Source organism: Siphateles boraxobius, unplaced genomic scaffold (genome assembly GCF_051911475.1).
Source record: "Siphateles boraxobius isolate OS27281-9 unplaced genomic scaffold, OSU_SipBor_1 31, whole genome shotgun sequence".
NCBI lineage: Eukaryota > Metazoa > Chordata > Actinopteri > Cypriniformes > Leuciscidae > Siphateles > Siphateles boraxobius.
The window spans coordinates 2,574,614-2,636,827 of NW_027508931.1; the positions used below are offsets into that span (position 1 = coordinate 2,574,614).

General features: G+C 37.2%; 5 protein-coding genes across 10 annotated transcripts in view; 3 read left to right on the top strand and 2 right to left on the bottom strand.

The window, feature by feature from the left end:
* dennd4a (DENN/MADD domain containing 4A) overlaps positions 1-19,563 on the top strand; it is a 31,236-nt gene extending 11,673 nt beyond the window's left edge. The window contains exons 12-31 of one of the 2 annotated variants that reach the window (XM_077193317.1): positions 185-406; positions 1,068-1,213; positions 1,775-1,801; positions 4,620-4,753; positions 5,435-5,567; positions 5,678-5,884; positions 6,016-6,144; positions 7,167-7,311; positions 9,821-9,943; positions 11,900-12,019; positions 12,901-13,769; positions 14,279-14,504; positions 15,650-15,741; positions 15,825-16,000; positions 16,085-16,190; positions 16,711-16,929; positions 17,066-17,183; positions 17,645-17,807; positions 17,911-17,975; positions 18,609-18,886. In XM_077193317.1, coding sequence (XP_077049432.1) covers positions 185-406; positions 1,068-1,213; positions 1,775-1,801; positions 4,620-4,753; positions 5,435-5,567; positions 5,678-5,884; positions 6,016-6,144; positions 7,167-7,311; positions 9,821-9,943; positions 11,900-12,019; positions 12,901-13,769; positions 14,279-14,504; positions 15,650-15,741; positions 15,825-16,000; positions 16,085-16,190; positions 16,711-16,929; positions 17,066-17,183; positions 17,645-17,807; positions 17,911-17,975; positions 18,609-18,745 — 3,557 coding nt within the window. In that variant the 3' untranslated portion in view covers positions 18,746-18,886. Of the gene's footprint in view, positions 1-184; positions 407-1,067; positions 1,214-1,774; positions 1,802-4,619; positions 4,754-5,434; positions 5,568-5,677; positions 5,885-6,015; positions 6,145-7,166; positions 7,312-9,820; positions 9,944-11,899; positions 12,020-12,900; positions 13,770-14,278; positions 14,505-15,649; positions 15,742-15,824; positions 16,001-16,084; positions 16,191-16,710; positions 16,930-17,065; positions 17,184-17,644; positions 17,808-17,910; positions 17,976-18,608 lie in introns of both variants that reach the window. The other variant, XM_077193318.1, reaches the window with a different exon arrangement.
* Positions 19,564-25,530: 5,967 nt separating this feature from the next.
* On the bottom strand, positions 25,531-38,005 carry slc24a1 (solute carrier family 24 member 1). 2 transcript variants are annotated; one of them, XM_077193315.1, is made up of 10 exons: positions 37,891-38,005; positions 35,929-37,126; positions 33,542-33,604; positions 32,903-33,011; positions 29,893-29,976; positions 29,294-29,379; positions 28,194-28,457; positions 28,003-28,092; positions 27,713-27,879; positions 25,531-26,577 (listed from the first exon to the last, which is right to left on the bottom strand). In XM_077193315.1, exons 2-10 carry the CDS (start codon positions 36,970-36,972, stop codon positions 26,328-26,330), a joined length of 2,157 nt encoding a protein of 718 aa, XP_077049430.1. In that variant the 5' UTR covers positions 36,973-37,126; positions 37,891-38,005; the 3' UTR covers positions 25,531-26,327. The 2 variants fall into 2 exon arrangements, with proteins under 2 accessions (XP_077049430.1, XP_077049431.1); XM_077193316.1 differs by lacking the exon at positions 29,893-29,976.
* A 426-nt stretch (positions 38,006-38,431) lies between these two features.
* Positions 38,432-46,987, top strand: ints14 (integrator complex subunit 14). Of its 2 annotated transcripts, none has more exons than XM_077193328.1 (12): positions 38,432-38,527; positions 39,048-39,328; positions 39,472-39,579; positions 40,473-40,628; positions 42,073-42,191; positions 42,311-42,453; positions 44,417-44,509; positions 44,960-45,104; positions 45,277-45,413; positions 45,814-45,932; positions 46,019-46,084; positions 46,276-46,987. In XM_077193328.1, exons 2-12 carry the CDS (start codon positions 39,107-39,109, stop codon positions 46,528-46,530), a joined length of 1,563 nt encoding a protein of 520 aa, XP_077049443.1. In that variant the 5' UTR covers positions 38,432-38,527; positions 39,048-39,106; the 3' UTR covers positions 46,531-46,987. The 2 variants fall into 2 exon arrangements, with proteins under 2 accessions (XP_077049443.1, XP_077049444.1); XM_077193329.1 differs by having other exon boundaries at positions 45,277-45,410.
* Positions 46,942-52,319, bottom strand: hacd3 (3-hydroxyacyl-CoA dehydratase 3). Its single transcript, XM_077193330.1, has 11 exons — positions 52,111-52,319; positions 50,696-50,738; positions 50,543-50,616; positions 50,271-50,435; positions 50,145-50,193; positions 49,941-50,051; positions 49,556-49,683; positions 49,321-49,433; positions 48,013-48,119; positions 47,779-47,910; positions 46,942-47,573 (listed from the first exon to the last, which is right to left on the bottom strand). Exons 1-11 carry the CDS (start codon positions 52,189-52,191, stop codon positions 47,497-47,499), a joined length of 1,080 nt encoding a protein of 359 aa, XP_077049445.1. The 5' UTR covers positions 52,192-52,319; the 3' UTR covers positions 46,942-47,496.
* A 585-nt stretch (positions 52,320-52,904) lies between these two features.
* Positions 52,905-60,554, top strand: ppcdc (phosphopantothenoylcysteine decarboxylase). Of its 3 annotated transcripts, none has more exons than XM_077193334.1 (6): positions 52,905-53,289; positions 53,877-53,972; positions 54,130-54,258; positions 54,357-54,525; positions 54,753-54,869; positions 60,092-60,554. In XM_077193334.1, the coding sequence occupies exons 1-5, from the start codon at positions 53,149-53,151 to the stop codon at positions 54,824-54,826; spliced, it is 609 nt and encodes a 202-aa protein (XP_077049449.1). In that variant the 5' UTR covers positions 52,905-53,148; the 3' UTR covers positions 54,827-54,869; positions 60,092-60,554. The 3 variants fall into 3 exon arrangements, with proteins under 3 accessions (XP_077049449.1, XP_077049448.1, XP_077049447.1); XM_077193333.1 differs by lacking the exon at positions 60,092-60,554 and adding an exon at positions 55,438-56,356; XM_077193332.1 differs by lacking the exon at positions 60,092-60,554 and having other exon boundaries at positions 54,753-54,971.
* Positions 60,555-62,214: the final 1,660 nt, after the last annotated feature.

Sequence of the window (62,214 nt, forward strand, 5' to 3'; positions counted from 1 at the left end):
TTATCAATGTTGAAAATTGTGCTGCTTAATATTTTTGTGTAAACTGTGATGCATTTATTTGAAATAGAAATATTTTGTAATATTATAAATGTCTTTGCTGTCACTTTTGATCAATTTAATACAATAAAAGTATTATTTCTATCTTTTTGAATGGTAGTGTGACTTAAGCATCAATTTTCCATAGGTTATCAGCTGAGCCGTGAGGAAGGACAGATGGAGGCCTTCATGACTGAGCGAGAACCTGGCAGTGGTGGGAAGAGTCTGGAAACCTTGGAGCTGGAGATCCAGGAGGCTTTTCTGCGTTTCATGGCTGCCATCTTGAAGGGCTACCGCTCGTACCTGTTGCCCATCACACAAGCTCCGTCTGAGAAAGCAACGGACGCCAGTTCACTCTTTGATTCGCAAGGTGAGCAGCCAATATGGACATGATGCTTGAAGCTTTCTCCTGTCACATTGTATCAGGACAGTTGTTTATGTTGATAGTTGTTTGTGAACATCAAGGACAGCTGGTATAGAGTTGCGTCATCGGTGTCGAAACGGAAAAAGAATGCATTTCAAATCCTCAATGTTTTGTTTTGACCACATGCAGCGAGTACACTGTGGTACATTAGTGGAATGCTGAAGCTCAGCAGCTGCTCACAATACTCGAATCTGGCCCTGTGCCTGTAGAGTCTGGCTTAAATCAGGCTTGAAATTATTGTGGCGATTTTGATAAAGCCCCATTGGAAATTAGACATGCCTGACAGGTCCAACAAACTGCAGTGATTAATAGAATGTCTGATAACACATCTGCAGCCTCTTATGTAATCAATGAGCTAGAGTCTGTTGCATCTTTCTCTCTGTCTACACTCTGCCCAGGCTTTCTCAATGACGACATTCTAGCAACTAACACGTAATTTGCGACGTTGCTTCCTAAATTTGACTGATTAAATGTTTAATCGCAACCGACAACTGTGGCAGTGAATTATAGGGATCAAATAATGAATGTGGTCACCTTTTCTCATTGTAATGGCACATTTTAGACTTGTTGCTTGATGTCCTTGACTTTGCATATGGCTTTTTTTCAGGCTTTTTGAAGAGTCGTGATCGATCACATCAAAAGTTTTACTCCCTCATGACCAAGACTCAGATGTTCATTCGTTTCATCGAAGAGTGCTCTTTTGTCAGCGATAAGGATGCAAGCCTTGCTTTCTTTGATGACTGCGTTGACAAGGTAAGAATCCTTGGGTCTATATACCCACTAAGAAATGCATCTCATGCCTTTATCCAGATTAGAGGCCCCACTAGATTCAATATAAGCTGCACTTAAAAAATAAAAAAAGTAAGTGTTCGTGCTGGCTTATATTTAGGTTAAGTCAACTCAAATATCAGAGTTTTCATGGAGTACAACTTCATATTTAAAGTTGACTAAACTTAAAATTTTAAGGCAGCACAAACACTTACTTTTTTAAGTTGAAACAACAATTTTTTTACAGTGTGTCTGCTTTACAAGGCTCACAAAAAGTTACCATTTAAACTACACTCCATGCAAAGAGTTCAAGGGATTGCATACAGCTTGATTTGTTTGAACAGTAAGGGGAAATGTTGTCATTATTAGCTGTGGTGTTATGTTCCCTTGGGCTTAATATGTCAGGTTATTAATTTTCTGTGAGTATTGTTCTCTTGTTCGTTCTTTTCTCCTTTCCGGCTTTTCATCCTGTCCTATTATTTTTAAATTTCTCACTACTTTCTTTTCTCTTTTCTCTTTAAACTGTTTATTTGCTTGCTTGGAAAGTTGTTCGGCACTGAGAAAGGAGGGAAGGTGAGTTGCTGAATTTAGTGTATTTTTACTTCTGATGGGGGGAATATGTGTATAACTGAAAATAGTCACCAGAATAATTTACCTTGATTACAAAAAAAGGTCTTTCACATTCCCGCTGCTTGGAACAGTTTTGAGAAATATTTTGTATTTAATTTTATTTAATTTTTTATATTATTAAATTTTCTCTCATTTTTTTGTTTTTAATTTGTATTATTAATATCTAAAAGCATCATTAAGACTCTTAAAAGAAAAAAAAAATGCTCACCCTAGTGTTTTTGACCACAGTTGACAGACGTGACCTATTTTGTTACGTGGTTTCACCACTGGTGTGGTGATATGGTAGTATAAATCTTGGTTTTGAAGATGTGTGCTGTCTGCCTTCATTATTTAAAAACATTGCAGTTTAGATCAGAGTCTCTGCAGAACCACTGAGATCCTGCATGCATAATTAATTTTTCTGTGCCATACACCATTTTGCTTCTCCTTATGTTCGCAACTCTTGTCCCCTTTCTTGGTATGATTCAGACTGCACACGGATCTGAAGTTGAACCGCCTCAAGTTGCCTCATTTTTAAAGTGCTGACAAATATATTCTCTAATGACTGTTTTGTACCTTTGTAGTAGTACATTTATATCTTTCTCGACAAGAGCCCACACTTTATTCTTGTTTATAGGCACAGGAGTCATCTCTCACCTGTCCTCTTTACAAGGCTTTTGTGTGCTTGTAGAGATGAATGTGTAGCTCTCTGCTTTACACATTCAATTATGCTGCCATCAGTGAAAGTCACACTTATCCTGCTCTGGCCTGTCCTTCCCTTTCGAGAGAACCTTGGAGGACAGTTCTTTAGCACTGTGGTGCTGGTGGTAATGAAAATGACAGCTTGAGTTGATTTAAACTGGCGTGGGTTTGTGGGTTATGTTCACAGAGGACATTTTAAAGGAACTAGAGCAGTAAAGGACAAACCATGTACTGCTGTAGCCTAAAACCAACTTGGTTATAGTGTGACACCTCAGCGATCCAGAACTCATCTTAAAGTTCATCATAATGTAGTAATACATAACCATTTTTCACTCTGTTTCTGACCATCTGAGTGAATTTTTTGGTGCTGTTTTTCTTTTAAGACTTCAATGTAATCTGCACTATGATCGGCTGACAGCCATGATGCATGTGTGGAAGTGTTTTTAAAACTCAGGAGGCCAATAAGGGCATTGAATTGTTTAAATGTATTCTGCAGCACCGTGTATAATTACATGGCTCTCTGGAATACTTGATTTTAATTGAACATTCATAGTGTTCTGCTGTGGATTTTTATTATTATTAAAACTATTTTTAAACTGTATATTTCACTATTGTCCCAGGCACCCAATCACCTACACTGCAAGATTCATGGCGATGATCAGAGTCCTCAGAGTCCTCTCTTTTCTCTCACGCAATAAAATAACTTTAATCAACTTCCATTTTTGTTTATACTTGGGAAGCCATTTAAAAAGCAGGATCCGATCTTTGTCCTAAAGATTGTTTATCTTGTTTACATTTCATCCTGTCATCAACAGCAAAAAGATTGTTTTATATAGATATGTATTCCATCTTATATATATTTATTTACTTGATGATATGATAATGACACATCAGGCTCTTACTAAAAAGGTTAAAATAGCATTTACATATACCTCCTGACTCTGACAGTTTTTCATCATTTTTTAAAAGACCTGCTTGAACTTACTACTTTGTTAAAAATGGGGATTAATAGGGTTTCAGACTTTATTTTGTACTGTATTCACAAAAAGTGACTTTGGGCATCCTGGTGCATTACATAGCACTTTAATTGTAGCCACAGTCATCGATGCCGTTTGATTGATCTAAAACCTTCTCAGGGAAACTCATTTGGCAAGCCCATGAAGAGCTCGATTCTGTCCTGTTGCTCTTATTGTCTGTCTAATAACATTGTAACATATGATCCAAAACCATTTTGCTGACTTTGAGGAGGCTAAAACTGATTTTCCCTCTATCAATAGATATAAAGTCATGTTTTATTTGATAGCGTTCCTCATTTCCAATGTAGTACAGTGGCATGGGCTTTATGATGCATTTATAGTCCATTTACAGGTCTTATAGACAGACTTTGTCTGAAGGCTAAATGCACTGTGGCTCCTCCAAGCCCTGGCTAGCCTATAAATTGCACTGGAATGGTTTCACACGCCTCAAGCAAAATAACATTGAGCATTAAGTCCAGGTCAGTGCACTTCTAGTACATCTGTGGCAGATGGGGAGGATTGGATGGAGTCTAGGAGGATCAAAGCTCCTTGGTGCAGATGGGAGATCAGTCGGACACAGCAATGTGGGAGATTATCAGGCTCATTTACACTAAAACTTGTGCTCCGTCTGATCTGAGGTCAGATGATCTGCGCTTAAAGTCTCTTGGCTAACTGCAGCATGTCCAGACAGTGGAAAATCCCTTGGCATGGTTGTATGGCAGTATGTGTGTCTTGTTCCAGATTCAGTTCTCAATTCTGACCAAAAATATAGCTCTGGATTGACATGTAATGAGTCAGTTTAAAAATATAGTAATATGGAGTAAGTTAGTGATAAAAGACCAAAAAGCCTTTTTTTAAACCTTGCAGTTGCCATAAATATTCTCTCCAGTTCCTCTTTTTACTTCTTATTTTCCACCTTTTATACAGTGACTACTATTAAAAAACATCTAGCCTCTTAACTAAAACATGATCTTTTCTCCATCATGGGTCATCATTGCTTATACTGTGTGTTTTTGTGGAAACATAAAACAGTCCATGTCTAATGAAGTGTGCTTTTACTCTAGGTGGACAGCGAAAAGCCAGAGGACACAAGGCTTATTGAACTTGACAAATCCCACCGCAGCGAGCACACGGTCTACATCACCCCCCCAGAGCTGCCGGCACTTCCAGAAGGAGAGGAGCCACCTATGGTTCATAGGTACAACAGACGCTTCCGGCATTCTGGCTCACAAACTCCCATCCACACTGTTACACTGTGCTTATGAACAGTTCACCACACCACAGATGGCATTGCAGCACTAGCGTAATCCCCTTCAAAACCTTTCCCAGGATGCAGCGTGTAGAATACACCTCTCTAAGGATCCTTTCTACAGAAACTCTCACAAAAGCAATAATACACACTCCTCCGAGAGCATGTGTGATTATATTATATTAAGTGGATCTGTTATTTCGGGATTTGGTATTATTTTGTTACAATGGGGTGTTGACATTGAAGATTAAGATGGTCCCATATATTGTATATTAGCCTATTTTTAGTTATTTTTAATTTTGTCTTTACGTGGCATGCTGTTCATTGCCATATTGTTTTTGTTTTTAAATAATAGCAGATTTCCTATTGTTTTCTTATACATTGTGTGAATTTAATTTCTATTAAAAATAGAGAGAGAAAATTGAGAAAATTATTTTAATGTCTTGATACCCTTGAAAGGGATTTTAATTTAATTAATCCAAATTTAGTTTTTAGAATTTTTTTTGCCTGCAATTTGTGCTGCATAGTGTACCGTTGTGCTTTTAATAAATAAATAAACTAAACGTATCAATCAATAACAATCAAGTTGGAGTAAGGGAGAACAGTGTTCATACTGTTGATGTCTTACAGCTACAGTGGGTTCCCTGTACTGAACACCCAACTCTGTGAGCTTCAGGATGGTCCCAGAGTCCCCAAAGCAGCATCAGCCGTGAGACACATCAGTCCCATCAGCCCAGCTGCCATTTTCAGGCGCTCCCAACAGGTTGGTATTTCAAACACTAATCTCATCCAGATCACACCCCATGATCCCACTTGTCAAGTCTTTCCCCCTCCTCTCTAATGCCCGTCCTCTCTGTGATCCTCCCTCTGTAGGAGATCAAATCAGCCCAGAGGATGGCTAAGATGTACTCCTCCATCCCGCAAATGTGGTCCAAGTGTCTTCTCAGGCGTTGTCACGGTCTGTGGTTCATCTGCTTGCCCGCGTATGTCAGTGCCTGTCACTCTAAGGTGCGTGTGCTGCATACTGCCTACGACGTGCTGAGAAATATGCAGGACAAAAAGTTGCAGCCCCCTGATGAGGTAAAGTCGCCTAACAGTGTCCATTGATTGGTTTTGTTCATTTGTGAGTGCAGTTTGTACTGAACCTAGACAGCGGAAATTTCCGCCTGTGTTGTGGTTTTAAGTAATGGTTTGTTTCTGCTCCAATGGAGGTGTGTTACCGGGTCCTGATGCAGCTGTGTGGGCAGTATGGACAGCCTGTTCTGGCTGTCCGGGTTCTTTTTGAGATGAAGAAAGCCGGAGTGCAGCCTAATGCCATAACCTATGGATACTACAACAGGGTGAGCGCAGTATTCTTTTGTGCTACATGGAGACACATTGCAATCTAAATAATCATAAATATATACACATAAAAGATCTATTCAAGGCATAATTACTTTTGGTTTTGTGTTACGCCACATGATACAAGATGTCGGAAATTTGATGCCATTTCCTGTTCAAATACATGCAGTCACCCCAAAAACTTTTTTAATTTATAAATCTTAATTAGATCAATATCAAAAAGACATGTTTATCCTTCTAAGTAAACCAGTTTTTAATGTACTTTGGGTAGTACTTTCTTTTTTTCTGGTGTTTTTCTGGTTTTTGAGGTTGAAGAAATGTCACAGAACCTGTTGCATGAGCCTAATTTGACTAGGCTTTACCAAGTGATTAATGTTCGCCAAAATATCATAGTATCAAACAACAAAAAGACATCAACAACACAATTATTTTTACCTAATTTTAAAAGTTGATGAACATTTATTTTGTTATCCAACTTGTGCACAATTATATGGTTAGTTGTTGTATTTATTTATTTTGCACTTTTTCTAGTAGCCACAACTAGAACAGACAGAATCAGGAAAGATCTGCAACCCAGTTTTGGGTCCTAACCACTGCCCTGGCATCATTTTTGTGCAAATGCCACTTGGTTTGATATTTTGTTATCTACTGCAACAACAACATTTGTACATTTTAAATGTCAGAAATATGCAAAACCACTATATAGGTGCGTTATATGCTGTTGCTTGAGAGCCGTGAGCTGGCAGCAGATCTGGCATGTGACTCTGTTCCTCATGCCTGTTATCTTTCATTACACAAAAGTGTAGACTAGCAACAGTTTCCCTGTGGGCTTTACAAGTTGTCCCAAAATACTAAGAGGACACACTCACAGAGACATACGTCTGGGCAGCTGAGTGTTGTTCCAATTCTATCAAAGTAATTACAGCTAGTCCTTGAGAGAGAACACAATCTACTTATGATAATAAGAGGCGTTGCACTGTAGAATTATTTAGTTAATACTGTGGTGTTCTTCTCTCCCCAGGCCGTTCTGGAGAGCACATGGCCTTCCTCAACCAGAGGGGGATACTACCTGTGGGGAAAGTTGAGAAATGTGGTTCGGGGTGTGGTGCTGTTCAAACAAGTATGGAGGAGGCAGACCACCCACCAGAAAGACACCCATCTCTCTGGTAAAACCCCCAACTCCATTTCACACATTTCACAGAAGTGGACACAGTCTTTAAATAGCCTGCAAAAAATCTAAGTCATATCCAATCCAGAAAAATGACACATGATCCTTCTAAGATATTGTATAAAAAACAAATTGTATATACAAATTGTTTATACAAATTGTATAAAAAAAACAAAATAAAAAAAAACATTGACTGTCTCATAATGTACTGTAAAAGCTCCAAAATCCATCCAAGATGGAGGATGAATATCTAAAATTTCTATTAAAAAAATCTTAAATATGTCTAAATAAAATTAATTGAGACAGATTTTACCCAAATTACCCAATTTACTCAATTATGGCTATGTTTTATATATGTATATATAATATAATATGACTATTTTACCCAATGTGTGTTAGCTTAGGTACATGCTATCGGCAAACTCTTTTGAAATCAATTGTCTGAGTCTCAACGCGCTTCATGTGAGGAGAAATTATGCTTAGAATTTGCCTTTAAAGATCCCTTCCAAATTGGCTGATTTTGAGATTCCGTGTTGGTTAGGAAGTTCACAATGCAGACACCAATGCAGACATAATTCATTATTGGGCAAATGCCATGGAGTTTGGGTCAGGTCATTATTTGCTACATTCATTACTTCTACAAAGTAATAATAATTCTGACTATTTCCACACCCAGGACATTTCTGTGAAAAATAGTTATATCATCAGACTTGTTTCTTTTAGATGCAAGCCTAGTCAAAAGGGAGCATGGACTCAATATCATTTCGCAGTGTCAGAAAAACTTTCCTTCATTTTACACAGAGGCAGGAGTACTTTTGCCTGAGGAAGGTACCATCTCCCAGCTATGTCACCCCTCCTCACTCGGCCTGATACAGCCTGCCTGCTGAACCAGAGAGGCTTTAATGGGTCCAATTAAGATGAGAGTCGATAGCCGCCTCCTCAGCCACCACAGTTCACAGTCTGCACTTAATGTGATCTCCTTTCTCACACAGCCCCCTGTAAGCACCATATTTGAGAAGTGCACAAGAGGGCTTTAGTAATTAAAACAAGCTGCATCAACGCACCACCCCCAACCAACAACAGCCTTGTCGTGCAGATCGAATTAATCTCGCAGACAAAGGACTAAAGTCCCGATTGGCTGATTGCATGCTGTTGGAGCCATTTACTTTTCAATGGATTTGTCCAGTCCTTTATATTAAAGGGGTTATCAGATGCCCATTTTCCCCAAGTTGGTATGATTCTTTAGGGTCTTCATGTAAAGTCTGTAACATACTTTGGTTAAAATTCCTCGATGGTTGTGTAAAACAACACCTTTTTTACCTCCTCAAAAACAGCTCTGTTCACAGCGACCCATTTCGGTGCATGTCTCTTTAAATGATAATGAGCAACTGCTCAACCCACCCCTCTCTTCTGTGGGGCGTGTCGAGCTGCCTTGGTGGACAGTATACAAATGGCTGAGGGCTGAACTATGCTAATACGGGACAGTCTGTAAGTGGTCGAGGGCGGAGCATGAGCAATATGACATCATATTGCTCAGAAAATCCAAACGGCTTGATTATTGAGAGTGTTTAGGCTTTTTGAGGATTTAAAAAAAAAAAGGAGTGAATGGATTTTTTCCATTGTTAGGTCCACACTGCAAAGACATATTTATATGCAAACACCATATAAAAGTGAATTTTGCATCCGACGACCCCTTTAAAGTAATACAAATTATCATTCAAAAGTTTGCGGTCAATAAGATTTTTTTTAAAGAAATTATAATTAATCAAAAGTGACAGTAAAGACTTAAACATTGTTACAATAAAACAATCATAAATATGTACCTTTGAACTTTCTATTAATCAAAGTGTACTGCAAAAAATTATTAGTTTCCAAAAAAAAATATGAAGCAGCATGACTGTTTTCAACATTGATAATATAATAATATTATATCAAAATAAATGCTCTTGAACACCAAATCTGCATATTATAATGATCCCTGAGGGTCATGTGACACTGAAAACTGTAGGTAATGGCTGCTGAAAATTCATCTTTGCCCTCACACAGGAATAAATTAAGTTATTTCGTTAATTAAAACAGTTATTTTAAATTTAAATTATATTTCATAATATTGCTGGATTATTGAATGATTATGAAATGTATGTTATGGTTTTTAATATGTATATATAACTTTACGACTGTTTAGGTACACAAAAATCAAAATACCATAAAAAAATTATTTTCTTTTTGTAAAATAAATTCCTTTATTCTATCTTTTGGGGGGATTATAATTAATTGATATGTTATGTGCTTTGAAAGCCCTCAACATCTTCCCTCAATCATGTGGGAGGCTGATTTTTTTATTTTGGATCAGAAACGTCACTTTGATTGTGTACTTTGATTGCTCTTTTCGCTCTTTTGCCAAATTGAAATATGAGGCAATCTCTGGGCAGAAAACTGTTGTGTTTTGAATTACGTTACTTGTTAGTTCTCCAGCTAACTGTCTTTCATACTTTTCTTCTGAGCAGATGCCAGTGATCTCGACAGTGTCAGCCATGGCAGTCTGGACAGCTCTAACGATTCTGCGGAGCGAGCTTCCATTGATACAGACTTCACTAAAATGGATTCCAGTGATGACAGATCCAGCACAGGTACCCGGGCTGCTTTCAGTCTGTCTGTGTTCTCCTTCCATCATCAGTCCTCCACTGCGCGCTCGGCACAACAGGACGTGCCTCTCTCTCTTTCAAACTCATCAGAAGTCTCTAGGAGAGTCATTATTTTTCACTGTGGGAGTGAAAAGACATCTCTCCCTCGTTGTTTTTTTCTCGCTTTCAGTCTTTTCTCTTTTTTCTAGCACACATTAGTATAACACATTTGGTTCAGTAAACAAAAGCATAACACCCATTCACATGCCCCCTCAGATGAATTTTGAATGCAACTTCCAAAACAAAAACAAAAAAATTTGATAAAATGAATGATTTCATTAGGAAATACACTACTGTTCAAAAGTTTGGGGTCAGTAAGATTTTTTTAAGAAGTCTTTTATGCTCACCAATGCTACAATTATCAAAAATACAGTAAAAACATTAATATTGTGAAATATTATTACAATTTAAAATGAATGTTTTCTATTTTAATATATTTCAAATTTTTATTTATTTCTGTGATGGCAAAGCTAAATTTTCAGCAGTCATTACTCCAATCTTTAGTGCAACATGATCCTTCAGAAATCATTCTAATATGCTGATTTGGTGGACAAGAAACATTTTTTTTATTATCAATGAAAACTGTTGTGCTTCTTAATGTTGCTGTGGAAACCATTATACATTTTTCATGATTCTTTGATTGGAAATTTAAAAAAGAACAGTATTTATTTAAAATAGAAATCATTTTATAACATTATAAATGTCTTTACTGTTACTTTTTTATCGATGTAATGGATCCTTGATGAATAATTTTATTTTATTTTTTTTAAAGCTGACTGTCCCAAACTTTTGAACATTAATATGCAGCATTTTTACAGTATCATTAAACTGAGATGGGTCTACCCATCATCTACTTACCCTCATGTCACTCAAAACCTTCCTGTGGAACACAAAAAGTGATTATTTTAAAGAATTTTCAACCATTTTTTGTCTTTAGAATGAAAGTTAATATAGTTCAAAGCAACATTCGACCCCATTAACTTTCATTATATGAACAAAAATGTACAGTATACAGAGACATTTTTCTAAATCATGAAATGAAATGAAAAGAAATAAGCAAGACTACTGTAGGTACCTTACGCTCATTACTGAGAATATGGTAAAAGACAGAGAAGAAAGCCCCTCTGTATGTTCGAACAGCTTTTTGAAGTATTCTAAAGCTATAGGCGGTGATGCCCACGGAGGAGATCTGAGGGGTTGAACAGAAGAAACTCGCAGTTAGCGAGCAATCGCAGACAACAGTGTAGCAGGAGTCTGACTGAGCTGGCAAGAAAGGAAAGAAGGAATGACTAATGGTGTTATTTTAGCTCACCTCTGGAGGCAGTACTATGATGTGAAGCAGAAGCAGTCACCATGTGAGTGTCTTTTAGTGTGTTTCTCACAGAAAATGTGAGAGTAAATGAGTGCTCCTTTTTGATGTTATGTTATCATAGGTCATGATGTTCTGTTCTAAAATAACTTTGTTTGAAGCCTTTCTCATTAGAGTCTTTATCCAGTCGCATCAAATCACCCAAAAGTTAAACTAAAATATCCAACACAGATTTGTCAGCCATCAAAAAGATTCCATCATATTAGCCCTGCAAAAAATCACACCAACATGAAACATTTATGAGGATGATTTTTTTTTTTTTGTGCAGGCTATTCTGTTTTGCCCAATTTTTTTTGTTCAGGAGTGAGCATTTCTGAAGTTCTAGAAATGAAGGCCTTGTCTTTGCTGGCTCTTTTCACCGCTCCCTTTTTTCCCTGGAAAGAAGAAGGAAAAAACACTGCTTAATGCTAAAATCTAGACCCAGATTATGATAAATGTGTTTTGTCCATCAGTGTCAACTTTAGATCCTGAAGAAAAATCAGTTGAGAACCAGCGGTCTTAGTGTTTGTTTCTGTGTATTGTTTTGATTCCAGGTGGTCAGTCTGATCAGGGCTATGACTCTCTGTCTAAAGAGGAGGTGAGGTTAGGAGGAGGTGAGGAGCAGAACTCATCTCCAGACATGAAAGAGAAGAAGGACAGAAACTCTTGCTCAAGTGAGTAATGGAGAATTCTTGTGTCCCTAAACATACAAAGGGGTATGTGTGACACTGAGGACTTGAGTAATAGCTGCTAAAAAAATCATCTTTGCAATCACAGGATTAAATTACATTTTAAAACACATTAAAATAGAAAGCAGTTATTTTAATTAGCAATAATATTTCACAATGTTACTGTTTTATCTGTATTTTCAATTAAATAAATGCAGCCTTGGTGAGCATAAAAGATTTCTTTAAAAAACAACAACCTTACCAACCCCAAACTTTAGCATTTAAGTTAACAATTTATGAACACGCATGAATTAACAATGAACGATAGTATATTTATAAATTAGATTAATATACTGTTATAAATATTGTTTATGGTCATTTCAATACAACTAATGTGAAACTATTCAATTTATTTGTTTTTAAAGTGGAATTGCATGGCCTCACCCTGGAGTTGGTTCACCCTCCGTCCTATATTACCAACCAAACTAAAACACACATTCTTTCCATGAGTGTTTTCGCGAGAAAACAGTCGCGAGTTAATTATGTAAAAGCTTTTGTGTCAGGTTGTTATGTTGTATTGCTAAATATAATGGTAGAATTGTGTGCATTTATGACTCGATGTGAGATCCACCAATCAGAGAAATTCTTGAATCTCAATCTGATTTTGATTGGATAAAATTAAAGGAGAGTGTTTCGTGTTTTGGGATTGGCGCCTATGCTGTGCTGCATTCAGTAAGAAGGCAGTTAGAATTTGATTATAAACATGCGAGTTGCACCTCTTTGCTTCCACCTAGTGGTAACGTGTAGCACTGCAAGTTATTAAACTACTTGTTAATTTGCTTCTTTTTAACAAGTGGCTGCTTTTTTCCTCTTATTTCAATGTTCAGTGTCTCAGAGTGTACTCTCAAAGATAGAGGATTCATCCCTTCTGGTTAGAACCCTTCCATCTGCAACCAATGGTGAAACCAGTCATTTCCTTTCTGAAGCCCTCCCAAAGACAAAAAGGCCAAACTCACTGAATATTTTCGGAGAAAAGCCCGTAAGGCCCAGCACACTGGATCTAACCCCGAATAAGATGGTAGAAGGACTCTGTACTGAATCTGTTGAAGCACTGATAGAAACTGAAGCAGTGGGGGGCGTTGTGAGCCCACCTAAAGTTGCCGTCGAGGGAACTGCTAGCTGCATGGTTGCCATGGAAAAGAGAGTTGCCATGGAGAGGGAGCACATCGGCGTGGAGAGGAGTGTGAGCTGCAGCGGTGCTCTTGGTCGAGTGGTTAAGAGGATGGGTATTGAAGCAGGGTTTGATCCTCTGTCCCTCATGGTGGCTGAGACTCACGTCCACAGTGATAACGCGGACACCCCCACGGCCCGCCGAGACCTGGCTGAAGAGATTCATCACTACATGAACAACATGAGTAGCCCGTTAAGCCAGCGGTCTCTCAGTGTGGACCTCAGGGGGCACCAGACCCCATCCCCGCAAAGCTCTCCCTGCTCCTCCCAGCTCCAACCTCAGCCACGAACCCGCCTCTTCTCCTCGCCTTCCCTTCCTCAGGGACGAGTGCGCAGGGTCAGGGAGCAGCGGCCCACCTCCCTGGCCTCCCCTTCCTCACCTACTCCCTCCTCTTTCTCCATGGACTCTCTGCTCACCCCGACCCTGGACGTGTTCAAGAGCAGCTTCCTCTCTGCTGGGAAGGGCGTCGCTGAGAAAGCCAGCCGACTGTATTCGCGGCTTTCCTCCCAGACGTCCATTGCACAGGTATTCATGACATCAAACATTTATGAAGTTCTAGAAATGAAGGCCTTGTCTTTGCTGGCTCTTTTCACTGCTCCCTTTTTTCCCTGGAAAGAAATACTTTTATTCATCAAGGATGCATTAGATAGATTAAAAGTGACAGTAAAGAATGCAATTGTTACAAAAGATTTCTATTTTGAATAAATGCTGAAAACATATATTTTTAAATGATAATATTAAGCAGCAGTTATAATACTAAGAAATATTTTTTGAGCACCAAATTATCACATTAGAATGATTTCTGAAGGATCATGTGACACTAAAGACAGGAGTAATGATGCTGAAAATTCAGCTTTGCATCACAGGAATAAATACAATTGTAAACTATATTAAACTAGAAAATAGTTGTTTTAAATTGTAATAATATTTCACAATATTACTGTTTTTTCTCTATTTTCAATCAAATAGATGCAACCTTGGTGAGCATAAGAGATTTCTATTTACTCATTACTCATTTTTCTCACCCTCACCAGGATTTAAACTCTGACCGGGTCAGTGTGTCTTCACTGGGGTCAGGTGACCCTGATTGCTCCTCTCTGATCGAGAGTGATTCCTGTGTAGACCCCGAGGGGCTCTCTTCCCCCCAGCGGGATGCCGCCCAGCCCGTCACGCGGCCCAAAAGAAGCCCTTACAGGAGCGGCCACTGCCTAGAAAGCCCATCCGCAGCACCTCGACTCTTCCGCCAGTCCTCCCTCACTGGTGAGTGTTTAAAGACTGGTCGGAGATTATGACATTAATCACAGTTATTTTATCCTATTGACTGTCCTAGTTTTTTAAGGTATAATTATTATTTTTTTATAGGCATATAGTTTTATGATAAAAATGTTTTATGAATTTGTGTTGTATATAATAATACATTGCATTAAAATAATTTTCTTTACAATATAAAATAAGATTATTTACACTTCATATTTATCTCACACAATATAAATGGGATGTATGGACTCTGTAATCAGCAAAACGAGTAAACAGAACGACCAACAATTTTGTGTAGCTAATCAGGATCTCTTTCTACCTCTGAATTTTTTGTTTGGGTTTTCCAACATTGGATTTTCTAGACGGTAAATTGAGGACATGTGGATGAAGTAAGCAAAATGGTGGATCTTATCAATATTAAATGTGCTGTAAGTAATCCCAGCCATTTTGCTAAGTAGCTAATGTTCATTTGAAATGCCTCCCCTCTATTCGGGCAGATTTTTTAGGTTTCCCTTAAATAAAATAAACTAAAAATAGACGCTATGCTAAAAAATGACCCATCAGGCTCTCCCATGATGAGTAATACTCAGTATATTTCGGTCCTTTGTCAAGGTTACAGTGTTGTGCAATTTAAGAAGCAAAGCAAGTGAAGGACACATGTTTAAATACATGTAAAGGAGGGGTCATTCTAAATGTGAATAATTCAATTGTAAAGATGACCTTATTTGTAATTTTCTGGGCCATTATGCATGATGCTTTGGGTAGGTGATTAAGCATGTTTTTGCATATGGAGTGCTGTGTGTTGTTCATTGTTTCTGCTCCAGCAGCTGCAGAAGTAGGCCAGCCCAGTAGACAGGGCTGTGAGTGTGTCTGGCTCTGCAGTAATGGGGTCTGAGAGGGGCTCTTTAATCAGGCTGACGGGGGTTGTGCTGGAGTGCTCCCCAATCACTCGCATCCGCATACACGTTCTTATCGCAGACTTCTGTAGAGCCTTCAGCGCCATCAGAATTAGCATTCATAATCCCTGCAGGCAATCACCTTGAAATGAGACTTGTTTTTGAAAAAGATTGTTCTCTGATGAAAAACAGCAGCTCTTCAAAGCGCCTTTTGCCACAGAGAGTGACTTTTATTTGTCTTTCGTCCTTTAGGTCCATCGCTGATAATAACGAAAGCCCTGCAGACCTCAGATGGATGTTCTGATTCCAGCTTCACTCAGTCCACGCAGAATTACGCTATTGAAGTGAGTTTTACTTACTTTGAATGAGACATATGTTTAAGTATTCCTGTAGCAGGTATTCAGTCTAACTTTGATTGGCTTTCTAGGTACGTATGTCCAGTTGTTCACACTGTAACACCTGTGAGAGTTTGGTGTATGATGAAGAGATCATGGCTGGTTGGACAGCTGACGACTCCAACCTCAATAGCACGTGCCCCTTTTGCGGCTCTCCATTTCTGCCCCTGCTCAATGTGGAAATCAGAAACCTGGGTGACCAGGAAAGGTAATTTGGTCTCCAACCAAATCAGTCGACATTTCTGTAGAGATATTCACCATTTCAAACAGTTTTTTTTCGGTTTCTACTCAGATCCCCCTCTCAAGACACACATCCTTGCCAGACAGACACCGAAGATGAACTTCCACAGGTTTATGATGTCACTAGCAATCTATCCAGCAATGGCAAGAAAGACCCTGTAAGAATACATTTCTCAGTCTACAATATCAGTGTTTTGGAATCATATTTTGTAATCATCACTTTATTATGGTATTAATAGTGATATATAATACAATGTACCATGTTTTCCGGAATATAAGTCTTGATTCATCTGAAACGTGCTGCAACTTATATTCTAGAGCGACTTATATAATGTAATTAACATAAAGCTGGCAAAACTGTCTATTTGTTTTGGATCCATGTACGTTCAAAAAAACGAATGAACGCAACATCCACAGACGCAAAACATGCACAAAGCCCAAACATTTTATTTAGTGCAGAATAAGAGCGGTACATGAGTATCAGTTTTTTCAATTTGTAGAGTGCATTTCCCACACACTGGTATTTTCCATTTCGCTTTTGTAAAAAAATTTAAAAGTGTGCACCCGGGTTTATATTCCGGGGAAATATGATATGTAACATTATAATTATATGTTTGTGACTCAAAAGTTAGTTCAGTTCATTAGGCTGGTACTTAATTTAGTCTTTCTGTGCTGTAGGAGCCAGTCACTGTGCCCTACCTGAGTCCTCTGGTGCTTTGGAAAGAACTGGAGAGCTTGCTGGAAAACGAGGGAGATCAGGCCATCTCATCTGCAGCCATTGTGGATCACCACCCCATTGTGTTCTGGAATCTGGTGTGGTGTTTCCGCAGGCTGGACCTGCCCAGCAGCCTGCCCGGACTCTATCTGAGCTCCAAACACTACAGCAACGATGCTCGGGTGGGTCTCTTACATCATCCTCCTTTTCTCATTTGTTTTAATGAATGAATTGTTGTAAATACTAAAAACTGTTGGTAATGCCACTGTATTTCTCCAAAACAGCTTGCATCAATGTTATGTACATGTTTTCTTGCAGCCTCTGCAAAGTTTTGCATCAGAAGACAGTAAAAATGTCTTGGTCCAGATCCTGTGGGACAACCCCAGACTGCATCAGGACCCCATTCAGTCCTGCTACTTGCTCTGGAAATCATATTGTAAGAATATGTCCTACAAACTCATTTGCACAGTGAAAAGTGAGCTTTATGACAAAATGTGCACAAAAATGGTTCTTGAACAAATATTTGCAACGAATAATCCTGTTTTTGCGACGGACATGAGTTATGCCCCAAACAATGAGGCTTTTTTTTTTTAGCAGAGGTGTGGCATTTTACGGGTACATTTACATGTCAACTTCGTTTTTTGGCGTACAGACGACAGCTTTGTCAAAACTATCCCCGTTCACACTGATCCACGAAAGGACTAAAAATGCTGTATTATGCTGCTAGGCCAGTTGTTGGCGATGTCACATTGTAAAGAAAAACTACTCTCCTATAGACCGAACACGTAAGACACATGCGCATGACATCACCGTTTGCAGCTGTAGCAGTAGTTTTGCATGAACATCACAAGCAGGTACCGGCCATCTACATCATAGTGTGTTCATGTCTTTTAATAGGTGCAAATCCTGCAGTATCTGCCGCCCTGTGGGAGGAGGAGCAGGCTGTGAGCTTAGAGCTGCTGCAGGGGGTCGTGAAGAGCATCCAGAGGAACGATGTCTATCAGCCCATGAGTCAGATTCTGCAGATACTGGGCACCAGACTGGGCTTCGAAAGACAACGGTAGGAGAATAAACGTGCATGAGCAAAGAAACAATGTGTTTAAATAACAATTTTGACAAGCTAGTTTTAATGACTAATTTCTCTTTATTTTTTTCATATGCAGGAGCTTATATAGAGACATCCTGTTCCTGTCTTTAGTGGCTTTGGGCAAGAGTAGCATAAGTATCGGTGAGTGGACTGTTTTGGTCAAGTATTATTACTACTGTTCTTTAAGTGACATGTGAAGGCCAAGTATGGTAACCCATACTCAGTATTTGTCCTCTGCATTTAACCCATCTAAGTTAGCTCACACACATTTGGAGTACTGAGTAGTGAACAAACACACACACACACACTGCAAACCGTGAAACAACACTCGGAGCAGTCATTTTACTCATCCTGAAAAAGTATCATGATTTCTACCAAAATATTAAGCAGCACAACTGTTTTCAAGACTGATGATAATAAATGTTTCTTGTCCACAAAATCAGCATTTTAGAATGATTTCTGAAGGATCATGTGACACTAAAGACTGGAGTAATGAAGCTTAACATTCAGCTTTGCATCACAGGAATAAATTGCATTTTTAAAATATATGAAAAATAGAAAATAGTTATTTGAAATCGTAATAATATTTCACACAATATTACAGTTTTTATTGTTTTTTTATCAAATAAATGCAGCATTGGTAAGCATAAGACACTTCTTTTAAAAACCCTGAAAAAGAAATATTGCTGACATTTTTTAACGATAAAGTACATCAATGAATTCGCTCAACGTGAGCACTTGTATCATTACTAACATCTTCATTTATTCTCACAGATGCATTCGACCGTGAATACAAAATGGCATATGACCGTTTGACACCCAGCCAGGTCAAAATGACCCACAATTGTGACCGGCCACCCAGCGCTGGAGTCATGGAGTGCAGGAGAACCTTTGGGCTGCCCAATCTGTGATTCGCCTCCTCTCATTTGACCCTCCTTCCTCACATGCATCACACAGGAAGGCATCCTAGATGTCCAAGGCCCATCCAAAGAAGCAACACGTTCATTCATGTGATCCATCATGTGATCGTTACTAAAGCTACCTCTGGCTCCCATGAGGACTCCTTCAAAACCGTTCCTGACTGTCTATGTGACTGTTCTTCTTCATACACTTCCTGTGAATATGCCACCTTATTATGTCTATGATAATGTTCATTACCTTATATTCCCCCTTCACTTTTGCTCTGCCTAATGTCTTGACCCTCGACCCCTTTGGAAGCTTTGGGTCATATTCAAATTGTCTAGCACCGCTCAGGTAAACTTGAGTTCACAGGTCATTGTAGATTAGGAGCAATATCATTGTGCTCAGGTCATTCCATCGCTCCATTCGTTCACGTTGAGTGAATCATGGATTCGGGACCAGTAGCTGTAGAACAATCAAACTGATCACTTTTAGGACGCGTAGAAGCACAATGAGCGACCCAAATAAACAGTCCTCTTTTGGCCGTCTAGCGGCACTTGTATATTTCACATACAAAGAGACTTTTGTGTACATAGTCTATTATTATTTTGAATATTTGTATTATACAGTTATATTTTAAGACTGGAATTTGTTAATTGACGTGTCTCCATTTGTAAAGACTGTTCGTAGTGTATAGGTTCCTCTTTTGAACGTGTGCTGTTTGTTGTCCTGGTCCTGGAGACCAGTCGTTTGTTGACCGTCAGTTCTGTTGTCTTGAGGTCTTGAGGTACAGAACTGGACCAAATATAAACTCATGACTCACAGTTTACATGGTGAGAAATATGTTTGATGAGATTTTTGAACTGAGAAATGCCTTACCTTGGGGCAAAGAACAGTACGGAGACAAATTTCCAACAGGGTATAAAGAGTTATATGGCTAGCATAAAAGAAAAAATGGACTGTTATATATATATATATATATATATATATATATATATATATATATATATATGAAGTCAGCATTTTACACACATTTACATAATCCAAAGTGTTTGCCATGAAGGTACATAATTTTTTTTTTTTTTTTTTTTAAACATTGCTTTATATCGTGCAAGGATGCATAAACATGGGTCCCCGTTGTCAAGATCCATAAACAAAGTACCTGAAGCATACAAGCCCTTATTTTTACTCATTTAACTATTTTCAAATTAAATATATGGTAACTGGAACTATTATATTTTAATACTGTTCATTTTTTATCATAATGTTAATTGAAGATGCACTTTGAGTTGTGTGGTTGGTAAGAAGATTTCTTAAGTTTAAATGCTGCTAACAAGCGCAGTGGATTATGGAAAAAATTATAATACATGTAATTATACACAATGACATATTGATGTTATTGCCCCAAGTGAACAAACATATAATACTGCCCTAATAACTTTGTTTATTGACCTGATGCTGTGTAAAACTAAAAAATACAATTTACACTGCTGTTAATATTTTAGCAGTTTTTCTATCACCTGCTTTTTACATCCATATGGCATGGTAGTGAAACAAACTGATCTATTTCATGACAAGCTACAGTAATTTAAAGCAGTTAATGTGTAAGGTGATATGTTTTGTTTGTTTTTTAACAAATAAGTTTGTTAGGGCAGTGTGCTTTACATATCACTCCTTTTGTTACTTATATTTATATTTGTATATATCATTTTGTCAGATCTGAGCCAGGTCTATCAAATTGTTTAGAACTGTAAATAAACACACTTAAATCGACTCCAGTATGTTTTTGTTGCTGCCACTGGTTTGTTCAATGAAAGAGAGGGACGGAAAGTCGCATTTGAAACCCCATTTAATTTTGTACTGACCCAACAAGTAAATATTTACAATGAGCAACTCCCAAGAAAGAAATCGATACAATGTGCGACATTCGAAAAGAACAATAATTGCCTCTATTCAGTACTGTTCAAACAGCAGTGTGACATTTGTATGGAAATTTACAACTGTTTATATCAGTCACACTGATTACATTAGAATTTGTAAAGAAGTCTTGTTATATGCTTTAGATTCTACTTTTATGATTGAAAAAAAATCATATTATACATACAGCACAACATCTGCATTTAAAATGCTTGCTAATGACAATTTTCCATGTTACAAAAATAATTCCATTGCAAAATGATTAAATTACATCATTTACAATAAGCTCACAATTTCTCCCAATGTGGTGAATTCTGCAGACACTTTAAAAATAACTCACCCATAGCTAGCTGAAAATGCACATCAAATAATACAATCACAATATAAAATTCAACAAAACAATTTGGAAACACGTTATTTGTTGTAAAAAGCAATTTTTCATAATTGGACAAAATTCTAGTAATTTAAGACATGTCCCCACCAAATTTTTTTCGGGGACAATATTGTCCCCACAACTTTTTGAAACATCTTGTGGCCCGGATGTACCTAATACAAAAGAAACATCTCCAGTTGATTAGCAATTTGATAGTTTGTGTTAAAAAAAGGTGCGATCTTGCGCTGGAATGTGTTGATATTGAAATCATACTGAGTGCTTGTTGCTGCTGTTATCAGTGGTGGAAGGCAACAGTGTTCTCTTGGCACTCGTGCACAGTCTTCACACAGACGAGCGCCAAGCTTCCGTGACAGAGCTTCCATGTGCAACAGTCTGCTGTGTCAGTGTCTGATGCCGTTCACGTGAGCATCACGACGCATGCATGCAGGAACCGGCCAATAATGATGTAGAACCCTGAAGCACTGCACTGTGTTTACAATGTGGGGTGGGGGGTTGGGGGTCACATGGACTATTTTAACGATGTCTTTACTACCTTTCTGGGCCTTGAAAGGGGTAATAACGTTACAGTATATGGGGGATTCTTTGTATTTCATCAAAAAGATCTTAATTTGTGTTCCTAAAATGAACGAAGGTCTTACGGGTTTGGAACGAAGTGACGGTGAATAATTAATGACAGAATTGATATTATTGGGTGAAATCACAAAACAAAATGCACACAAACATGTCCCTGCTCTTGATATACAATCACTGATGGACATCTTTGTTTTTGAAGAGAAAAAAATAAAATAAACGGGGGGATTAGAACCCAGAACCTCTGGCACCCTTAAATGGTTAGTTCATTCAAAAAATGAGAATTCTTTCATTAATTAATTGCACACACTCATGTCGTTCCAAACCCATAAGACTATCGTTCATTTTCAGACCAAAATTGAAGATCTTTTTGATGAAATCTGAGAGCTTTCTGTCTCTCCACTGACAGCTATGCAAATTAAACTTTGATGCTTCAAAAATTCATAAAGAGATCGTAAAACGAATCAATATGAATTAAGCGATTTAGTCCAAAATTTTCTGAAGAGACACAATCGCGTTATATGATGAACAAATTGAATTTAGGCTTTTATTCATATAAACATTCATCAACTCACACATCCGTTGTGGTAAACGGAAGCTCAAGCTTGTTCGCTAGACATGTGAGAACCAATGAGGTTCATTCTCGTGTGTGACGCAGCACGTGTGAGCTTCTGCAAGAGGTTTGTTCTTGTGCGTCAAGCAGGTTCTGTTGAGCTTCTGTTCATGTTCGGTGATCAATGTTTATATGAATAAAAGCCTAAATTCAATCTGTTCATCATATAAAGCGACCCATGTCTCTTCAGAAAATTTTGACTAAACTGCTCGATACATATGGATAAGTTTTACGATCTCTTTATGAACTTTTTGAAGCATTAAAGTGGTAGTTGCGTAGCTGTCTATGGAGAGACAGAAATGTCTCACATTTAATCAATGAGATCTTCATTTGTGTTCCAAAGATAAACTAAATTCTTGCGGGTTTGGAAAGGCATGAGGGTGAGTGATTAATGACAGAATTTTAATTTTTGGGTGAACTATCCCTTTAACAAAAATTCTACCACAAGTCATTCATACAGATCTATATTTATTCGCAAATACACTCCAGACTAACAACATTGTAGCCTATAGTAGATGTATAGTAGATGAAAATATCACATTGAGTTCTATGTGAATAAACTCACTTCACAGATAAGGCTTAAGCCTAGTCCCACACTAATGTTGCTGTTTTAACTGAAAGCAACTTGCACTGATGTATCTTAAAATATGTCAGTGCCATTCTTCTGTCTGAGTCAAGATGCAAACCAGTAATGTTTTTTTCAAATGCATGTTTGAAACTACTTAGGCTAAATATCCTAATAAGCCATAATCCTGGCTTTAATCTAACCCCTGTTTGTGACACCAGGCCTCAATGTAACACCAACTGAGATTTCTCGACATGGTAGGCTAATAATGCTATTTGTGCATTTATTATTGTACATTTCTGATGTAGCTAACCAGTGATATCGCCACGTTCACACAGAAGTAGGCCTAGATGTCAGTCCTGTATTTGAGATCTTAATACGCTTCAGTTCACACACAGTTCAGTTATTTACGGAAGTGAGTCGTGACAACCGAACTCGCATCTGATTCTGTACATTTTGAGGACTCACAACAACTACATTCTCAGAAAACCCGCGCGCTGTGTGAACGGAACCGGACTCGTCATACGGTGCGAGAGCGCCGCTCACAAAGTAGTGTTGTAGTGTTGTGGGTTTTCGTATGTGGTTTCGTTTTCGGAGATAAGAGCTGTATCTGTGAATGTGTCAATGCCGGTTTTAGATCAGTCAGTTGATCTCTCCAACGGGCCGAGCTTCTCCCCTCAGTTTTGTGTTCAACGCGCGACCAGATATAGAACACATATATAGAACTCGCGGCTCCGTAGTACGGAGCCCCTAAAGGGACGTGGTGGTGAAAAAAATTAGGATGGGAGATTTTTTTTATATATATATTTTGAGTTCCCTCGCAAAACTTTTGCGTTCCCCCGAGAAACTTTGCGTTCCCTCGCAAAGATATTTGCGTTCCCACGCAAAAGTTTTGCGTTCCCCCGCAAAGTTATTTGCGTTCCCACGCAAAGGTTTTGCGTTCCCTCGCAAAGATATTTGCGTTCCCACGCAAAACCTGTTGTGAGCTCGGACACACACTTCCTGTTTAATGTCCCGCTGGCAGCGCTTCAGAGCTCCGTACGTTAATGGAGCGTTTCATAGTGTTTGAACTTGGACTCAAATATAAAGAAATGCGGTCAGTGTTTAACTCAAGGAACTTCCCGGATCAATATTCTTGAGCTAAACGTCGTTGTTAAAACACAAACGACACTTATTTATAAGCACAGTAACCTAGACAACGAGCTACAACCCAATTTTCCTCAAAACGAGCTTTATAATATAGGCTAAATGGATCTTTATGTGCAGGCGGCTGAGAGACAAGTCAAGGGACCATCTGCAAAGTGCAATATAACCCAACAAACGACTACAGCATCAACTCATATTCAAAAATAGTCATTAACTTCAATGTTACAAACTGTAGTGCCACCCAATTCAGCTTACACATCAATGGTGGTGACCCACTGGTCATACTACACTGCTTTTGCACATTTTATTTTATGAAAATTATTCAATAACTTCACTGTAACACACCAAATTTAGTTCACACATCACTGCTCTAATATGGGTTATACAACACTTTGTCTTCCAAATGCATAACTGTAAATGTAACTCTTTTATCCAAAGGTATACATTTACATTCTTATGAGTTCTTGCTCTTCCCTGGGAATCGAAGCATGCACCAACGCTCTACTGTTTGAGCTACAGGAAAGCTATGGGAAGTAATTGCACATAAAAAATAAGTAGGCCTATTATTTACACAAAATTATATTGGTACTGTGTGCAGCTAGTTACAATCATAGCTTATGCATTATATTTGCTTACTGAATTTCGATGGCATTACACTGTATAACAGTGTGAAGTTATTGATTTTATTTCATAAAAAATCACAACAACTATGTTTTTTTTTAATCAAACTAAGTATTGTAGTATAACCAGCAGGAGAGTGGTGATGTTACATTCTTATGAGTTCTTGCTCTTCCTTTGGATAAAAGAGTTACATTTACAGTTATGCATTTGGAAGACAAAGTGTTGTATAACCAATATTAGAGCAGTGATGTGTGAACTAAATTTGGTGTGTTACAGTGGAGTTATTGAATATTTTTCATAATATAAAATGTGCAAAAGCAGTGTAGTATGACCAGTGGGTCACCACCATTGATGTGTAAGCTGAATTGGGTGGCACTACAGTTTGTAACATTGAAGTTAATGACTATTTTTGTATTTTTGAATATGAGTTGATGCTGTAGTCGTTTGTGGGGTTATATTGCACTTTGCAGATGGTCCCTTGACTTGTCTCCCAGCCGCCTGCAGATGAAGATCCATTTAGCCTATATTATAAAGCTCGTTTTGAGGAAAATTGGGTTGTAGCTCATTGTCTAGGTTACAGTGATTGTAAATAGGTGTCGTTTGTGTTTTAATAACGTTTAGCTCAAGAATATTGATCTGGGAAGTTCCTTGAGTTAAGCACGGACCGCATTTCTTTATATTTGAGTCCAAATTCAAACACTATGAAACGCTCCAGTAACGTACGGATCTCTGAAGCGCTGCCAGCGGGACATTAAACAGGAAATGTCTGTCCGAGCTCACAACGGGTTTTGCGTGGGAACGCAAATAACTTTGCGAGGGAACGCAAAACTTTTGCGAGGGAACGCAAAAATTTTGCGTGGGAACGCAAAGTTTCTCGGGGGAACGCAAAAGAGTTTTTTTTTTTAATTCTCCCATCCTAATTTTTTTTTTCACCACCACGTCCCTTTAGGGGTTCCGTACTACGGGACTCTTGTCGTATCAAAAGTGATAAGACTTTTCAGTTTTATGGACGTCGCCCTCTTTGATAGATTTTACTTTGGTCACTGTCACTGGTAAGATAATATGGGCTTGACTCGAGACTCACATCTGTAAGGAAATGCGGTTGTCATTCACAAAAATTGACAGTGTGAGCGCATGTTTTGCATGCATGTCTTGGTATAATCCCAATAGGAAAAAAATGGTTGACTTTAAGCATCGATTTTCACAAATCATCAAGTGAGAATGTAAGAAAAAATTTGATTTTTCCATAGGCTATTTTTAGTTGGCTACTACGTGGCCCTGTCTTGATTGGAACACTTCTGTGACCTTTGATTACGCAATCATAATCAGTGTGTTTGTCAAGTCCACATGGCAGTAGGGTGTCTTATTTGTCATTTTACAGTTCAAGAGGGTGCTCAACTGTGCCTCTGTATGTGACCTTAATGTGCCCTTTTGCAAAGCCCAGACTGGTGGGTCCACATGCAGCCTACCAGCCAACAATCCATATGGCATTACATCACTAAAGTGTGGATGCCACAAATGGTTACCATTTGGGACTGGATCTGTGACTTTTCTGACATTACTGGATTAATTTTAACACAAGCTAACTGTTATTGCATCCCTTTACAAAATATCTTGCGTAATACAGAATAAGTTTACACAGTGTGTAGGGATGCTTTATATGTGATATATACTATATGCAAAGTTATAGTTCAGAACGTTTCGATTGACTGGATTGTCCTCATGGACGTGAGTGAACATTAAGATGTATGAAAACCACAGGTGTGCTCAGATGGACACGGGACATACAATGATTCGATCCTCTAGCATGACACTGAGCACCAGGAATACAAAGTACAGGATGAACATGGTGAATCCCAACACTTTATTCATCCTCCACTTACAGGCAGCGATGGAGATAGTGACGAAGAGGAGCATGAGGAAGAGCAGCACAATGGCACAGAATAGCCCATTACTACTCACTGTCACTGGGGCAAAGGAATGGTAGAACGAGAACATCAGCCAGGGCACCGGCAGCCTGTAACAGTGAGAGGTGATATAAGCAATAAAACACAAGAATGATTTATTCGTTATGTATTCGTACCAAATTTGAGATTGCAGGTGCGCTATTGCAAAATGAACAACAGTTCAAAAACAGGTTAATTTACATTTTAGACACAATATTGCCAGATACTTTTTTGTCTATTGTGCTGGGCCATTTTATTTCCAAACAAAGTCACTGCAGAAACAATTGCACGTCTCTGAGCAGCCGTTTGTTGACGAATTCACGAATCAGAGTTAATGATTCAACAACTCACCTATAAAGACAGTTAGCATACTTGTTTTGTTCCTAAATAAATTGCTTCCTGTTGAACAAATCACTTGAGTGAATGATTCAAAGTCACTAAATAAAACACAGGGCTTGTCCCAATGCCACACTTGTGGTCTTTGCACTTGACAACTTCCTTCAAAATTAGCTGAATGAAGGTTGCAAAATGAAGGCTGCCTTCCAAGGATCCTTATAAAACGGAAACAGCCTTTGACGACATTTGATGACGTGGCATCCGAGATATGCAGACTTTCTAGACCTACCTCTTTGCCAATTTTACAACCCGGAGCAGTCTTGCGCACTGACTTCCTGTCATGTGCACGCATTTTAAAGTGGCCAAGACCGCAAGTGTGGGTATTAGGGCTGCACTACTTTTAGACATACACTCGCAAACTTCCCAAAGCACTTCCCCTCGGGGTAATCCCCACCGCCTGGTGGCCGAGGGAAGTTTATTTGGACAAACCCTCTATCCCTCGATTTTGACAAAGGGAGTGAGTTTACTCAACATGTACATTTCAGGCAGATCCATAGACCACAATGCACCATGATTGTGACGTCATAGCAGATCATGCTAAATTTTAAATATAATTTTTTAACAGCCCGTACAGGCCTATAGAATGGTGCATAAAACAAATGAACAAGGGAAAAGCTGTAAATAATAAATAATTTCCATGGCAGATTCCAAGTGATCATGGGTTTAGGGTGTTTCATTTAAACACATTTCATGGGTTCTGCCAGTAGTGGGCTCTCATGCAAAACATAAGCAATGACGTACATCCGAGTGAAATACACTAGACTATCAAACACCTGATTCACTGAATATTTAATGTTTCAGTCATCTTACCCCATGGTGATGTCAAATATGTTGCTGCCTACAGAGCTCGAGACAGCCATGTCTCCCAAGCCTTTTCGAGCCACAATCACACTGGTGATTAGATCAGGAATTGATGTTCCTGCAGCCAGAATGGTAAGACCCATGATCTCCTCGGATATGCCAATTGTCTCACCCACCTAGGAGAGAAAATCTTGATAAATGCTGACTTTTTTTGTTATATTTGCTAATTCAGCGGCATTTAAGTGTAGCTTAAAGTGCCCAAATACATTTTAGCAACAAATATTGGTTTCTATACTGACCTGATGTGCCCACCACACCATAAGATAGGAAAAAATAGCAATCCATACTATTGAGCCAAGGAAGGTAATGACAAAGAACCTCTTGGATGCCTGTGAAGCACAATATACAAGAATATACATGTCAGTTCTATCACATGTGAACAAGTGGAACAAATATACAAGAAAACGTGATGTTTTCTTTTGGTTCTCACAGGGTTTCTGACATCTGGAACTGTCAGCCACAGTGGAAAGACAATGGGCAACAGAAACAAATATGTGGCCTGTTTGCGTCTGGTGTCTGGCCACTCTAAGGACAGAGGTTCTTCTCCTTCTTCATCAGCCTCATCTTCATTTTCATCATCATCATCATCACTGTCTTCATCGCTCTCTTCATCACTGTCATCTTCCTCATTATCCTCTGAATCATCTGAACCTCCTGGCTGCTCTGAGCCTCCTCCTGCTGCAGCGTCTCCTTCCTTAACACAGAGCGAGAAAGAGACAGGCAAAAAACATAATACCCACACAGAAAATAAAGAATTAGGAGAACAAAGTAATAGTTCACCCAAAAATGTGTTTTATCATCATTTACTTGCACTCCATTTGTCCAAACCAGTAGGACCCTCTTTCTTCTGTGGAACACAGACGGCTCGCTCTTTTCCACGCAATTATAATAAATAAGGACCACCAGAGCATTCAAGCTTCAAAAAGTATGCAAGAGGAAAATAAAAGCATAATAAAAGCAACTATTTAATCTAATTCAAAGATAATTTTTACCTTCAGTGAGCTGCTAATCCAAAAACTGCTATGACTGAGTCTGAGAGTTGAACTCAAGACGAAAACCAGATTGGTCCGAATTGTGAATGAATCATTCAGATCAGTTTTGGGAACTGAATGAACTGATTTACCAAAAATCTGACTAAAAATAATGATTAGGTCATGAAGTAGCCATTTATATTTCTCTTCTAAACACATCATGGAGAATAACACCATTAAATTGATGCTTTTCTGCCTTTTTTTAAACTTGAAAGCTCCAGTTCTCATTTATTGTAATGGCATTCTAATACATTTTTCATAGCTTTTACTTTTGTGTTCCACGGAGGAAAGGAAGTCATGATATGAGGGTGAGTAAATGACAAAGGCTTTTCATTTCTGGGTGATTATACCTTAAATATGAATCACATACTATGTTTGACATATCGTCCCTGTCAGCTTTACAACAAGGTAAAGAATTGATAAGCTCATTAAAAGCACACAAATTTCTCAGAGCTCCTGTTTCTTCTTCCAAACTTTTTTTGAGATGCAATTGGCCCACCTTTTGTGCCTCAGGTTTTTGACTGGTGTCTTCTTCCTTGGCTCCTGGAGCCGCGTCTTCCTTGGGCTGCTCCATTTGACCTTCACCTTATTTAAACCAGGATAGTAAAATATCAATCAAGTTTGCATTTACTTCTTAAAGACAGAAATACTGCAAGCTCCTCTCAGGTGTGGAGTGAAGATTTCCTCAATAGGAGTGAGTAATGTTGCTATTTCATTTGGCGGCAATTTCAAACACCACAGTTGCTTCACAAGATAATCTGCAGTGATTCCAAGCCACTCATGCTTAATTCATGAGATGAAGCTTGATCATTATGTCAGCTAATGTGTAAAGCAGCTCTCAAGTATAAACAAAAGGTGGAAATATGGAATGCGGGATGCTGTGTAGAGGGCAAAACAGGCCGAACTCTTGGCAGCGTGCCCTCTCTTTGTACCTTTCATCCAGCAACACAGCTGGTGCGTTACTGCTTGTGGAAATGCAACATTAATAACCATTTTGAATATGCAACAGAGCTCATCTGTGAGGTAGGACAATGCACCGTCCTGTCTACAAAGCTCTGTGCAATCATAATAGAACAGACTAAGATTATAAAATCTCACCTTCACCAGATTTTTCCTTCTTTTTGTTCTCTACTTTCCCCCGGGCCATGTCGTTCAAAATCTGAGCCTTGTCTTTAAATTTCACTGCAAACCAGGAAAGGAAGAATATAGCTTGAATGTAGACTTTGACTGACACTGTAAGGGTCAACAATGGCAGTACCACAAATGACAAAAGCCCTAATTTCACAAATGCAATACAAAACGTAATTTTTCTCACGTCATCTCACTGGGTACAACAAAAAAGCAATCACATCACAAGAATAACATCACAAACACTAAGCCCCTTACCTTTACATCCCAAAGAGCTTCTAGCCTTTGCATCTCCATTAAACACTGACTCTAATGAGTAAAAGTAGATTCATATACAATAAATAACATGGTGAGTTTTACAAATGCATCTTCAAATGCCCTTTATTTGGACTTGGATACAGGCAAGCGGCATCGTTTAATGTTAAAAGTTCAAAGTTCATAATTGGATTTATTTAAAGAAAAATGTGGACAGGTCAAAGTATAAATGCATAAGTGTGAATTTCATAAAAAATATGAAGAAATGTTTGGGTCATCAAGCCTGATTTCTTGAATTATGACCTTATGTTTTGGAACAAATTATTTCACAATCCATAGTCTTTACACACACATATAGTATGCTTATATTATTTTATATATTTACATTTAGAGATTGTTGATTGTTATTGTCAGGTTTATGTTCCGTTATGTGGGCTCTTATTTTGACATTCTGTTGTTTCCTTTTGTTCCTTTTTCTCTGCTGTTTATTTTCAGTTCCCCTGGTTACTCATTACTCCTTAGTCTTTTTCTATGAATTCTTATGATTTGCACCTGTGTCTCGTATAGTTCTCAGTGTATTTATGCTCCCTGTTTGGTTTTGTCCTTTGTCGGTTATCGTCTTTGTTTTATGTGTGAATTATGTGTTTGCTCCCGTGTTCACCTGACTCTGAGTGTCGATTAAAGAACTGAAGGGGCATTACTTTACACGACACCATTTTCATAAAAAAGCTGAAAACTTTTTAAGCGTTTTGTCCATTCATTTACACGACCACGTTGTTTTTGGGGCCTGAAAATGCTAAATTTAAAAAATCGGTTTCAAAGTGAAAGTTTTTGAAAACGATTGCCTTATCATCATTTGTGAAAATGGTGACGTCATGCGCATGTGTGTATTACGTGTTCAGTCTATTGGTACGTAGTGTTTCTTTGCAAAGTAACATCGCCAACTACTAGCGCGTAATACAGCGTTTTTAGTTGTTTCAACAATTTGTGTGAACGGGTATCGTTTTGAGAACGTTGATGTCTGTACGCGAAAAATGCAAAAGGAAAAACTTTTCAGTTTTTAATACATCGTTGTCATGTAAACACACTGATTATCTAAAGATTCTGTGTCATGCGTCTTGGATTACTACACATATTGTGACAGTTATTTGCTGTATACTCTACGCTATTTTGAGAGTACACAGCATATGCATTTTGAGATTTTTTTTTTCGTTGTCATGAAAATGAAAAAAAAGAGCAAAACATCTAATTCTCACCAATAGGCTTTATTTCTTAAAGAAATAAAAGTTATTTTTGGGGTGAAATGTGACCCAGACATTCCTCTGTGAGATTTAAATGACTGACATGCAGAGAAAAGAGAATATATTAAAGCAGTGCAATTAAGGTGCTTTTAAACTAGATGTTAAGTGCTTGTCAGTTATTTATCAACCCAAATGTAGATAAGTACTAATGAACCTTTAAATTTATCTCATTGACTACAGCAGGGACCCTATCACAATAACAGGATTGAGCTGCTGGAGGCTGTTTCTCATCCAGCCTTTATGAGCTCAATCAAAAGCAGCTTAATGATGGAGCCACACAGTACTGAGAGGTTTTTGTGAGGACCCTCAGAGCGCAGGTGCTGCTCAGCCTCCTGAGGACAGGCTGAAGGTCAAGGGGACCAACCCCAGCCATCAAAACACTGACCCACCGGGACCTCAGCACCAGGGCATCTGCTTTACACGTATGCGTTTTTTTTGTGATGCTAAAATTACAGTTTCTGCAGACAATACCATCTTGTTAGAGAACCCATGTGCAATGCAAAAATAATATAGTGTATGTTTAAATGGTGACATACACATTGATGTGACTTGACAAAATGTCATAGAGCCACTGCGGTGGGCCCATCACTTGTCTCACTACTATGAATCAATCTCCACTCCATAGACTGAGAAAGAGCTATTTATCTTCTTAGTATCAATCTGGACTTAGTGCTGTCATCATATGGAACACGCTTTGCTAATCCATTTGTACTAGGAGAAGGACAAAGGGACTCTACTGCTACACTTCTGAACTTCTTACAGCACATGCCTGAGTGAATATAGGCTTATATCATATGATTGGTATTTTGAACTATATACAGTTTGTGTTTTGATATACAAAACAGGTCAATAAAAAGGTGTAACCATAAAAAAATCTGAAATAAAATTCCATCTAGCTAATTCCTCCAGTAAACCAGTAGTGCCCAAATCAGCCACTTTGTATAAATGGCATCATTTGAGTAATAAAAGAGCAATATATTCTTATCATATACCTTTCCTGATCTTTTAATGTTAACATAATACTCAAACAAAAACCTTGTTGAAAATCCTTGTGAATAGCTTTCACAAACATTTCTAAAAGGCATAGTTCACTCAAAAATCTAAATTCTGTCATCATCTTACAGTAACACAGAAGATAAAAAATATTTCGAGAAATGTGTTTCTTTGTCCATACAATGGAAGTCAAAGTCAATGGTTTGGTTCCCAATGTTCTGCTAAATATCTTCTGTGTTCCGCAGAAAAAAGTCAGTCAAAGTCAGTCATACAGGTTTGGAACAACATGAGGGTGAGTAAATAATGACCGAATTTTCATTTATGGGTGGACTATTGCTTTAAACCTCCAGAATTGAAATTTGTAATGCTTCCGTGCAGCATTTGCTTAATGAGTTCTCATTATGAGGGTTCAGACACTGAAGGGCTCTTACCCTCTCCAAGAGGATCCAGTGTGTGAATCATCAGTTGGAAGATGGTGTTCCTCATGGTGCTGTTGTGCAGAGACGCAGAACTGCCCCCGCGCTGCAAAGTGGGCTTCAGCTACACAAGACAGAAGAAATGTGATAATATCGGAAAATGTATTCAGTTAGACTTCAGATAGAAAAAAAAAATCATATAAATATGGTATTTAACTAACAGTATGTTATTAAGTATATTACTTAATTGAATAATCCCAGGGCATGTCAAATTTATCCAATCTTTTCAAGACTATCGTATATGTTGTGTTATCTTTTTAAAGTTGATGTGTGTCATTTTTTTGGATGTTAAAATGCTTCCTCATTAGCTTGAAAACTATAAAAGGGCATTTGAAGGGCTGATTTCACAGAAAAGTTCAAATATCTTGGCTATTAAAACATTGCTATGTTCACTGGCAAGTTTGGGTCAGTACTCCACTGTCTGGAAACAGTCATTATTTTAAGTAGTTCAATTTGGTGACAAATAGTGCCAGAAAAATCACACCCTTTGACTTTTACGAGTTATCAGACGATCACACATTTTGAATCTAGACCTATTGACATATTTACATGTGTTATTTATACATTAACGTGTATTTGCATATTTTTGATTACTTTTAATCGATTCGTGTCTTCTGGTTCAGGCGGCCTGTTCTCTTCACCCGAAGTCCCGTTGTCCTGTGTGCAAAAACAGTTTGAAACATTACAGAGGATGCAAGGCACTGATTTGACCTTTGACTTTCACTTCTAATTCTACTGTTTATAAAGTTTTCATTCACTTGCCCTCAAAGACTAAAAGCAGACCAATCAATATATTTTATTTTTATTTATATATTTAACAAAGAGGATGTAGCATACACTTTAATAAATATAGTAAATTAGCTTTTATTTTTATATTTTCAGTTTTCATTTTAATTTTAGTTTGTTTTAGTAATTTTGCTCTGTCTTTTGCCATTTTTGAGTACTTCAAACTGAAACTTATTTTATTTCAGTTAATTGCCCAGGCAACATTTCTAATTTTAACTTTTTTGTTATGTTTTCTGGTTAAGTTTTTCATCTAATATTTAAATTGTATTTTATGTCAGCTTTATGTATTGCAAAAATTATTTTTAATAGTTTACAATAACAACATAAGTGAGCAACCAAATATATGAAATATATGAAATTCTGCATTTTGTTACTGCTGTACTTGTTACTTATCTGTGATAAATTCAAGTTCTCGGTCCTCTGGGTCTAGTAAGCCGTCTTACACTATATAAGCTTCAATCACACTTATCAGATTTAAGCACTCTATATGTTACACAGTTTGTACATCACAGCAGACCCATAGGATTAAGTGAACGTCTTTGGATCAGAGAGCCACCGTGTTATCTAACAAATATTAGATAGTATTATTTTGATCACATAATAATATCCCTCCACTTATTAATATGTTTTTTACAGCATGAGACACTTTTACAATAACCCATAGACTGACTGTTTGTTACAGCAGCTTAAAGTCTCCTTTTCAGGTGAGTGTGATCACAGAGATTTCATGACAGATTATCAAGTATTGATCTCTCTAAACCTCCCTCTCACCAGTTTCTAAGCTGAGGGATGTTCAGGATGAAGAAAGGAACTTGTGAAAATGACCACACCATTATTGTATGTGATGTGATAGTGTCACTAAATCAGATGGGGCTGTCACTGTGAGCCAAATGCACCTGCTCCAAATACCTCGCCTTCTACAAGACAACTCATTAACAATGTCTGGCCCCAGCAGACACAAGAGATCCTTTTCATTTCTGTTTATCAAAGGAAAACGCAAACCCATGCGTATCTGTTCAATGAATAAACATAAGTGACTCACATTCACCTGAGTGGGATGCTATTATATCTCTGCTATCACGTCCATGAGCAGATATTATAGTGGTTCCTCATCACTAGAAGATATACCACGGCAGAATTCATCAACACTGTCCAAAACAGAAATAAATGTTTCTGTGATAAATATGATTAAAATGCTATGCAAATTGCTAACATGCAATGCATGTTTTTGAAGCAAAAATGGTAGAGCGTGGTGCTATTAATGCACAAGGTTTTGGGTTTGAATCCCAGTACTGATAAAATGTGTATTAATACATACTTTGGATAAAAGTGTCTCCTAAATTAATAAATGTAAATAATGTGACCAGCTATACTGCATTTTTCAGCAGGAGATTTTTTTTACTGCAATTTATGGTAGCACTTTATTTTACAGTCCCAGTTGTGCATGTGCATACTATGTCTTTTTATGGCAATTACAATAACTGGGTTATAACTAGGTACTAAACCTGAACCTACTCCTAAACCTAACCTTAACCCATATAGTTACCTTATTTTACAGTACTTTCTTTGGTAAGTACACTATAATTACAAGCACTGTAAAATAAAGTGTTACCCAATTTACAAATACAATGACCTCTTCTATTATTATATGAGCATGTTTGTCATTTCTAAATTAAAATTAATTTTGATTGGTTACACAAATGTCCCGATATCATAATTCAGGAAAAAGCTATATTGAAAGAATGAAATTATTGAAAAGAAAACCTATTAGTAGTTTGACTTAATATTTTATTATTATTCCAGTAATATATATATATACTAATCGGCGGTAGATTAGGACAATAGTAGCCACTGTAGCCACCAGCCCTACGTACAGAGAAATTTGGCAGAGAAGTTAACCAGGGGGTAAAGAAACCCCAAGGGTACCCCTGGAGACCAGCATGGGATGCTGGTTGCTGGTCCCCAGCATGGGTAGCGGGAGCTCTAGTGGACCAGCTACACGACCTCAGTTTTGCTTGAGAACAGCATGACTATGCTAGTCCACCAGCTAGACCAGCACTATACCAGCTCTAACCAGCCTGGACCAACATGAAATTCATGCTAATTTATGCTTGATTTTTCAGCAGAGTTCTGTGCCACTGACCCAAATACTAATTCTAATTCTATATATTACTGGCAAAAGTAGTGAAGCGTACCTTCTCAGGTTCTTCCACCGCGATGACTTTGACAATGTTCTTGTGTTTCATGAGCTGATATTTAAAGGCGCGCTCTATCTGAACATTGTACTTCATGAAAGTTACATATAGAGCATAACCGCTCACCAGCATCATACTCTCCCACCACATAATGGTGTTGTCCAAGAAGAAGATGATGAGCATGATGAGATCGAGGATGTAGAACGACACATCCCGGAAGAGAGGCCACCAGGTGAGGTGAAGCATCTCCCGGGAAAACAGCGCACACATTCCGATCACAAATAGGATGTTAAAGACAGCCGAGCCAACAATGGTTCCAATGCCCACATTGCTATGAGAAATGAAGACACCGATCAAGGAAGTGAAAAGTTCAGGAGCAGAGCCTCCAGCGGCCATAAAGGTCGCCCCGGCCACATCATCTGAGATCGCCAGTTTATCTGTGATAACCCCCAATGTAGGGACGAAAAACTCATCGCAGACAATGGCCAAAGAAACAAACATGTATATCATTCCAAAGATGTGGAGCGAGACCCAGCCTCTGCGTCGCTCCTCAACGGAGAAGTAGTCCTCCGGGTATTCGCCCTTCATGTGTGGTGCTTCTCCAGGTCTGGACGCTGTAGTGTTGGGCACCAGAGTGGTCGTATCGGTTTCTGGAGTAGGAACTGGGGTGGGTTTTGGAAGGTTTGGGTCCACATAAATGCAGTGGACAATTGTCCTGTTTGTGGTTGTTGTAGGCTTCTCTGTTGTAGATGTTGTTTGGATGGGTCTATTTGTTGCTGTCTCTGACGACTGGGCCACATCTGTGTGGTTGATGTTCTTTGGCTCAACTTTGGTCAAATTAGTCATAACCTCTGGCATCTCCAACAGTCCTGCATCCAGAGCAAGTCCAGAGCCATCCTCAGGGTCTCCTGCTCTCTGGGGCTCGGGCCAGGGGTCTGGAAGCCTGGCTCTGATAGTGAGTTGATATAAAGAACAAAGGAAAACCCCACACAGAAGAAATATAATCCGGCTGAGCTGAAGTCTCTTTCTTCGAGTCAGGAACATTTTCTAGTATGTTTCCTAAAGGGCACTGAGTTGTTTTTTAGGGCAATGACACCCAGAACATTTCGCCCCAAAAGATGCAGGGGTATGCAGGGGTATATCTCTCTCAGACTGTTTCATCTCATTTTCTCTGTGATGCAGGTTTCCTCTCACAGACCTTACAGTAGATAAAAGGAGGAATACTGAGTGCAACAGTTATACAGACAACACTGAATGTAGGATCAGCAGATTACTGTGGCAATTACAGTTTCTTCTAATACATGTATCTCATCTAACCAGCACATGCCATTGGATTAAATCAATAACATCTTAACAATTCTAGCTTTTCGAAAAAATAAATTACCTTGTCAAAGGCACTCATGTGAATTGTTTAAAATGTAAATCAAATTTCTGAAGATTGACAGATCTGTATATCTATTTCGCATAAATGAGTGGAGCACTGCATGGTTTAAATGGTTAGGGAAAACGCCATAAAAATGCTAACAAAGTGCCCCTGTAAATCAGTTCCAAGGGATAAATATTCTCCCTTAATAATAATAATAACTTGACACTGCGTCTAAGTTAATTACTTTTAATTAAGAAAAGCATTTCTTTAAAATTTCTGTCTAAACAAAAGTAGCATGGAAAATATCCGTGTCATTTCTTTTATAGTTTCTGTCCACCGTTAATATGAATAGCACTGTCATTGCAAGAAGCAGCATAAAAACAATAAACAATTTTAAAAACAGTAGCATGAACACTGAAATGTAAAGTGTGACAGTTTGGTGGCAGCAGTAGAGGCTATTTTTATATCAGCATTGGGTTATAAAAAACCATAATATGGTTAAATGAACCATATTAACAATGTAAATTAAAACTTCATCTACTGTAAAAAAATAATAAAAAAATAATAGCAATTGAGAACACGCTAAAGAAACCTACCGGTGTAAAAGCGACGCTCGCGCGGTGAGTGGAGCGCTGCTGTCTCACAGCTGGGCTGTAGGGAAAGGCACGGATGCTGTGAAGCTGCTATAGGTCAAGCAGGACGCACCGCAGGACAGCTCTTTAGCGTGGATCAGCACAATACCTAATACCTGGAGTCTGTTAAGAGGATTAGATGTACTCTCTCTACACACTCTCATTACGTCTCGGACCATTTTATCCCAATTATTTAGCTGATAAACGTCTTATTCATAATGGTAAAGAGTGAATACACGTGAAAATTGGTTAATTAAAAATACAAACTAAAGTCTAAACCATCTTTTGGAGAATATTGTATTATTACGTAATTATGATTATAGATTATGGATTACAGATTAGTGATAAATTAGCCCACAATTATATTTTAAATAGAATTTTAACCGTTTTTTGTAGGTTTCTGTATAGGCTATCTCCTGAATTTTTATTTAGTTTTTTACCCGTTATTTGAAGAGAGATTTTATTTTAGGATACAACTTTTAAAAATCCCTTTCTCGCTCGCGTTCTTGACTAGGAACGAGTTGACGTGTTTCTTTTGTTTCCAAACGGTCCCTTTATCACGGCGCACACTTGGTTAGGAAGAAGGGATTTCCAGCGATGGGTAAAATTTTACCACTTTATTGAAATATGCTAAACTGGGTATTGGTACGAGCTGTATTCGGAAATATGAAGGACGTATTTTATTTAAGACTTTTAAGATCATTTGATATTTTTCTTTTTATATTTAAACGAGAACGTTTGGTTGGACACTGACATAGTAACACTCAACAGCTTTATTTACTTTGATTGCTCTGTTACACGGGGAAATTATTGTTTAAAATAAAAAAAGTATCTTAGATGGTCTCCCAGCCTGGTAAGTCTGCTCTGTTGGCTAGTTTTAGAACGGTTTTGGATACTGTAAACTGGTCAGATTGTGGAACTAGCTAGACCAGTTTAAATCAGCAAAGACATGCAGAACAGCAAAGAGAGTAACGTTAACCATTACAAAATCAGAGAATGATTTTGTGTGTGTGTGTGTGTGTGTGTGTGTGTGTGTGTGTGTGTGTGTGTGTGTGTGTTTAATGTACACTGCAGCAGAAGCTTCTGTTGTCACACTAACATATGCTCCTGTTTTTACACAGATATCTCAAGCATACATTCATAACTGTTTATCCAAGTGTAAAGAGAGGAGTTTGCAAACATGCCTACTGTGGTTCTTATGGACTCATCGCTGTCCATGACACGACCAGTGTCAGTGGAGGGCAGTGAAGAGTTTCAGAGAAAGAACCTGGCAGTTCATGGACTGACCATGTTGTTTGAACACATGGCCACAAACTACAGAATGGAGTTCACTTCACTTATCTCCTTTTCTTCACTCTGGGAGCGTATGGTGCCATTCACCAGAGACTACAATACTCTGCAGGTAAAAACAGAACAGGTGTCATGCTGCCTGCATTAAATATAATGTAAATGCAATGTCTTAAACCTAATTCATCATCAGAGCCCTCATGATCTAATAGTTGTTGCGGGTCTTATTATTGTTATCTCTCATTCATTGTTGTGCAGGAAGCTTTGAACAACCTTGAAGACTATGATAAAACCTGCCTGGAGGCTGCATTACAAGGTGTTAGTAATGTTGTACAGCAGGAGTGGGGAACCGCTTGCCCATGCCAGGTTAAAAAAAAATCTAATAATTAAATAATACTTTATATTATGGCATATGCAATCTGTTAATCAGGCATATACACTACTTGTTAAAAGTATGCAATAACAAAGTTTTTTAAATGTTTTCGAAAGTCTCTAATTCACACCAAGGCTGCAATTTTTCCAATTAATATTAATCAAATGTAAAATAACTGTTTGTATTCTCATATATTTTAAAATATAATTTATTCCTGTGATGGCAAAGCTGAATTTTCAACATCATTACTTCAGTCTTCAGTGTCTAATGATCGTTCAGAAATCATTCTAATCTGCTGATTTGCTGTTTAAGAAAAATTTATTGTTGTTGTTAAAAACAGTTTTTTCTGCCAAATAATTTTGTGAAAAAGCAAGAATAAAAAGCAAAATAAAGATGTTGTTCTTTTAAACATTCTATACATAAAAAAAATCTTAATTATTACAAACTTTTGACTACTAGTGTACATATTGGAATAACAACCAGGACCAGAATAAATACAGTATGAAATGCACAGTGTTATGTAAAATATTTTATGGACTGTACACAATATGAATGTAGTATATACAAAAATGTAAGTTTAAGATATAAATGTACTGTCAATCATGTTATGCGTCACCGCTATGACTGATTGATCTGTTCAGTAAATTGTTAGGAATGATTTTTTTAAATGGTTGGTAGAGTATCATGGTAGTGGTGCACATAAGTGCTTTAGCAGGGGGTCTAAACATTAAACATTATTACATTTTTGAATATACAGTAGAGTAATTGTACCATTGAATTTTTCTACAGAACATTTTTATATATAATGCTAAATGTACTAAATAATTGCTTTGACTGCATTTTCGTTGTTGGTCAGTGTTTATGTTGTTTTTATGGTGGCCTGTAGGTGGTGCTGGTCACTGATGGTGCACTGGGCATTGGTCGTGGATCTTTGCGTCAATCCCTGCAAACAGTGAAACAACGTGTGGAGGACAAGAAATTCCCACTTCCTTTCCCATTCCCTTCCAAATTCTATGTCATGTGCATTGCCAATGCAGAGGAGGTACTTCAGTGTTTTTACACAGTGTCCATACCAATTTTATTTTAGTGTCATTCAGATACAAGATTGGTGCCAGTATCATGTAAATTTGTTGGTCAAAATGCTTTTGAGCACTTCCGGTTTCAACGTCCCGAAGTCAATGGGTTTTGGGGTCTTTGGTTAAATGGCATAAATAAGGTCTGTGGTGAACACAATTTACGAAATAAATACATCAGTATTACACCACTTGTGATTTTTTTTTAAGCTGTTACATGTCTTGAAAAAGGCGATTGCTAACAAGTGGCTAAGAGCAGTCAGCTTTTACATTCTTGTTATGCTTATTATATTATAATTGTGTTCTTATAAACTACTCTAGCTCAAACTTTCTGTGGAAATGTTTGCTAGAAAAACTGTTGTCTGAAGCTTAGTGATGGTGACGTTGAAGTCGCGCGACCTTGGTTTAGTTTGTTTATAGCCTAGCTTTAGCTTTTTACTTCTGGAAACTGCATTTAGGCTTCAAAAATCATAAAAGTTGTTCATATGTGAAAATTATCTTTATGGACAAAACATGTATCATAAGAAAAAATGTGATCACAGAGCTTGTTTTTTGCTATAATCCAAAAGCCTATGGAAAAATCCTATTGGGTTTTTGTTGAGGGAACCAGGGCGATGCTAACTGCTGGTTGGCCCACAAAGTGACATCATACTGGCACCACTCTATTATAGTTTTTATTAAAGGTAGGGTAAGCAATTTTGGAGAGGCTAGCAATAGCAAGCTAGCTTTGAATTCCTAAGATCCCACCCCATCCCTTCAGAGCCACACCTCCTCCAAAACACATGAATGCACACAGCTAGAGCAGAGTCTGCAAAGCGTCACGAGAGACTGCGTTAAATTACTTTGCCTCAAAGCACATAACATTACAATAATAATGAACGTAAACAACTTAAAAAGCACTGGCTTTTACCACCCGACTGCTGTAAATTCATCTCAGCATTCATTGTGTTAGTCATAGAAACGTATAATTCAGAGTCTGAGGACATGAACATTATGGGTTGCCATCTCTTTATCTCAGGAGGAATTGTAAAAGGTGGCTGCTGTTTGTTTGCGGCGCTCTGTGACTGTCTGTCTACAACCCTGACTGCTGAACATTTTTGGTCCTGAGAATTTCACAAAATATTTTTTTAAATATTTAAATATTTAGACAACTTCTTTTATTGACTGCTATCAGAATGTGAAGAGAGTTTTAACCAGTATTACAAAAAGTGTTTAGAACAACATTGCCTACCCTACCTTTAATATTTTTAATTAGTTTTTATTTTTACCATTTCTATTTTAATTTTAGTTTTTTTTTTTAATTGAGTTTTATTTAAATTAGTAATTTTACATTATATTAAAAAAGATAGTAAAGAAAAAATGTTTTCCTTTTATGTGCTTGAATCTATGTTGTTGTTTTGATGTCCTCTGAAGCTCCAAGCTACGGATGGTATGGATAATTTGGAGCAGCTGATTAATTTGAATGACGGAGAGGGTCAGATATACACTATGGAGGGACCCCTTTGTCTCAAAAGTGTCCAGTCTATGTTTGGGTGGGTGACGTTGTTACTTTGTGCGTAAATACTACTATATATGTTATTGTATTTTTAAGTGCACGTTGTTTAGGCAACATTTTATGATGAACAGCATCACTGTGTGTTTGTGTTGTCAGAAAGCTGATTGACCAGGCGTACTCTCCCTTCCACGCGGTCCTGCGCTGTGGGAACCTGACTTCTGATGTGCAGGTCTTTCCCAGGCCAGAGCCAGTGATCATAGATGAGGAAGTGGATCCCCTGCCCAAAACAGTGCAAACAGGTACGAGCAGAGAATCTAAGATAAGATAAGCCTTTATTGTCTCCTATTGGAGAAATTCGTCTTGGGCATTCGAAAGAACAATGGCATCACATTACGCATAACACACAACAACACACAATTAACCTACACAGAACATGTACTTAAATTATTCCCATTCGGTACATTTAACATCCCACACCACACTCAATACCCCCCACTACTTTCCACACATTCACAGAAAACAGAAGAACACCCACATCACACCCCCTCCCGACAACTGCACATTTCCCGTTAACTCATACTTTAGTCAATAGCCTCTGTATTGCACAATAGCCAATTGCATGCTACCATATCAACTATAACATATAGCATACATATACATACACACATACATAATATTGCACCAGTGCCCTTTCATTACACATCCTATAATCATAATGTTAGTACCTGAAGTCTTATTTAGTAGTATTTGTCACACATACATCACTGCAGCTAATACACACACACACACACCTTATCCGTTGTTATTCATTCATTTGATTGAAAGCGGCACAAATGAGAATTTAAACCTGTTATTCTTACAGTTTGGTAACCTGTACCTTCTGCCCGAAGGCATCAGCTCATACTCACTATACAGGATGTCATTAGGGTCATTAATGATTTTAAAACCCTGTTTCCTCACCGCCTCCTCAAAGAGCTCCTGAAAAGTAATAGGTGGCATTTGGCCAATTATTTTCCCAGCCCTTTTTATAAATTTTTGGAGCTGTGATTTTAATTTAACGGACAGGTTACCGAACCAAGCCACAATACCACACCAAACAATAGATTCAATGGCTGCCTTGTAAAACAATAACATGATATCCTTGTCCACTCCATAAACTCTAAGCCGTCTTAAGAAATATAGATGCTGACATATCTTTGAGCAAAAATACTCCAATTAATGGGACCACTGCAGTTGACAATCTTATTGTATACCTAAATACTTATATGTTGTTACCTGCTCAACAAGTCCCCCTTCAATTTGAAGTGTGCTATGATCTCCTATAGACCTAGGGTCAAAAATAATTTCTTTGGTTTTATTTACATTGAGGGCCAAGTTATGCCTGTTGCACCACTTCACTACCTCCTCTATCTCCTGTTTATAGATAGCAATATCTGTATTTTTTGTAAGTAGACTAAGTATGGCCGTATCATCATCATGTGGTTTTTTCTAATGCTATTTCTGCAATCATTTGTTTGTATTATATAAAGTAAAGGAGCGCTTACACAGCCTTGAGGGGCACCTGTACTTATGTTCAGAGTATCAGAAAGAGTAGAGTTGATTCTCACCTGCTGCTTCCTGTCTGTCAAAAAAGAACCATACCATCTAATAATGAAGGGGTTCACTTCCATCCGTTGTAATTTACGTAACATTATCTGAGGAAGAATACAGTTAAATGCAGAGCTGAAGTCCATAAATAATAATCGAGCATAAGCTAATGGATTTTCAAGGTGCTTTCAGACAGAGTGTGCCGTTGTATTTAAGGCATCATCAGTACCCCTGCCATTATTATAGGCAAATTGGTAAGGGTCTAAGAGATGCTGTACCTCACTCCTTAAATTACCAACCATTATACATTCTAATGATTTCATGACTATTGATGTTAGCGCTACTGGTCTATAATCAACATTAAGCTGTGGACAGGATTTTTTAGGCACCGGAATAACAACAGATGTCTTCAAGATAGTAGGGATGGTACAAGTGTCTATAGAGAGCTGGAATAGAGGGCTCCAAGCAGGAGTTAACTCATCTAATGAAATGTTCTAATGTCTAAATGTTACCTCCATGCTGTTATAATGTAAGCATTTATAACTATTTAAAATTTGTGTTTTTAGACGATAAATGTAAATAAATAAATGTTATTTTTATTTGTTGCCAGATAATGAGGTAATTGGAGGAAAGTGCACATAATGGTTATGTTACCTTGTTGTGTTAAATATATAGACTTGGAGATTGTGGGTTTTATTGAGATTGGAGACATCTCCAGTCCTCCGGTTTTATCCAGGCACTTGGTCCTGCCTATTGCTGTGAACAAAGGTCAGTATAAGTAAAATTAAAAATAATTAACATGATTAATGGAATTCCATAATTTCATAAGTTTCAATAACTGAATGTTCTTAAGCATTTAGACTTTTTATTACCAATGAATTTTACTTTTCTAGTTGTTTGTTATTATTTTAATTACAACTATTTTACTCTGAAATAGCCATTTCTACCCAATAATTATAAATTAATTATAAAAATGTCCATGACCTTTTAAGATTTTATTCATTTCCAGGTCTAGAAATCACACTTTTAAAAATGTCCTTTTAGGTTTTCCAAAACTGAGAATCTTGGTTCATAAATAATAATGCCAGTTGTTGATGGATCAAATAAAATGAGAAATACGTCAGCTTACATCTTAATTTTTAGTGGTTTTAACTTATTTTAAAGCTGGATTTGTCTTAAAAAAATGAAGCCATCTTAATATATTCTTTTGATTGACAGAGGGGGATGAGATGGGCACGGGGACCTCTGATGAGACCGAGGAAGAGACCTCCACAAATCAGATGGCTGGCAAAAGCCCAAATTTCTGCGTTCTTCTACATGGCAGCCTAAAGGTGGAGGGAATGGTGGCGCTTGTACAACTAGGGTAAGGAGCAATATAAAAACATTGCACTGTTTGCATAAGCATTCCAAATTTTGCACATTTTTAACTTTGCTTTTAGGGAATTGAGGGGTTTATTTTCATTACCAACATATTTGAGATAAATTATCTAGTTACTCTGAAATAAGTTTCCCCTCTCTGCATTTTCCTCTATCAGACCAGACTGGTTCGGAATGCTTTATTCCCAGGCAGACAGTAAGAAGAAGTCCAATCTAATGATGTCACTCTTTGAGTTCGGCTCAGAGCCTCTGCCCTGGTTGGGCAGAATATCACAGCTTGGACCTGCCTCAGGTAGCACGTTTTTGCTCAGAATTTTTTTTGTAAGAGCCACACTTAAAAGGCCTGTTAAAATGAAATAAAAATGAACTGCATTGTATTGCATTATGCAGTGTGTGCAAGTAGTTAATAATTAAAACACTGAAACAAAAGATAGTAACCTAGATGGTTCACCGAGTTCAGTTAGGAAAGCTGTAGGTAAATACGCAAGGGTCAGGGATAACGGTGGTACCACACATTTGCATGATTAAATATTTTATTTTCATCTCATGCTTTGCTTCCTTCTGAGACTAGAGGTGTTCTCAGACTACATACACATGATAAAAAACATTTACTCATTGTTTTGCATACGGTTTTGCTTACTGGCCAACGGAATAAATAACTATTCACTATGATTATTTGTTTTCGTGACCTACAGATGCAGCTGAAAATCCCTATGGTGAAGATGACAGTAAAAGTCCTTTTCCCATACAGCCGAAACACAAGAGAAGCTATGCTCAGAATGTTACTGTCTGGATTAAAGCCAGTGGACTGCAGGTGTACATCTGAACACTACAAATTATTTATATTTGACACTGATTAAATGTAATTAGAACTAAACGTTTTAATAATCACATTTACAGACAGATGTACAGAAAATTCTCCGTAATGCAAGGAAATTGCCAGAAAAAACACAAACATTCTATAAGGTGGGTGTATGTGTGTGTGTATATATATATATATATACGTATATATGTGTGTGATTTTTATGATTCCAATTTTAATAAATAAATTGATTTAATATATAAATATAAAAAATTTACTTGTAAGAATATCATGGGCTGATATATGATTCTGTTCAAATACTTTTTGTGTGACATTTGTGTTTTCATCACTGCAGGAATTGAACCGTCTTCGGAAGGCCGCTCTCGCCTTTGGTTTCTGGGAGCTTCTGAAGAATATGGCTGAACTTCTGGAGAGGGAGTGCACTCTTCTGCCTGACTCTGCTCACCCTGATGCCGCCTTCCAGCTGTCACACGCTGCTCAGCAGCTTAAACTGGCCAGTAGTGGAGACTCGAAATACGCGGGCTTTGAACACAACATCACCCCCATGCTCACTGATTTCTCAGGGGGAGGAGGAACTGAGAGAATATAGAGGATGGAGGAACAATACTCAATGGACAACTGCCAGAGCAATTATAGAGGAATGTTGCTTTATCTAAAAACTCTGCTCAACGTGTAATGTTCACAGAAAATGGGTTACCGCAGCAGGATCATTCAAATCTGGCATTTCAATGTTTTAGTGGTGCCACAACGGTTGGGTTTGCTGTTTTGGTGATAGATATAAAATAAGAGGAAACCTTGGACTTTGTGACAAACTATGACGTTGAGCACTCAATTCGAGGAAAGAAAAACATTCATCCGTTTTACAGGCAAATGCATTTAGAGGTTTTGGAATCTATTTTCAGATCAGTAAATGTTTTTGTATATAATGTTTTTTTCTAACATTGACTAATAGAAAACTCTGTGTTGTTTATGCTTAATGATAGTCATCTGAAAACTGATGTTTTGTTTCACTGAAATTTAATTAAACGTTTTCTGTTGCATTTACACATTCATGTCCAGATCCCACATCCAATGACACTGAATTATCTCTTCCCATGCAACTTGAATGTTTTATGAGGTTTTCCCTGAGGTTCATGGTCTGTCTTGTTGTTAGTGGTGCTTTCTGCCAACAGAAATGACTATTACAATACATCTCAGGGATTGACATGGAGATAAATTGTTGCTCCGTTTCAGTCAAGTAAGCCTGTCACACACCTAATCTACAACATCAAACACAAAAAACTGCAAATATACATGAAATGTATAAATACCTTCATGATCCTGGTTAGAATTCTTTTGGTAAGAATCTCTAGTGTTTTATAATCATTTACTAAGTCGTGGTCACCTTTAGAATTTCAGTATGTAGAAATGAAATGCACTTGAGTTGATAAAGATGGTTTTGGCTCAATAATGACTTCTTAGTGACAAAGGGGCAAATATAAAGAGAAAATGGAGGCGAAATTAAATCAAAGAAAAGAGAGAAAGGAGGAATGAAGCATGTGTGGACCCCTTCCCCTCAGTTGGCTTTCCTCTTTTTTGTGCGAAACCGTCTCCTCCTCTGCTTGAAGAGGTGGCGGAAGTTGATGAAGAGGCCTGAAATTACAAACAATTTAAAGAAATATTATAAAAATGTAATGCCAATTTATGCCCAGCTCTAAAATATCTAATTGGCTATATACTACGAGTTAAAATATCAATAAAATTATATTGCTTCTACTGTAGCAACTGGACAAGTTGCATTGGTCAAACCTTGTGAGAACCCTAGTTTCATTTGTAGCATGTTTTTTGTGGACCTTACCCAGGAACATGAGCACCAGGTAGAGCTGCAGGATGTAGGAAAAGCTGAGCGAGAAGCCGATGGCTTTAGGCAAAGGAATACTGAGGAGTTTGGTTTCGTCAAAGATTGGGATGGATTGGACCACCGCCACAGCTGAACACAACATAAGGGAGCATGAGAAAAGCTGTCAGTTCTCACTGTCTCATGAACCTACCATCATGAGTTTTCCTTATTATAGTCTACAGATACACATACCTTCAGCTAGCACTCCAAGAGGGTACAACGGTATCCATATGGTGTATCTCAACCAAGTCAACAACTTCCATTCGGTATCAATGCAAGCCAACATGTAGAAAGGATACCTATGGTTCATTATTACAAAAGCAGGATTAGATATATCTGTTTTTATCCAACAAAAGTCGCTTGGAGGACCAAGCTTTAGGGCTCAATATATTTGAGCCCTACAGCTACTGTTTGTATATGGTAAGATTATTACGTTTTTGAAAGAAGTCTCTTATGCTCACAAAGGCTGCATTTATGTGATCAAAAATACAATAAAAAAACAATATTGTGAAATAGTACTACAATTTACTTTTTCTATTTAAATATTTTTTTTCAGCATTATTACGCCAGTCTTCAGTGTTACATGATCCTTCAGAAATCATTCTAATATGATGATTTGCTACCAAGGAAACATGTTGAAAACACTTAATATTTCTGTGGAAAACATGATATATTTTTATTTATTGATATATTTTTTAGGATTCTTTGATGAAGGGAAAGTTCAAAAGAGAGCAGCATTTATTTTAAATATAAATATTCTGTAACATTATAAGTGTCTTTCCAGGCTGATTTTAATGCATCCTTGCTAAATAAAATTATTTCTTAAAAAGAAAAAGAAGAAAAACGTAGTGACCCAAACTTTTTGAACTGTAGTATATTATTTATTTTAATAACAATTATTATATAAAATTAAAAATGCAAATATTTTATAACAATCAAAACTTATGTAGGTATGTATTCTCATTTATATTTTGTCATGTGACCTACTTACATTGCTTTTAAACCTAGTTTTGAGGTAATGAGTGTGACATTTCACTACTGGCACAAGGATGTGTGTCTCATAGTGATATGTTGTGTGAGCCCACAGGAAGAAAACTACTTGTTTTATCGCAATAGAGGAAGAAGTGTAGAAAAACTGTGGCTGTACAGAAACCACACACACAACATCATTGCTGAAAGAGCAAAGACCATGAAAGCTCTACCTAAGCCCATTAGCCTCAAATACCAATGTCTTTCTATTTTAGTTTGTATTCTGGAATTATGATTTAGGTTCTAATTTTCTGAATATTTAGCAAAGAGAATATGCATTTACTTTAACAAACTAAGGACTGCATATAGGAAGTTGAATAATTAGTAACCTCTGGCCCATAAAACACAAAAGAGGATATCCTGCAGAATACTACTCAACTCCCACATTTCCTCACCACTAGCAGAAACTGCTCTTAATAAACATGATACAGTAAGATCACTCATGTATCATACTAATATTCACATAATTACCTGAATATCTCAATCGTACTCCACAGATAGAAGACAAAGAAGACCACTGGCTTGTTCTGCATATCCTCTAAGCTACCAAATATGACAAAAAGGATGAAGTTTCTCCCCATCACCTTTAACAAGAGAAATGTAAATAATTCTCACTGTCATGAAAGTTAATATTCAAAACAAATAGTGTAAAATGAAGTCCATTTAATTGGCTAGTAAAGCATGGCGTGCTGTGCACTAGGCATACCTGAATGAAAGCAGGCATGACTCCAGTCTTAACCAACCCCACAGCAGGATTGATAACTTCCATTATTGCCAGCATCTGACAGAAGTACATCACGTCGGCAATGGTATGAAATGTGTCGTAGAAAGAATCTGTTGGGTTGACAAAAAACTGTAAGGACCATACTGAACAATGAGTTTTCACACTTCAGAGTATCACTTCATGTGCAATAAGATGCTCTTTCTATATATAAATACAGTTTATACAGACCAAACATTTGCATAACAGACCTGCAGGCCTTCTCAGAAAAATTCGAACGAAATGCATTTCCTGACAGTGACAAACAAATGCATCTTTAATCTGCTTACAAAATGAAACAACCCCCCCCCCCCAAAAAAAAGAGTCTAACCTTGCCCAAGTATGAACAGACGTACAGTCATGTTGACAAAGATCCAAGAATAGCCGAGGAACTGGACCAAGTTGTACATAAAGAGAAAACCCTTTTTCAAGCCAAGATAAGCTGCATAAAAAGGAGCAATGAATGCACGGTTATTATTTGGTAAGCTGACCCAATTTGTTTATTTTACACACTTAGAATTAAAAATATACTCACGGTCCTTACGAACCCTTGACTCAATGCTGACTTTGTTTATTTTCTCTTCCTGTGAACAGAAAACACATCAGACAGTGCACGACTGTGAAGCTCCTCAAGTATAACTTCAATAGCAAACCTCTTTACCTTCTCTCTGAGCTCCATTTCTGCATCTGACTCATCCAGCCAGCGATCAAAATCGGGTGCTAAAAACAGAGGCTTCCTCTCCTGCTTAGTCAGGCGATTCCACCAGACGTGCTCCTGCTTCTTTACTGTGATATTCACCTGCCGCTGGGTGGATTTGTGCTTCACCTGTGGACACAAACATGGCAGCAAACCAAGGCAAATGCACTGCACTTCATTGTGCAACGTTTTACATAGATGTTTTTTTTTTGTGTGCAATTTCTGATGGCTGATACCTCAGGCTTAACCGGTTTTAGAAATTCCAGGCTGAATTCGTATTCATTTTCTCCTTTCGCTCCATGCCCTTGACCTCAAAAAGAGCAGAATAAATAAAAGTCAAAGAACTGAATAGAAAGAGAGTCCAGATGATGGTTAGTTGTGAGATGTACCTCGGAAGTGAAGGATGTTCTCTTCTACACCAATATTGAGATTCTGCGAGGAGACAGAGTGAAAAAAAAAGAAGTGTGAAGTATCAAGCTCCTCCTCCCACTGCCTGTTATATCAATACAAAGCCTATAAATGCACCATGCATCAGACAGATATTATAAATGTAGTTATAAAAAAATAATGCATCAGTAATGAATGGTTTGCGTAATATAAGTCACCGTTTCAGCCTTCCTGAACTAAGATATTTATTTAAATTAAGATATTTATTTTAATTCACCTCTGAACAACTTTTTTTTTTCTTCATTTAATGATAAAAGTGTGATTTCTAGACCTTGAAAAATTAATAAAATCGTATAACTCCATGGGCATTTTTATGAATATGAATTTTTCTAATTATGCCAAGCTTTATAAATGTTAGGTTATTTAAAAATTCTTATCTAGTAAATAACAAACAACTGGAAACATGGTGCCTTTGAAAAACATTATGGACAATTGGTGGTATTGGGGTAAAAAAGGTTGAGAACCACTGATTTATGGGACTTGAGTTAAAGGAATAGTTCACTTAAAAAAAAAAATCTACTTTTTTCTATCTATTTTTCTATGGAAGTCAATGGGGTCCATCAACTGTCTGGTTACCAACATTCTTCAAAATATATTTTGTGTTCAACAGAAGAAAGAAACTCATAAAGGTTTGGAACAACATGAGGGTGAGTAAATGATGACAGAATTTTCATTTTTAAGTGAACTAATCCTTTAATTGCATGGCCAATTAAAACGTTTGTCTGATGTTTTTAGGTTTTGGCATATGTTATACTTTTATTTTGCATTTCTGAGTTATATGGAGACATACTAAGGGACAACAATGTAATAATAGCTTTTCTAACCTGTACAATACACAAATTTATTTTGCATAAAGGGACAACATGGCAACCGTATTACAACACCACAGCAATACCACCTTTGTTCCAGAGCTCTCGGTTGCACAATGCGTTTCTCTCTCATTACCTTAATGAGAGGACAGGTCAAACATACATGCTTTATCCTGCCCTGAGAAAGCAATGAGGGGGACGGGGGCAGTTCCTCTTTCTGTCTCAGAAACTGGATTGTAAATAAAACATGCCCTGCCATTGTAACTGAGCCAGATGGCTAGTGGTACAGTAGGATCAAGTCCTGATCTCCCTTGCCGTAATCTTCATCTTTATTCTGATCTAGACTTGATGCAAGTCCTGTCATCAGACCTACAGAAGGTATTGTTATTCAAAAGAATATCAACCTAACACCATCCAGTTTAAGGTTCTGTAAACTACAACCTGGATGTGCATACATATTATATTGCAATAAACGCGAAAAGAAAGAAGAAGATAAAAATGCATTGTCTATTAAGATATAATTGCCCCCCAAAGCAAGTATTTCTTACCTGTGCATCACTGATCTCCACTCGCATGTATATATCCCCATGCCGCTGTGCCCAGTACACGTGAGGTGTGAGAGCCTGCATTGCAAATATTCACATTAAAATGTGCTTTACTCAGATTTAACAATGAATGACAGGCAATGTAAATCTTGAATCAAGCAGCCGGAAGACGTTTCCTCGGATTCTGTCATTTGTCCAGAATATTCTTCCAATGCGCGTGCGCGCACGTGAACGCGACACTCGCCGCCCACTTTCATTTTCCGGAAGGACTCCTCAATAATGACTTCTATGTCTTGAACCAAACCACCCAGCCATGAGACGAATACAATTTCAAACATTGGTTTAAAGAAACTCGGCATTTGAAAATAAGAGAAAAAGACCAAGGCACAAAAGGCACAAGACTGTGTACATAACGTCTTTTATGACCCAATGAACTACGCTGCCCGTGATGCACTGGGAATGACGTAATCGAATAAAAGAACGACAATATATAAAATGTTCAATATTAGCTTTAAATAAATAAATAAAATGTGAGATGTGCGTGAATTTATGACTATTATTATAAGCATGAAAAACAAAATATATGAAGTAAGTGAGCTGCCCTCATGGATTATGGGTAAGATAATTCGTCACGATTTTGTTAAACAAAGTTGAAATCATATTTATTTCCGTAGATAAAGGCGTAAATCCTCTTTTATGTAGGAACATAATCCATTTTGCCAGTCTTCATAGAGAAATTTACTGTGTACACTTCCAGCCAGCGACGGCGCTGTGACGTCGCTTTTGCTCCACTGTTTACGGAAGTAAGGTTAGACAAAAATAAAACCTAAAGATCGAATGAGCGAACGTTAACGTGCGCGGACTCTAAACACTTCTCATTAAATGTGCAATTTAAGTGTTCAATTAAATTCCTCATCCCGTGCTACTATTTAAAGATGGGTTATACAAATACTATACCTGGCAAAAGAAATGCTTTAGAAAGGGAGAGCTAATCTAATAGAAATTTTTTTTATAGTCAACACGAAGATTGCTATTTTTAAAATGCAGCAGGGTTCTGAATCTAATCTTATACTAGACTTGCAAACAAATAGTACAAGGTTTAATATTCTGGTCGGGTTGACTGGCAGTGTAGCTGCACTCAAGGCGCCTTTGTTGGTAACACAACTACTTGAGATTCCAGGGGTAAGTGTATTTATATTCCGACAGTTCTAACTGTATGCATACTTGAAGCTGATAGAGCCACATGTCCTCCAATGTTATTTTAATTTCACACATTTGTCCACTAGAGAGTGCTATTTTATTTCAAACATCATAAGTAATTTCAAAATTACTTCATGTCATGATTTATTGAATAAATAATAAACTCAAAATTTGTAAGATAGAAATCATATTGGTTTTCTTTTATCACAATTAAGGTTTAATTTCATTTTGCTTCTGGTTTGAGTGGATTGTGTCATTTTTGTCCTTCAAAATAAATAAAATGGAGGATATTAAAAGCATAATGGTGGTTTGGCTTACAAATAAATCGACCATATTTGTTTAATTTATTTTACTTACAAATAAATTAATGAGTGAGTAAATAAATAAATAAAATTTGATCAAATAAAAAACTTTATTCTTTAAACAAATATTTATCATCATAAAGTTTTGTATTGTGAATTTTTAATGATTTTAAGTGTCAGTCAAATATGAGTTGAGGGATGGAATAAATTGTATAGGAGTTTTTTAAGAGGTGAAACCGATTTTTTTTTTCCTGTTCTGTTTTCTAGGTTGATGTACGTATGGTCACCACAGACCATGCAACTCATTTTTACAATATCAGTGACATCTCTGTTTGTGTGTACAGAGATAAGGATGAGTGGGAGGTGAGTACATCCTTTGAAGAGGAAGAGATGAATTTTCGGTAATCAAACAACAACATTATATTGTTTCCTGCTGTGATGTTACATCAATACACTAACTGACCTGATATGAGAGTTTTAGGAGAAGATGTGAAAGGCTTTCCTTATATTTCTATGCTAGATGTGGACAAAGCGCTCTGACCCTGTGCTACATATCGAACTTAGACGTTGGGCAGATCTTTTAGTGATTGCACCACTGGATGCCAACACACTTGGCAAAATTGCCAGTGGAATATGTGACAACCTTTTGGTAGGTAATGCATTCATGACATTGTTGGGCATTTTGTATCGATTTTTTTAGATGCATTATTATTATATAAGTATGCTTACCCATTTTGTTGATGGCAGACATGTGTGGTGCGGGCCTGGGACTGCAGCCGTCCTCTGCTCTTCTGTCCTGCTATGAACACAGCCATGTGGAAGCACCCTATCACTGCACAGCAAGTGGCCACACTTAAAGGCTTTGGCTACATTGAGATACCATGCATTTCCAAAAAACTTGTCTGTGGAGATGAAGGTATCTTTTAAGAATGTGTTTTTACGAGGCATTTGCATTGATAAGGGAGGATGGAACAGATTTAAAAATTTCTCATCAGTGTGAGAATCAGTCATGCATTATTCATTAACTGAAGATCAAACAGATGTTATCTGACATGCTTTTATTAGCATGCTTCTGAGGATTTAATGAATGAATGTTTCTTGTGTTTTTGCCCGTCTTACATTCCAGCCTCTATATCTTCACAGGTAAAGGTGCCATGGCAGAGGTTTCAACTATTGTTGAAACTATCAAACAGTACATCCAGAAACATCCTGAATGACCTCAGACTAAACATACCAGGGCCAGCAGGCGGGAGACACAAGGTTATCCACACTTTGTTATTATTACTATATTGCTCTATCTTCTATTACAATTAACCTGGATTTTGCCATTAAAAGCTGACATAGCACTGAGAAACAAACAAACATATTAATTTTCTGTCATTTATAGTTCTTTGTAATGGTTCCTATTTATTACATCCATTGAATTTTGAAAAGAAATTTCAAATAAATAGTTATGTCGATATTGAAAACATTCCAGCTTAGCTGAATGTCAATTTCCAGATCCCTTTTTCACTGGTAGCTTATCCTCAATATGTGACAATTTATGATAGATGATCAGAAACTGACATGTTTACAAGGTAAATAAAAAACTTGTCCTCTGTTTAAGTTCTCTATCAATCATTTTCCTAAGTAACACGACTTTGTTTAGTCAAAATAAATTTGTTCATTCACTAAAGGCAAAATTCCTCATTCAGCCAAAAAATTCTTCAAGACAATTTCTTGTGCAAAAAACTTTTCAATAAATTGATCTAACACTTTGATAGCTTTACATATAGACTTTTAGGACACTTATTATGTTAAATTATCCATGCTATCTTTGTTTGTGAAGGAGCAATCGTCCTACAAAGCAAACATATTCAGGACCTCAGCACTGGACACAAACCTATGGAATGGTGACAATCAACAAATGTAAAAATATGAGCTCTTAACATCACGACTAGTTACTAACAATAATGACAAAATACCAACAAAAGTTTAAATAAAGACGGCAAACAGCAAAAGAGTAATCCTATTACAGTAAATGTACAAGTTATTCACACTGCAATGCATGTTGGGAACTGAAGCCTTAACATTTCAAAAGTGTTGTTCAATATGTAATTATTTGTTGTTTGACTAAATGGGACAACATTTGGTGGAATTCTGTTGGTCTGTCATGGGTTTTTATGGTTTCAAATTTTTGTACCTCAAAAGATTCTATAACCTTGAAAATATTTAGTTTTTTTAGTTTTTTTTAACAGTGTATTATCATTTAATGATATCAGAGTAACGACCACAAAAGCCATGTAACACTTATGATCAATAGGGAGATAATCAGGCTATTTAGAAGGGAACAAAATATTCATGGTTGGTGTAGTTTACTTGATAAATGAAATGCTTTAAATGTTTAAAGTGTATGTGACCTAGTTTTGGGATACATGTTCTCTCTGTGAACTAACACCTGTAAGTGAGGGTTTTAGAGTTTAAGTGAGGGGCCTCTAACCGCAACAGTAGCAAGCGGTCATGAAAATAGCCACAGGTTGTTCTAGAAGATGCTGATGTACTTAACACCTCCAAATATATTTTTTTCAGATGCATATCCTGTTTGAAAGTTGCCGTTAGAAATGGGTTCCATCTATTATTCTTATGTGGTTAACCACCTATGTTCTCATTTTGCCGTGATGCACCAAAAGAACAAGCATATAAACTATATGATTACCTTAGATTTGGTCTAAAGTAATAATAAAAAATTTTTTTAAAGCTTTGTAAAATTATTGAGTGCAGTATATGGGTGATCCTTCAATTAGGGAAACATTTCTGTCCCCTAGGAAGATTTTAAGGAATTTGTAAAAAAAAAAAAAAAAAAAAAAAAAAAAAATTCTAGGTTTAAAGGATAGATTATAAAAGGAATACTGTTTAATTATCTTTTTATTTTCTCCTAATTTTTAAGTGTTGAATTTCCCAGAATAATAATTCGAGGATTATCCTGACCAGATTTTTAATGTAGAAGTAAAAGTGTTAAAAGGGAAATTCATCTTTGCACTGCCTAAAACTTTTACACGATCAATTTTTATTTGTGTACATGTTTTTTAAAACAATCACTGTCCCCAATACCGCGGTCATTAACATCAAGCCAAGCATTTTACAGTTTTCAGAGGGAAAATATGTATACTATATATATAATATTGAATAAAATAATTTCTGATCTCTAATCAGTGACTCTAATTTCTATAATAACCAAAAATATATATCAGAATTCAAAAGTTTTCAATTGTTCTCATAATACAAGAGACTGCTGTGATAATTGAGACCATTTTACCAATCAGACATTTAAAATAATACCAAAGATGAAAGAGAAAAAACAATAGATTCATAAGATAAAACATAAGTGGTATATTGTTTGTGATCTTTTTGGTGACTTGAGCCAGGGTGAAAGGAGGGGAGTAGGGAGAGGGTAGCTCATAGATAAGCAAGGAGAAAAGTGTCCTATGCTCTTTCTTTGAGATCTTCTCTTCAGATTAGTGAGTTTTATTGCAGTGTTTGATCTCATGTTCTGTCTTAGCAGGCAAACCAGTCTTACGTAGATATGGTCAGCAACAATACTCAGCTAGGCTGTGACATTTAAATGTTGCTAGAAAATAAGAAAATATCCTCCACACCATTATACCACCAGCAGCAGCCTGAACCGTTGATACAAGGCAGGATGGATTCGTGCATTTATGTTGTTTACACTAAATTCTGACCCTACCATCTGAATGTTGCAGCAGAATTTGAGACTCATCAGGCCAGGCTACATTTTCTCAATCTTTTATGGTCCTATTTTGGTGAGCGTGTGTGATTTGTAGCCTCAGTTTCCTGTTCTTATCTGACAGGATTGGCACCCAGTGTGTTGTTCTGCTGCTGTAGCTCATCTGCTTCAAGGGTCGATGTGTTGTGTGTTCACTGTTCAGAGATGCTCTTCTGCAGACCTCAGTTTTTACAAATGATTATTTGAGTTACTGTTGCCTTTCTATCAGCTCGACTAATCTGGCCATTCTCCTCTGACCTCTGAATCAACAAGGCATTTTCACACACAGAACTGCCACTCACTGGATATTTTCTCTTTTTCAGCCCATTCTGTGTAAACTCTAGATGGTTTTGAGTGAAAATCCCAGTAGATCAGTTTCTGAAATACTCAGACCAGCCAGTCTGCCACCAACAACCATGTCATGATCAAAGTCTTAAATCACTTTTCTTCCCCATTCTGATGCTCAGCTTGAACTTCAACAGATCATCATGACCATGTCTACATGCCTAAATGCATTGGGTTGCTGCCATGTGATTGGCTGATTTAAATATTTGCGTTAACAAGCAGTTGAACAGCTATCTAATAAATTGTATAGTGTATATAACTTTTATAAAATTATTTCCAGTTACATTTTCCATTTTTACTATTACATTAATAATTTTATACTTCATATTTGCTGTTCTGTTTAAATTGTGCAGAAAAATTGCTGTTTAATGACTTCCATTGTGACACCTTACCCCTTTACATGCTGTAATTGTTCAATAGGTTTTTTGCAATATATAGAAAAAAAAAAAATATAGAAGTTAACATTGTTGCCAGATGGTAAATATAAAAAATTATATCAAAGGATTAATCATTTTCATGTTAGTTCAGTCAACAATGCATACATGCATACACTGGCACATTACATTTCAACATTTAATCAAAACACTTGTTCATCCTTATTTGCTTAGCAAAGCAGCTGAGGTGTTGTCATCAGATGTAGTCAGTGCTGCTTTACACACAGTCCCTGGTCTGATGCCGTGTCCTCCTGTCATTGGCTGCCAAGCCAGACTTTAAAAACAGACAGGAGGGGAAACCTTTGTCAAGCAGGTACTTGAAAGCGGTGAAATCAACTGAGCATAATGTGGAGGAGGCTCCAATCTCTTGGCAGGCTAAATAGTGTAAAATATTCTTAGTCACATGTGGGTTGTTCAAGGTCAGTTCACTAAAAAGCTTTTTTGTGGAGGAGTAACAGGAAACAAAATGGGGAATGTATTGCGAAACACCAAGAATCAATCTATTGCACAAATCTGGTGCACTTATGTTCACGTCCCTTTTACTCTTTTGAGGACAGCAAAAAATAAACATTTATTGCGGTTTTTGTCCATGCCTTATGGTTCATCGTCAAAGATCTAATTTTTGATTTTAAAATGCACACACAGACCTTGCAGGCTTGCATGCACACCCGGGGCTCAGGTGTACCCCAGCAGATTGCTTGATGTTGGAGGTGTCACTAAGGTTGAATAAACACTTGTCACATTTCCTGCTTGTAGTCCTTTGGGGATGTTGACGGGCCCTTGGTGCTGCTTCCCCAGGTAGCTGAAATGTAATACAGACTTGGCTGATGTAACTCTACAGTTGAATGAACTCATAGCTCCTGACTAGAGCATGGCACGGCTTCATCATTTATTATAAACATATCACATGTTCAAAGTAAACACATTCAAATGTGATGCTGCTGTCTATGAACACATCAGGATATATTTGAGAATGATATATTTAAAAATGTAGAACATAATCTTAGTTTAATAAAAGTACTGTTCATAGTTCAACAAATCAAAAAAGATAAAATCACTTTATATCATTATTGCAATATCCACTGATCTACGCACCCAAAAAAATGGTTAATAAAAAAATTGCAAGCATTTTAAATAAAAACAAAAGATCGCTTGTGTCTTCTTAATAGTTTTTTTATTTTCCAGCAAAGCACATTCAGATCAAGATCAAACATTTCAGCAATCCGCCTCCTTCAGTGAATCATCATTAATTAATAAATTTGTTACCAATATACTATATTTTTTATATCATGTATTAAGCATTGATTTTATTTGAGCTTCTACAATCACAACAGTTGTAAAGATGTTCCTGATAAGCATAGTAATCATTGACTTGTCACTATCGCCTAACTATCGTATTTTCTGAAGTTTTCTTCATTATCCAGAGATGGTTATTTAGCTGATTTCCAATATATTTCGATTCATTTCCTTACTGTAACTGGCAGAATGCTTGTCTATGTAAAAGCACACAGTCTCAGAGAAAGTCTCACCTTTAAATGTGTTATTTCAGTAAAAAAAAATAGGATTGTGGTATCAAACGTGACAACTTCCTAACTAAGGTTCACACGTAGAACATCAGGCTTTTGTGCATAAAAAACCTCATCTCTCCCCACCCCCTCTCTGCACTGTTTAATCTGTCCCAACCGTCATGTTATCTTTGCCTTCCTTTTTATTTTATCTAGCCTAGTTATGTCATGACCTTTGTTCTCCCTCTCGCTCTCTTTGTGGATTGTTTGATATGTTTAGATAAAATGGCAAATGATTCTGTATAAGAAAAATAGTGAACTCATGAAGCTTCACATTATGCAAAATAAGTGCTTTTTTGAATACTTCAGGACAATGAGAAAGAGCAAAATGCCAAAGTAGTGAGACAACTGACTTGTTCTCATCTTCCCTTATAGGGTTTTAAATAAAGAACACCTGGTCACATGAAAACTGGAAGTGCAAGGTGTTGTAGGAAACCCTGTAGAGACCCTGTTCCTGAGGAAAGATCACTCCCTGGGGAACGTTCGGGTCTTACGGAGAACTTGTATGTAGTTGCAAACTCAACGTGGAAACAGTTAGACACAGTTGACAGATGTGCTGTGTTTAGCAACAACACTGTAAAAGGAAAGCAATCAGGTAGAAATGTGTATATAAACATTTACACTAAAGCTCAAAATTCTGTTCGTTGTCTGTTAACAGCCATGTTCCATTTCTCTTTACAGAAAAACATGTATTCATATACTTATTACAATAGGACCTTTACTCTACAGTAGTAACGAAAAGATGTTGTGTGTGTGTGAGTGTATCTGATTCATTCCACATGTCAATTATTTTGCAACTAAAATAAACACATTATATTCTGTTAATAAATGACCTAAATCTGGCCTCCTAAACCATGACCAACCATTAACAAGGGTTCAATAAATAACAAAATTTCTGCTATCTGTGTTGTGACAAACCTTAAATGCAGAGCTACTACAGCATTAAATACAATACTACAACAGCATTTACTAATCTCAATTAGAGTTAAACTCAATATTTTATATATATATATATATATATATTGAAGGGTGGATTGTTGAATACTCAATTTTTTGAATGGATAGGTAGTTATATAATTACATGTCTTCTCACTTGAACGTTTTGTTTTTTGAGAGAAACCCGTAACACGTGTTAAAACATATATTTACTCTTCTATCAGACCATGACAGACTCGGTCAGTGGGGTCACTCAGGCCCCAATTATTCTTACAATTCCCTTCAAAATTTTGAAGAGGATGTGTAACATTTGAATTCAGATATTTTTGCAGAGAATTTTTTTAAGTTCTCCGTAGTGTATAAGACATATTTGAAGTAAATGGATAAGTGTCTTATTTATGTGTGTGGTATGAATTAAACTCACTTTTTCCTTCCAAGCAATGTTGTTTACTTTTGCTTATCTAGGTCAAAATGCTTATAAGACATCCTTCTATGATTACAGAGAGTAATTTTCATATTTATAATAAGGAAGTGCTGCAGAAGTTATTGACCATACTTGTTTGCCCTCAACAATTTATTATACAGGATGATACAATATATGCATTTTGACATAAAAGCTCTTGACCTTTGCTAGGTTAAGGAGGTAATGGAACATATTGAGTGAACGCTTGGAATTTCCCCTCCATGTTAATACTAACAATAACTGAAAATGTAACGTTTTATACGCTATCCAATTTTTTAATTTTTAATAGATTTAAAATTCTGTACATTAATTCATATTTTTAAAAAGCTGGAGTCTTTATGAAAGGAGGTGTGTATCGAGTATTTTCAGAAGATCTCTTGCAGATCTACAGTAGATGGATTAGAAGTGCACAAACATTATCCAGAAATCCTTTGCACCCACAAGAAAGAGTATCCATACAATGAAGGTGTCCATACATTGCCATTTATTGTATGGACAAAAACAATTAAAATATGCAATGTCTTAAATTGTGTTCCTGTTATGGCAAAAATTTATATCAAACCATCATCACTGCATAAGAGAATCTCTGAATCAAACTGTCTTTTAAAAGGTATTTAGTCTTGCAAGAAGGCCCAGTCACCACACAGAAGTTACACTGTAGAGTGAGTGAGACAACACCAGGAAGAGCTGGGCAGCCTTTTATACTGATTTCAAAGTCTTCATAGAAGCAGGGATCCTTTCTGCCACATTCCTTAGATAAAGGACCCATTGCTGCTAGCTTCGATTTATTACCAGCTGACCCTTAAGACCCCCCGAACTAGATGACCTCTGACCTCAGAGGTCAGAGATCTCTGCAGCTGTTCCCGAAGTGTCTCGCTCCTGCATTTCATATCTATAAACATACATACATTTCCCGTTCACATACATATTTCTTCCTGGTCCCCCCTCACAATACAAATGAGAGAAACATGTTGCATTTTTTTTTGCAATATCTAATACAGAACAATGAAAATCAAATTTTTCCATTACAGTTACGTAAAAATCTTTTCTTTTTTTTGGAATGACATGAGGATAAGTAAATTAAGACAGAAGTTTAATT

Coding starts and splice junctions, on each gene's coding strand:
- slc24a1 (XM_077193315.1), bottom strand. CDS start 36,972: ATGTTCCTGACTCGAAGAAAGAGACTTCAGCTCAGCCGGATTATATTT. Junction 33,012..33,541: donor AAGACACGAATCGATTAAAA/GTAATCAAAAAT, acceptor TGTCTTGTGTAG/CTGAAGCCCACTTTGCAGCG. Junction 29,977..32,902: donor ACTGGATCCTCTTGGAGAGG/GTAAGAGCCCTT, acceptor CCTGGTTTGCAG/TGAAATTTAAAGACAAGGCT.
- ints14 (XM_077193328.1), top strand. CDS start 39,107: ATGCCTACTGTGGTTCTTATGGACTCATCGCTGTCCATGACACGACCA. Junction 42,192..42,310: donor AGTGTCCAGTCTATGTTTGG/GTGGGTGACGTT, acceptor TTGTGTTGTCAG/AAAGCTGATTGACCAGGCGT. Junction 44,510..44,959: donor GCCTATTGCTGTGAACAAAG/GTCAGTATAAGT, acceptor TTTGATTGACAG/AGGGGGATGAGATGGGCACG.
- hacd3 (XM_077193330.1), bottom strand. CDS start 52,191: ATGCAGGCTCTCACACCTCACGTGTACTGGGCACAGCGGCATGGGGAT. Junction 48,120..49,320: donor AGTACGATTGAGATATTCAG/GTAATTATGTGA, acceptor AATGAACCATAG/GTATCCTTTCTACATGTTGG. Junction 47,911..48,012: donor TCTTGGAGTGCTAGCTGAAG/GTATGTGTATCT, acceptor TGTTGTGTTCAG/CTGTGGCGGTGGTCCAATCC.
- ppcdc (XM_077193334.1), top strand. CDS start 53,149: ATGCAGCAGGGTTCTGAATCTAATCTTATACTAGACTTGCAAACAAAT. Junction 53,290..53,876: donor AACTACTTGAGATTCCAGGG/GTAAGTGTATTT, acceptor TCTGTTTTCTAG/GTTGATGTACGTATGGTCAC. Junction 53,973..54,129: donor GAGATAAGGATGAGTGGGAG/GTGAGTACATCC, acceptor TTTCTATGCTAG/ATGTGGACAAAGCGCTCTGA.